General features: G+C 42.9%; 4 protein-coding genes and 1 long non-coding RNA gene across 7 annotated transcripts; all 5 read left to right on the plus strand.

The window, feature by feature from the left end:
* Window positions 1–28,600: 28,600 nt before the first annotated feature.
* Window positions 28,601–32,524, plus strand: LOC311106978 (alpha-1,6-mannosyl-glycoprotein 2-beta-N-acetylglucosaminyltransferase-like). Its single transcript, XM_084149395.1, has 2 exons — window positions 28,601–28,689; window positions 28,793–32,524. The coding sequence occupies exon 2, from the start codon at window positions 29,074–29,076 to the stop codon at window positions 30,316–30,318; it is 1,245 nt and encodes a 414-aa protein (XP_084005521.1). The 5' UTR covers window positions 28,601–28,689; window positions 28,793–29,073; the 3' UTR covers window positions 30,319–32,524.
* Window positions 32,525–32,883: 359 nt separating this feature from the next.
* Window positions 32,884–47,138, plus strand: LOC311106979 (BRO1 domain-containing protein BROX-like). 2 transcript variants are annotated; one of them, XM_084149396.1, is made up of 13 exons: window positions 32,884–32,933; window positions 33,670–33,803; window positions 35,594–35,700; window positions 35,868–35,964; window positions 43,395–43,490; window positions 43,648–43,720; window positions 44,023–44,128; window positions 44,336–44,425; window positions 44,567–44,652; window positions 44,765–44,846; window positions 44,956–45,106; window positions 45,213–45,372; window positions 45,556–47,138. In XM_084149396.1, the coding sequence occupies exons 2-13, from the start codon at window positions 33,703–33,705 to the stop codon at window positions 45,640–45,642; spliced, it is 1,236 nt and encodes a 411-aa protein (XP_084005522.1). In that variant the 5' UTR covers window positions 32,884–32,933; window positions 33,670–33,702; the 3' UTR covers window positions 45,643–47,138. The 2 variants fall into 2 exon arrangements, with proteins under 2 accessions (XP_084005522.1, XP_084005523.1); XM_084149397.1 differs by having other exon boundaries at window positions 32,890–32,933; window positions 33,673–33,803.
* A 141-nt stretch (window positions 47,139–47,279) lies between these two features.
* LOC311106982 (protein FAM177A1-like) lies at window positions 47,280–49,756 on the plus strand. 2 transcript variants are annotated; one of them, XM_084149401.1, is made up of 6 exons: window positions 47,280–47,377; window positions 47,539–47,602; window positions 47,917–48,078; window positions 48,188–48,242; window positions 48,323–48,417; window positions 48,786–49,756. In XM_084149401.1, the coding sequence occupies exons 2-6, from the start codon at window positions 47,582–47,584 to the stop codon at window positions 48,969–48,971; spliced, it is 519 nt and encodes a 172-aa protein (XP_084005527.1). In that variant the 5' UTR covers window positions 47,280–47,377; window positions 47,539–47,581; the 3' UTR covers window positions 48,972–49,756. The 2 variants fall into 2 exon arrangements, with proteins under 2 accessions (XP_084005527.1, XP_084005526.1); XM_084149400.1 differs by having other exon boundaries at window positions 47,322–47,602.
* A 259-nt stretch (window positions 49,757–50,015) lies between these two features.
* LOC311106984 lies at window positions 50,016–51,425 on the plus strand. The gene is made up of 3 exons (XR_014610370.1): window positions 50,016–50,373; window positions 50,499–50,589; window positions 50,761–51,425. It is a non-coding gene; the product is annotated as an uncharacterized lncRNA (long non-coding RNA).
* Window positions 51,426–51,849: 424 nt separating this feature from the next.
* LOC311106980 (uncharacterized protein) lies at window positions 51,850–59,760 on the plus strand. The gene is made up of 2 exons (XM_084149398.1): window positions 51,850–51,939; window positions 58,617–59,760. Exon 2 carries the CDS (start codon window positions 58,979–58,981, stop codon window positions 59,726–59,728), a length of 750 nt encoding a protein of 249 aa, XP_084005524.1. The 5' UTR covers window positions 51,850–51,939; window positions 58,617–58,978; the 3' UTR covers window positions 59,729–59,760.
* Window positions 59,761–71,810: the final 12,050 nt, after the last annotated feature.

Genomic DNA, 71,810 nt, shown 5'->3' on the forward strand with positions numbered 1-71,810 from the left:
GGCTTGAAGGGAAGCAAAAGTCATTTCGCTACCTAAGAATAGTCAAGCCCCCTTTACTGGCTCAAATAGCCGACCAATCAGCCTGTTACCAACCCTTAGTAAACTTTTTGAAAAAATCGTGTTTGACCAGATACAATGCTATTTTACAGTAAACAAATTGACAACAAACTTTCAGCATGCTTATAGGGAAGGACATTCAACAAGCACAGCACTTACACAAATGACGGATGATTGGCTGAGAGAAATTGATGATAAAAAGATTGTGGGGGCTGTTTTGTTAGACTTCCATGCAGCTTTTGACATTATCGATGATAGTTAGCTGCTGGAAAAACGTATGTGTTATGGCTTTACACCCCCTGCTATATTGTGGATAAAGAGTTACCTGTCTAACAGAACACAGAGGGTGTTCTTTAATGGAAGGCTCTCCAACATAATCCAGGTAGAATCAGGAATTCCCCAGGGCAGCTGTCTAGGCCCATTACTTTTTTCAATATTTACTAATGACATGTCACTGGTTTTCAGTAAAGCCAGAGTGTCTATGTATGTGGATGATTCAACACTATACATGTCAGCTACTACAGCGACTGAAATGACTGCAACACTTAACAAAGAGTTGCAGTTAGTTTCAGCGTAAGTGGCAAGGAATAAGTTAGTCCTAAATATTTATAAAACTAAAAGCATTGTATTTGGGACAAATCATTCACTAAACCCTAAACCTCAACTAAATCTTGTAATAAATAATGTGGAAATTGAGCAAGTTAAGGTGACTAAACTGTTTGGAGTAACCCTGGATTGTAAACTGTCATGGTCAAAACATATTGATACAACAGTAGCTAAGATGGGGAGAAGTATGTCCATAATAAAGCTCTGCTCTACCTTCTTAACAGCACTATCAACAAGGCAGGTCCTACAGGCCCTAGTTTTGTCGCACCTGGACTACTGTTCAGTCGTGTGGTCAGGTGCCACAAAAAAGGACTTAGGAAAATTGCAATTGGCTCAGAACAGGGCAGCACGGCTGGCCCTTGGATGTGCACAGAGAGCTAATATTAATAATTTGCATGTCAATCTCTCCTGGCTCAAAGTGGAGGAAAGATTGACTTCATCACTACTTGTATTTATGAGAGGTATTGGCATGTTAAATGAGAGGTATTGGCATGTTTGAACTACTGGCGCACAGCTCGGACATCCATGCATACCCTACAAACATGCCACAAGAGGTCTCTTCACAGTCCCCAAGTCCAGAACAGATTATGGGAGGCGTACAGTACTACATAGAGCCATGACTATATGGAACTCTATTCCACATCAAGTAACTGATGCAAGCAGTAAAATTACATTTAAAAAACAGATTAAAAAACAACGGGGACTGTGAAGCAACACAAACATAGGCACAGACACACACACGATAACATACACACTATACACACACGTACACATGGATTTTGTACTGCCCTGGCAGCAGCTAATGGGGATCCATAATAAATACAAATACAAATTTGAACACTCTTTTGTTGCTCAGAATCTTCCTGCACAACAGAAAATGTAAACTTGTAGTGTATTTGAGTTTTTAAAAAGCTTCTAAAGTTTGTAATTTTCACTTTGAAAATTCTGACTTGATTTGCCCTAACGAAAAATGTAGCAATCCCTACAAACATTTCCATTAGTTATAATCCACATAATATTTCACATTTCCTGTTGCTGCAGGATTATTTTCCTGCTGTAGCAAACTGGCTCAAATTAAGATCTTACATCTGTCAAACTGAGTTCCGAATAATTTTGTTTGTGGTCTCATAGTTAAAGCGCCAATCTGCGTTTCAAACAATGTTACCACTCTCCAATTCATAGACAGAGCTATGGATGCAGGGACTGGCCATCCATGGTATCAAAATGATAATTTTAACCATGTTTTGAGGCTATACAGTGTTTGTTTGTTTACATGCACACACACACACATAAAACACAGACAGATTGACACAACACAAACACACATACATACATATTACACGCCACACGCCACACGCACACCTTCACACACACACTTTTACACTCATCATTTGCTGCTCTGTTCTTTATTTTACTCTTATTATTATCTATCCTGATGCCTAGTCACTTTTCCCTGCCTTCATGTACATATCTACCTCAAATACCTTGTATCTCTGCACATTGATCTGGTACTGGTACTCCCTGTATATACAGTTGAAGTCGGAAGTTTACATACACCTTAGCCAAATACATTTAAACTCAGTTTTTCACAATTCCTGACATTTCATCCTAGTAAAAATGCCCTGTTTTAGGTCAGTTACGATCACCACTTTATTTTAAGAATGTGAAATGTCAGAATAATAGTAGAGAGAATGATTTATTTAAGCTTTTATTTCTTTCATCACATTCCCAGTGGGTCAGAAGTTTACATACACTCAATTAGTATTTGGTAGCATTGCCTTTAAATTGTTTAACTTGGGTCAAACGTTTCGGGTAGCCTTCCACAAGCTTCCCACAATAAGTTGGGTGAATTTTGGCCCATTCCTCCTGACAGAGCTGGTGTAACTGAGTCAGGTTTGTAGGCCTCCTTGCTCGCACACGGTTTTTCAGTTCTGCCCACACATTTTCTATAGGATTGAGATCAGGGCTGATGGCCACTCCAATTCCTTGACTTTGTTGTCCTTAAGCCATTTTGCCACAACTTTGGAAGTATGCTTGGGGTCATTGTCCATTTCGAAGACCCATTTGCGACCAAGCTTTAACTTCCTGACTGATGTCTTGAGATGTTGCTTCAATATATCCACATAATTTTCCTTCCTCATGATGCCATCTATTTTGTGAAGTGCACCAGTCCCTCCTGCAGCAAAGCACCCCCACAGCATGATGCTGCCACCCCCGTGCTTCACGGTTGGGACGGTCTACAATTTATTTTTGATTTCCCCATGATGTCAAGCAAAGAGGCACTGAGTTTGAAGGTAGGCCTTGAAATACATCCACAGGTACACTGACAGAAGCTTCTAAAGCTATGACATAATTTTCTGGAATTTTCCAAGCTGTTTAAAGGCACAGTCAATTTAGTGTATGTAAACTTCTGACCCAGTGGAATTGTGATACAGTGAATTATAAGTGAAATAATCTGTCTGTAAACAATTGTTGGAAAAATTACTTGTGTCATGCACAAAGTAGATGTCCTAACTGACTTGCCAAAACTATAGTTTATTAACAAGAAATTTGTGGAGTGGTTGAAAAATGAGTTTTAATGACTCCAATCTAAGTGTATGTAAACTTCCGACATCAACTGTAGCTCCATTCTTGTGTATTTTATTTTATTCCTCTTGTGTTACTATTTTATTTTTAAGCTCTGCATTGTTGGGAAAGGTTGGTAAGCAAGCATTTTATGGTAAAGTCTACACCAGTTGTATTCGGCGCATGTGAGAAATAAAATCAGATTAGATTTGGTTTACATTTACATTCTTTACAAACATTGGAGTAAAACAAACATATATTTTGGGTTCTGATGGGGTACGACAGTTGAACTAATATTATGAAGCCTTTAGAATACTTCAAGAATCAATGGGTATAAATCATTTATTTAAAAGTTTAAAAAATGATGTACCAATCCCAGATCCCCCCTTTAATTGCTGACTCATGCATTTAATTTTCAGACTTTCAAGAGACACACCCATTGTATTCTGGTATGTTTACTAGCCTCTTCAATGGACTTTAACTTGCAACCTTAAATCAATGCTGACTAGATCCAAAGCAGTGTCACACCATGTTCAGGTTTCTCTTGCATTAAACATGACTAAAACCCTAAGATGTTCCTGACCACATAAGCTGAACAGGAATAGCCTATAACTAGGGCCATAACAATGTTTTTCCTGGGCAGGCAATTCTTTCCCCCTAGACATTCTTTTCCCTGGACATAACTGAGTCATCACTAATGACAATATTTCTCCTCAGCCTTTCTTGCTGCACACCGTGCCCATCCGCCCTGAGCCATGCGCACAAGGGGCAGGAACCCCCCTACTGTAAACAATATGCCTTCCTCAGGGCTGGCCAGTCTGGCATGATGACAGGAATATTATGAACTTGAGGCGACCCCTGTTACAAGAACAAACACTTACACTATGTATACAAAAGTATGTGGACACCCCTTCAAATTGGTGGATTAGGCTATTTCAGCCACACCTGTTGCTGACAGGTGTATAAAATAGAGCACACAACCATGCAATCTCCATAGACAAACATTGGCAGTAGAATGGCCTAACTGAAGAGCTCACTGACTTTCATCATGGCACCGCCATAGGATGCCACCATTCCAACAAGTCAGTTCGTCAAATTTCTGCCCTGCTAGAGCTGCCTCAGTCAACTGTAAGTGCTGTTATTGTGAAGTGGAAACATCAAGGAGATACAACTGCTCAGCCGCAACATGGTAGGCCACACAAGCTCACAGAATGGGACCGCCAAGTGCTGAAGCGCATAGCGCATAAAATAATCTGCCCTCAGTTGCAACACTCACTACCGAGTTCCAAACTATCTCTGGAAGCAACGTCAGCATAAGAACTGTTAGTCGGGAGCTTCATGAAATGGGTTTCCATGGCCGAGCAGCTGCACACAAGCCTAAGATCACCATGCGCATGCCAAGCGTTGGCTGGAGTGGTGTAAAGCTCTCCGCCATTGAACTCTGGAGCAGTGGAAATGCGTTCTCTGGAGTGATAAATCACGCTTAACCATCTCACAGTCCGACGGACGTATCTGGGTTTGGCGGATGCAAGGAGAACGCTACCTGCCCCAATGCATAGTGCCAACTGTGAAGTTTGGTGGTGATGGAATAATGGTCTGGGGCTGGCCCCTTAGTTCCAGTGAACGGAAATCTTAATGCTACAGCATACAATAACATTCTAGATGATTCTGTGCTTCCAACTTGGTTGCAGCAGTTTGGGGAAGGCCCTTTCCTGTTTCAGAATGACAATGCCCCTGTGCACAAAGCGAGGTCCATACAGAAATGGTTTGTTGAGATCGGTGTGGAAGAACTTGACTGGCCTGCACAGAGCCCTGACCGCAACCCCGTCTAATACCTTTGGGAGGAATTGGAATGCCAACTGCAAGCCAGGTCTAATCGCCCAACATCAGTGCCCAACCTCATTAATTATCTTGTGGCTGAATGGAAGCAAGTCCCCGCAGCAATGTTCCAACATCTAGTGGAAAGCCTTCCCAGAAGAGTGGAGGCTGTTATACCAGCAAAGAGGGGACCAACTCCATGTTAATGCCCATGATTTTGGAATGAGATGTTCGACGAGCGGTGTCCACATACTTTTGGTCATGTAGTGTATGTCTGGACCTCAGCTGGACCTGAGCTGGACCCTGCACAACGCTTCAACTCTCTAGTAGGAGATGAGGGGCACTCGTAGTCCAAACAACACATAATTTCAGAGGCTAGAAAGTCACCATGCATAAACGCAAGCACTTGTTTGTTTTCAACAACTAGGAATAAGATTCAAAAGAGGATGAACAACATTGTGAGAGTATGCATCTTATGACATGGCAGGGAAGTGTCAAAAGGCTGCATACACAGCACCGATGATTTGTAGTTTTTTGTACTCTTGGAAGGGTACTTGACTCTAGATGAGAGTTACAGGCCTCTGATAATTACCCAGAATCCCCCTGGGCACTGGGGTGCATTCCGTAACGCTTGACCCCTCTCCGTGTACGCCTGGGAAGATTTCCCCCTGAACATGGAGGCCTATTTAACCCCTATGTAACTCACATTATTCATTAGAATAACTGGCATCAGAGAGCATAGAGTTGTCCCCTGATGATGATGATATTACTGTTTTGGAAATGACCTATACGCTCTGCTCTTCCCACATAGGGATTACGTTAACCACAAACATTATCAGTTATGTCCCGAAAGTATTTAGTTCTCGGGTTCTGGCTACAATATCACTAACTTTACAATAATATTATTAGTGCTTCGCTCCCAATTTCTAGTGTACACTTTCCCCCAGAGGAACATGAACAGAATTCTCCCTCGTTTGGAAACTATATTTATTAATCCAGCTGGATTGAACGAACGCTTTTCATGCACCCTGAGACGTCTGGAAAAAAGATGTGCGCCCAGCAAAAAGACTCCTGTAGAGTTATCACTGTTCAGTGGTATTTTAGGCATTTTGAGATTTGTTGAACCCGTGCTACATGTATTCAGATGTAAGGATGTATCAATGGCAATGATATCACATCACATTATTAATGTTAATATACTTGTTGCATATTGGGTTAAGATTCTTAATCTTCTAGGGATTTCTATGGCAACTGCCTCACACACTTTCACATATTTGTGTTATACTGTATGCACGGAGAGTAAAAAACATTAGGAACACCTGCTCTTTCCATAACATAAACTGACCAGGTGAATCCAGGTGAAAGCTATGATCCCTTATTGATGTCACCTGCAAAATCCACTTCAATCAGTGTAGTTGAACGGGAGGAGACAGGTTAAAGAAGGATTTTTAAGCCTTGAGACAATTTTAAGCCTTTTTTCACATTCAACAGTTTCCCGTGTGTATCAAGAATAGTCCACCACCCAATGGACATCCAGCCAACTTGACACAACTGTTGGTAGCATTGGAGTCAACATGGGCCAGCATCCCTGTGGAATACTTTCGACACCTTGTAGTCCATGCCCGACGAATTGAGGCTGTTCTGAGGGCAAAAGGGTGTGCAACTCAATATTAGCGAGGTGTTCCTAATGTTTTGTACACTCAGTGTATATGATGGTGTGCATGCAAGTATGTTCACGTGTTTGCTATGTGTGTTAATGAAGCAGGCACTTTGTTATAAAACAAAGCATAGGGTGACAGACAAATGAGTTGTTACATAAACTAAACCCCCAACGCTTGGCCCTGAGTTTGATGTGGTCTCGTGTTCTGGCCATCTCCCAGGTCTGCATAGTAAACACAACACACTGGTTCCTTTTCCCTGTGTTTATGTTCTCCTGCTTATCTCAAACCACTAGGAACCTGCAACCCTGTGGACACCCCAGCCCAGACACTGTCCTGTTCAGACAGATAGCCGGCTGGGGAAATACACTCTGCCGTTACAAGCCAACACAAAGTGGGACTTTCACTTAAGAGTCACCTCTGACTTTCCATGATTCTCCATGAATAGTTTTAGGTTTGATTACATCTGTTGTGGTGATTTAAGTCATATGGTGCTGTTCCACTCATGTTCCAGACTGCTTTTTATGATGCCAACTAGGATCTGTTTCAACAGACAACCTTTTCCTGTTGTATCTTGTTTTAGTGTATAGAGTAGACTATTGTGAAGGCGGCGTTAAAATTACCTTTAGACATTAAACTGAAGTCTTAAAAATGTCTATGTTTGATGGCAATATTCCATAAATGAAGACTTTTACTTACTTATTAAGTCCTGGAAATGTGACTTTAAAAACTCACATGGCCCATAGATTTGTTACTGGGAATTTTGTGGTTATGTGTAAGCGTTGTTGTCATTAGGGATTGCTTCTGTTTAGCGTCCATCATCTTGCTGTGTGCCAGTGGACACATCATGGCTGATCGGGTCTGATCAGGAGCAGTTAGTAAATAGTGAGTATGTATCTGATGATGTCACAGAGGAGGAAAACCCACAGATTGCATGTGTTACCAGCCTGGACAGATGGTATTGTGACATCACAATGTGGATAAATCACTTATTTAAAGCCATGCTTATTTTTCTACTTGCTCACTACAGCATAAGTCACAGTGCCCTATGCCACAATGTTCTTTCCCACTCCACTGGGGATCTTGTCAATTTATGTCACACAAGACTCATAGTAAGATTAAGATAGTAACAACAAGAAATGTGTAGTCCAACTGTGGCCAAACGATTCCGCTCACAGACCAATCCTTGGTTACAAGGGATTGACATTTAAACATGAATCCAATCACTTACACTTAGGGATCTACACCGTCTCACATTTGGTCCAAAACCATAACTGTGTAATTACATTATTTTCTTCTGCATTACCTGTCAGCTATTCTGTGTACGAGAAAGTACATTGGGTTGGTCAGTGATTCAGTATTGCTTTGGGCACTAGGAAGAAAATGTGATTAGGTACAGTATATCTGTTTGGTGTGCCTTAGACTTAGATGATTATTACACTCAAAGTTTATACATTTACATTTACATTTTAGTCATTTAGCAGACGCTCTTATCCAGAGCGACTTACAGGAGCAATTAGGGTTAAGTGCCTTGCTCAAGGGCACATTTACGTCATTTAGCAGACGCTCTTATCCAGAGCGACTTACAAATTGGTGCATTCACCCTATAGCCAGTGGGATAACCACTTCACAATTATTATTATTATTATTTTTTTTTATATATTTTTTTTTTGGGGGGGGGGGGGGGGGGGGGGGGGTAAAAGGATTACTTTATCCTATCCCAGGTATTCCTTAAAGAGGTGGGGTTTCAAATGTCTCCGGAAGGTGGTGAGTGACTCCGCTGTCCTGGCGTCGTGAGGGAGCTTGTTCCACCATTGGGGTGCCAGAGCAGCGAACAGTTTTGACTGGGCTGAGCGGGAACTATGCTTCCGCAGAGGAAGGGGAGCCAGCAGGCCAGAGGTGGATGCACGCAATGCCCTCGGTTGGGTGTAGGGGCTGATCAGAGGCTGAAGGTACGGAGGTGCCGTTATCCTCACTGCTCCATAGGCAAGCACCATGGTCTTGTAACGGATGCGAGCTTCAACTGGAAGCCAGTGGAGTGTGCGGAGGAGGGGGGTGACGTGAGAGAACTTGGGAAGGTTGAACACCAGACGGGCTGCGGCATTCTGGATGAGTTGTAGGGGTTTAATGGCACAGGCAGGGAGGCCAGCCAACAGCGAGTTGCAGTAATCCAGACGGGAGATGACAAGTGCCTGGATTAGGACCTGTGCCGCTTCCTGTGTAAGGCAGGGTCGTACTCTCCGAATGTTGTTGAGCATGAACCTGCAGGATCGGGTCACCGCCTTGATGTTAGCGGAGAACGACAGGGTGTTGTCCAGGGTCACGCCAAGGCTCTTCGCACTCTGGGAGGAGGACACAACGGAGTTGTCAACAGTGATGGCGAGATCATGGAACGGGCAGTCCTTCCCCGGGAGGAAGAGCAGCTCCGTCTTGCCAGGGTTCAGCTTGAGGTGGTGATCCGTCATCCATACTGATATGTCTGCCAGACATGCAGAGATGCGATTCGCCACCTGGTTATCAGAAGGGGGAAAGGAGAAGATTAGTTGTGTATCGTCGGCGTAGCAATGATAGGAGAGGCCATGTGAGGATATGACAGAGCCAAGTGACTTGGTGTATAGGGAGAATAGGAGAGGGCCTAGAACTGAGCCCTGGGGGACACCAGTGGTGAGAGCACGTGGTGCGGAGACAGCTTCTCGCCACGCCACTTGGTAGGAGCGACCGGTCAGGTAGGACGCAATCCAGGAGTGAGCCGCGCTGGAGATGCCCAGCTCGGAGAGGGTGGAGAGGAGGATCTGATGGTTCACAGTATCAAAGGCAGCAGACAGGTCTAGAAGGACAAGAGCAGAGGAGAGAGAGTTAGCTTTAGCAGTGCGGAGAGCCTCCGTGACACAGAGAAGAGCAGTCTCAGTTGAATGACCAGTCCTGAAACCTGACTGGTTTGGATCAAGAAGGTAATTCTGAGAGAGATAGCAAGAGAGTTGGCTAAAGACGGCACGCTCAAAAGTTTTGGAAAGAAAAGAAAGAAGGGATACTGGTCTGTAGTTGTTGACATCAGTGGGATCGAGTGTTGGTTTTTTGAGAAGGGGTGCAACTATCGCTCTCTTGAAGACGGAAGGGACATAGCCAGCGGTCAAGGATGAGTTGATCAGCGAGGTGAGGTAGGGGAGAAGGTCACCGGAGATGGTCTGGAGAAGAGAGGAGGGGATGGGGTCAAGCGGGCAGGTTGTTGGGCGGCCTGCAGTCACAAGTCGCAGGATTTTACCTGGAGAGAGAGGGGAGAAAGAAGTCAAAGCATAGGGTAGGGCAGTGTGAGTAGGACCAGCAGTGTCATTAGACTTAACAAACGAGGATCGGATGTCGTCAACCTTCTTTTCAAAGTGGTTGACGAAGTCATCCACAGAGAGAGAGGAGGGGGGGGGGGGAGGATTCAGCAGGGAGGAGAATGTGGCAAAGAGCTTCCTAGGGTTAGAGGCAGATGCTTGGAATTTAGAGTGGTAGAAAGTGGCCTTAGCAGCAGAAACAGATGAAGAAAATGTAGAGAGGAGGGAGTGAAAAGATGCCAGGTCGGCAGGGAGTTTAGTTTTCTTCCATTTCCGCTCCGCTGCCCGGAGCTCTGTTCTGTGAGCTCGCAATGAGTCATCAAGCCACGGAGCTGGAGGGGAGGACCGAGCCGGCCGGGAGGATAGGGGACACATAGAGTCAAAGGATGCAGAAAGGGAGGAGAGGAGGGTTGAGGAGGCAGAATCAGGAGATTGGAGGGAGAAGGATTGAGCAGAGGGAAGAGATGATAGGATGGAAGAGGAGAGAGTAGTGGGAGAGAGAGAGCGAAGGTTGCGGCGGCGCATTACCATCTGTGTAGGGGCAGAGTGAGTAGTGTTGGAGGAGAGCGAGAGAGAAAAGGAAACAAAGTAGTGGTCGGAGACATGGAGGGGAGTTGCAGTGAGATTAGTAGAAGAGCAGCATCTAGTAAAGATGAGGTCAAGCGTATTGCCTGCCTTGTGAGTAGGGGGGGACGGTGAGAGGGTGAGGTCAAAAGAGGAGAGGAGTGGAAAGAAGGAGGCAGAGAGAAATGAGTCAAATGTAGATGTAGGGAGGTTGAAATCCCCCAAAACTGTGAGGGGTGAGCCATCCTCAGGAAAGGAACTTATCAAGGCGTCAAGCTCATTGATGAACTCTCCAAGGGAACCTGGAGGGCGATAGATGACAAGGATATTAAGCTTAAATGGGCTAGTGACTGTGACAGCATGGAATTCAAATGAGGAGATAGACAGATGGGTTAGGGGAAAAATTGAGAATGTCCACTTGGGAGAGATGAGGATTCCTGTGCCACCACCCCTCTGACCAGATGCTCTCGGGGTATGCGAGAACACATGGTCAGACGAGGAGAGAGCAGTAGGAGTAGCAGTGTTTTCAGTGGTAATCCATGTTTCCGTCAGCGCCAGGAAGTCGAGGGACTGGAGGTTAGCATAGGCTGGGATGAAGTCAGCTTTGTTGGCAGCAGAACGGCAGTTCCAGAGGCTGCCTGAGACCTGGAACTCCAGGTGTGGGGTGCGTGCAGGGACCACCAGGTTAGAGAGGCAGCAGCCACGCGGTGTGAGACGTTTGTGTAGCCTGTGCGGAGAGGAGAGAACAGGGATAGGCAGAGACATAGTTGACAGGCTGTAGCAAATGGCTACAATAATGCAGAGGAGATCGGAATGAAATGAACTAAACATCTGGCAAAGGAGAGAGTAGGGCCTCCCTCACCAAAACTTCCACCTCAGAAACTATAATTGTTTCACTGAACCACCCGAACAAAAACTCTCCCAACTTCCACTTTTAGAAATTAGAATTGTTGTGAACTACAGCGGTTCAATGTTTCAAGGAATAGACTCAACTTACTTTATTCAGCTAGCTAACTATGACACCATAGCTAACTAGCATGCTAGCATCCAATAACACACAGTTTAGCACCAATACTTGGTTACAACAAGCTACCAATAGTGTGTTAACACACTAAACAGATGATTCGTGTCCGTGTCTAGTTCCTTTCATAACGCAGCAATAATTAAACGTTGGCTAGCTAGCACAAATATATTGTATTTAGCTGCTACAGTACAGTTAGCTGGTCATGTTGGCTAGCTAGCAGTGGCTACTGTGTTGACTTTGTTTGAAAAACGGCTAGCTAGCTAGCTTCGTGCTACACCCGGCACCGTCGAAAACAATGCTAACCTACAATAACTACCCACAACAGCCCACGATGCCTAACTATGACACCATAGCTAACTAGCATGCTAGCATCCAATAACACACAGTTTAGCACCAATACTTGGTTACAACAAACTACCAATAGTGTGTTAACACACTAAACAGATAATTCGTGTCCGTGTCTAGTTCCTTTCATAACGCAGCAATAATTAAACGTTGGCTAGCTAGCACAAGTATATTGTATTTAGCTGCTACAGTACAGTTAGCTGGTCGTGTTGGCTAGCTAGCAATGGCTACTGTGTTGACTTTGTTTGAAAAACGGCTAGCTAGCTAGCTTCGTGCTACACCCGGCACCGCCGAAAACAATGCTAACCTACAATAACTACCCACAACAGCCCACGATGCCTAACTATGACGCCATAGCTAACTAGCATGCTAGCATCCAATAACACACAGTTTAGCACCAATACTTGGTTACAACAAACTACCAATAGTGTGTTAACACACTAAACAGATAATTCGTGTCCGTGTCTAGTTCCTTTCATAACGCAGCAAAAATTAAACGTTGGCTAGCTAGCACAAATATATTGTATTTAGCTACTACAGTACAGTTAGCTGGTCGTGTTGGCTAGATAGCAATGGCTACTGTGTTGACTTTGTTTGAAAAACGGCTAGCTAGCTAGCTTCGTGCTGCGGGCCTACCTACAATACCTAACTACAATCTAAATACATAATTAAGCCTTACTCGACAAAGCCCAAGCTATGTATAAAGCCAAACTTACCCGACGCCAGCTGACATTTGTCTTCTGCAATCAGTAGGTGTAATTAAGTACAGTAGCTACTAACTACCTAGCGTTGATGGCTCAGATAATGAGGTTAGAAAAACGGCTGAATGGTAGGTAGCTAGCTGGCTTAATTACAGGTACTCTTAAGCGTGAAATAACATTGGAAACAACTCTCCACCGTTGCTAAACGTTACCAGTAGCTACCCGCTAGCTAGCTAGCCTCGTGCTTCGCCGGGCTCCGCCGTAAACAATACTTACCTACAATAATTACCTACAGAAACCTACAATAATTACCTAAATAACTACCTAAATAAACAACCTACAATACCTAACTACAACTACCTACCTACAATCTAAATACATGGTTTAAGCTTTACTCAACACCATATAAGAAGCCAAGCTTACCTCCTGCTAGAGAAAACACAACCTCTCCCGACCACAGCTACCACAGTATGACAGAAGAGCATCGTATATTCACTTAAGTGCACAATATGTTGTACTCCCAATTTTCTATGTCTTGACAACTTGACTGAAACCCCTTTAAAACCTTAAAACAATAATTTTCCCCAATGCTCTTGTTAATTTAGCTCTGATTTGAGATTTCCATTATATTGTGTGTGGAGGGAAATGGCCATCTTGAACTGACAAACACATTTTCATTTCCAATTAATGTCCTTTGGGTGTTGTGTTTGGCAATGACAAGCAAGCCCATTGAAACCTTCGAAAAGTGACCTTTTTAATATTTTTAGCCAATGTTCCACCCTGTCACTCGCTGCCCTCCCAGTGTCAAAGACCTTGAGCCAGCTTGATGTGCTTTATTGACTGATGATTGGAGAGGACTTTGTGTTTTGTACATATTCCACCACATCCTCAAACATCCCTATGCCAAGGTATTGTTTGCGTGGACATGGAAACCAACCTGTATTGGGGGTAATAAAGATGAAAATAAAATGCTCAACACAATAAATGTACTGTTAGCAATAACCTTTTGCACTTTCACAATATTTATGGATATTTTCCAGGAGCTGACAGGATGATTGAGTCCCCCGTTGCTCAAAAGGTTGACCGTTGTTACTGTGTCCCCCATCAGAATATGTTTTATGTAATATTGTACAGTGCCTAGCAAAAGTAAAGTTACATAAATAACTCTAAATTAAGCATATACTGTAGGAGTACCTGTTCCTTTGTTAACCTCTCAACACAGAATAGATGCATGTGTGCACTCCCTCAAATCGTTTGGAGGAAATATCCTTTCTATTTTATTCAGCTACGGTGCCTCGCAAAAGTATTCATCCCCCATGGCATTTTTCCTATTTTGTTGTATTACAACCTGTAATTTAAATGGATTTTTATTTGGATTTCATGTAATGGACATACACAAAATAGTCCAAATTGGTGAAGTGAAACGAAAAAAATAACTTGTTTAATTTATTTTTATTGTTTTTATAACGGAAAAGTGGTGCGTGCATATGTATTCACCCCCTTTGCTATGAAGCCCCTAAATAAGATCTGGTGCAACCAATTACCTTCAGAAGTCACATAAGTAGTTAAATAAAGTCCACTTGTGTGCAATCTAAGTGTCAAATGATCTCAGTATATATACAGCTGTTCTGAAAGGCCCCAGAGTCTGCAACACCACTAAGCAAGGGGCACCACCAAGCAAGCGGCACCATGAAGACCAAGGAGCTCTCCAAACAGGTCAGGGACAAAGTTGTGGAGAAGTACAGATCAGAGTTGGGTTATAGGACCACTTTAAGCCATACACTCCACAGAGCTGGGCTTTACGGATGAGTGGCCAGAAAAAAGTAATTGCTTAAAGAAAGAAATCAGCAAACACGTTTGGTGTTCGCCAAAGGACATGTGGGAGACTCCCCAAACATATGGAAGAAGGTACTCTGGTCAGACGAGACTAAAATTGAGCTTTTTGGCCATCAAGGAAAACGCTATGTCTGGCGCAAACCCAACACCTCTCATCACCCTGAGAACACCATCCATGGTGGTGGTAGCATCATGCTGTGGGGATGTTTTTCATCGGCAGGGACTGGGAAACTGGTCAGAATTGAAGGAATGATGGATGGTGCTAAATACAGGGAAATTCTTGAGGGAAACCTGTTTCAGTCTTCCAGAGATTTGAGACTGGGACGGAGGTTCACCTTCCAGCAGGACAATGACCCTAAGCATACTGCTAAAGCAACACTCGAGTGGTTTAAGGGGAAACTTTTAAATGTCTTGGAATGGCCTAGTCAAAGCCCATACCTCAATCCAATTGAGAATCTGTGGTATGACTTAAAGATTGCTGTACACCAGCGGAACCCATCCAACTTGAAGGAGCTGGAGCAGTGTTGCCTTGAAGAATGGGCAAAAATCCCTGTGGCTAGATGTGCCAAGCTTATAGAGACATACCCCAAGAGACTTGCAGCTGTAATTGCTGCAAAAGGTGGCTCTACAAAGTATTGACTTTGGAGGGGGGGGGGGGGGGGGGGGGTGAATAGTTATGCACGCTCAAGTTTTCTTTTTTTATGTCTTATTTCTTGTTTGTTTCACAATAAAAAATATTTTGCATCTTCAAAGTCTTAGGCATGTTGTGTAAATCAAATGATAGAAATTCCAGGTTGTAAGGCAACAAAATAGGAAAAATGCCAAGGGGGGTGAATACTTTCACAAGCCACTGTATATCTTGAAACTGTATTGACAGAATGTAGCGTGTTCAAATGTAAAAGGTTTATTTTTCAAAACTCTAAGCAATTTTCACGATTGTGAACAGGAGTAGCAAATCACCTAGCAGTCTCCTGCTAGTCTACCGTCTGTTTATTTATACGAAAAAACAACTCTCAGAAGAACAGAGATTAGTGACTTGGCTCACAATTGTCTCCATATAAAATGTTCAAAATACCCTAGTTTTGGAAATTATTCCATGCAGTCTGGATGCGTATCTGAGCTTCATTCATCCCTGTGTTTCATTTTGTGACTAAGAAACCAGTAAGGGGACGGTGGAGACCAATAACAGAATTTGCCCTAATACTAATGTTTGAAGCTAGAAATAATAATAATAATATGCCATTTAGCAAACGCTTTTATCCAAAGCGACTTACAGTCATGCGTGCATACATTTTTTTTGTGTATGGGTGGTCCCGGGGATCAAACCCACTACCTTGGCGTTACAAGCGCCGTGCTCTACCAGCTGAGCTACAGAGGACCATGGTAGTATCAGCCAATTTGAATCTGGAACCTGCTATTTGCTCTTTTTAAATGACATTCTTCAGATCAGCAGCCTAACGTTCCTTGTTAAGACTTTTTAACTACAAACTACACTTGGAATGATTATGGTTGATTTCCTGTTGCCATTGCTTCCATGCTGCCTCCTTGAGATTGTGAGAACAGCCCATAAATAGATAAGTGTATACTGTAGCATGCAGAATTTGCTCTGGCTTCCATGTAAATGCCACAAATGCACTTAATTTAGGCCCTTCCCTCCCTTCAATTATAAAAAATAAATCTTGGTCTGGGATGTTAAGAAGGTGATAACACAACTCCAACTCACCCTTACTTACTACACTCCTCAGTGAGTTTCTGACATATTGTGTGTGTTTCATTGGACATACGGTATACTACACAGTACATTCACATTTGAATTCTTACATGTAATGAGGTAATAATAGCATGGCATTAGAAACAGCTGCAGGCACTACTCAAGTCACACACGCACACCATTAGCATTGACACCATGTTCTTCTAGAGAGAGCGCGAGAGAGGGTGTGTGAGAGAGAGAAGGTAGAATGAGCTCTTGTAAACACTCATGAGAAGTTAATCCACAATTTATTTATTTTAATTTTGAAACAGGAAATTCCTTCCTTTGCTTCTCAGGGCTGTTGCCAACCTCACCATCAGCCACAGTCAATCAGAATCTGTTATATCACAGCAGCCCAGCCAGCTTCTCTGATTTGAATCTGTCTCCGTGTTGGCTTCACTGGTTTGGTTCAGGGAATGTGAGGCCTAACCATGGAAATAGCTATGACGAGTCATCTGTTCTAACAGTACAGCCAATGACATGGTGCACCTGCACTATAGGGCCAGGAGTTGTTTCCTGACCATGTGACCTGAGCAGGAAAAACTCTTGCCCTAGTCCCTATATCTACGGCACCAAGCAGTAATTTCATGCTGAGTTAATGTTATCCTGAGTGCAATTATAGTTTTCATATGGAATTACTATGCTCATTAAACACTTTAATTTAAGTGCCTCAATCCCCACAATGACACATTATGGCACTCTTGCTGGGAAATCCAAATGTAGGGCTTCCAATTGGCTCATTCATTATTTTCCAAGTTTAAAGGGCAATTGAGGCATTGCTAAAATATCTGTGGTGCTAAGCCAGATGGATCTGTGTAAGAAGGTCAGATATATTTGATATTATTTTAATAAGTAGTTTAGAAAACAAATTAAGATAATTTTGGTCATCAGATGCTCTTGCCTTGTTGAGCTTGACACATTGGTAGTCATGATTCATATTTATAATTCCTTCCAGATGACTGAAGTCTATAATCAACTTGACCATCAATTAATTTAAGTCCATTTTCATAACCAAAATGAGCTTAGGGGTTTTGATGCCCCTCCAGACCATGGTGAATTATGAGAGTGGAGCTGTTGATGTTCAGTGACCTTGGCTGGTCTGGAGAGAGATGGCCTTCCTAAAGAGTTCCTACAAACTCTCCACAGCAGCCGCTGGCCTACCACGCTAGTGTTGTGTTCTCACACAAGCCATGCATGTTCTGTAGAAGATGGCATTTCCTTAACAGGGCCAGCTGCTTCCTTCAGGAATCCTCCATCATCTGTCTTCTGATTTGCTGTTTAGACTTGGCGAAATATCAAGCCTAGGAAAGAGTAATGAGTTTACCTTTGTATCCCATTAACTCAAAGTAAATTCTGTTGAAGTGAGCCATGTGATGACACTTCACAAACTTACTGAGAATGTGTATGTTTGTGCATTTGTTTCCTCAGGCCAACTGCAAGGAGAAATCACAAACACATCATCCATAATGTGTCCATAAAGGACACTTCTCTATATAAGGAAAGAGAGGACTATCTCAGGGTTAAAAGGTGGATGGTCTCAAGATTTTACTGTCTGGCACAGAGTGGTACCAGCTGTAACTAAATATACATAGGCCATGCCTATTTAGTGAAGCTCTCCCACATACAGTTGAAGTCGGAAGTTTACATACACTTAGGTTGGAGTCATTAAAATAAGTTTTTTCAACCACTCCACAAATTTCTTGTTAACAAACTATAGTTTTGGCAAGTCGGTTAGGACATCTACTTTGTGCATGACACAAGTAATTTTTCTAACAATTGTTTACAGACAGATTATTTCACTTTTAATTCACTGTATCACAATTCCAGTGGGTCAGAGGTTTACATACACTAAGTTGACTGTGCCTTTAAACAGCTTGGAAAATTCCAGAAAATTATGTCATGGCTTTAGAAGCTTCTGATAGGCTAATTGACATCATTTGAGTCAATTGGAGGTGTACCTGTGGATGTATTTCAAGGCCTACTTTCAAACTCAGTGCCTCTTTTCTTGACATCATGGGCAAATCAAAAGAAATCAGCCAAGACCTCAGAAAAAATGTGTAGACCTCCACAAGTCTGGTTCATCCTTGGTTCAATTTCCAATCGCCTGAAGGTACCATGTTCATCTGTACAAACAATAGTATGCAAGTATAAACACCATGGGACCACACAGCCATTATACCACTCAGGAAGGAGACGCGTTCTGTCTCCTAGAGATGAACGTACTTTGATGTGAAAAGTACAAATCAATCCCAGAACAACAGCAAAGGACCTTGCGAAGATGCTGGAGGAAACAGGTACAAACGTATCTATATCCACAGTAAAACGAGTCCTACATCGACATAAAGGCCGCTCAGCAAGGAATGCACATTAGTCACACTGCTCCTATCCACTGGCTTTCAAACATTCCTTCCTCTCTGTGATTCATAAGACTGGGTAAGAGTTCAACGCTGCTGTTTCACAGCTGTAGTAGTTTTAGTGCACCAAAGAAGACCCATCTTGACAACAAGCCTACATGGCCTCATGTAGAGAGAGGGAGCAACCACATGTACCATCTCCATAACTCAGTGCTCTCTCTCTCTCTCTCTAGCCCCAATTATAACTGGTTCTAGCATGCGTCCTTTGTCCTGATCTTGTCCACATTGACCGAATTGTGGATAAATACTTTTTTTCATCTTTATATCTGTAAAATACAAAGACGTAAGCAAAATGCAATTTCTGTGCATTTTTCGAAAGGACATATTATCTAGAATACAAAATTGACAACATATCAACAATTCCTCTGGGCAAGTCTGGAGAATATATTTAAAGATAACCACACAAAAGTTTATGAATGCAGATGCTTCTGAAGCTGAGAAAAATCTGTTGGAGTGTGGGAAGAGTCTGACTTTCAGGAAAGGGCAGTTAAAGACAAGTACTATCACGTTTCAGGAGAAGACCCAGATGCAGACAGTGTCGAAGTAACAAAAGTTTATTACAAAAACAGGGGGCAGGCAGAGGTCAGTAATCTAGATCAGAGTCCAAAGGGTACAGAACGGCAGGCAGTCTCAGGGTCAGGGCAGGCAGAGGTCAATAATCCAGGTTAGTGTGACAAGGTACAAAACAGCAGGCAGGGTCAGGGCAGGCGGAATGGTGAAAACCAGGAAAACTGGGACTTTCGAAAGCCAGGCGCAAGGGGAAAACCACTGGTAGGCTTGACGAAACAAAACGAACTGGCAACAGACAAACAGAGAACACAGGTATAAATACACTGGGAATAATGGGGAAGATGGGCGACACCTGGAGGGGGGTGGAGACAATCACAAAGACAGGTGAAAGAGATCAGGGTGTGACAAGTACACAGAATTTTGACTTCCAAATGTCTATTTAGACCCAATTCTGATATTTTTTTTCACTAATTGCTCTTTTGACCAATCAGATCAGCTTTGAAAAAGATGTGATGTAAAAAGATCTGATGTGATTGGCCAAAAGACCAATTAGTGGAAAAAAGATCAGAATTGTGCTTTCTGTCTACACGCAGCCTTACAACTGTAGCTGGATCTGGACAGTGAAACCAATTAAATCATCAATTGACAGGTGACGCCATTGACTTATGGCATTGATATGTGTCTTAAAATAAATAAATAAATAAATAAATATTATTTTGAAAGAATATCTATCAAATAATTTGCATATATGGAGGGTCCAGGAAATCTGGTCACAATGTGGACACAGTGGACAAATAAGACACATATTTTACTACCATGTGCAGATGCAACGACTACAATGTGTGCAGAATTTTTGAGTAACCTGTATTGATTGGTTGACTTCCCCAGGGCCAGCTCTACGGGGTAAATGGTGTAATAATTACCCTGCCCGGTTTTCCCAATGCCTGCCAGTAACGCAGACCGGGACAAAGGCAATTTGCCGGGTGTGCATTCATGATCTGAGGAGGGGTGAGGGAGGGAGGATGTCATAATGTAATATTTAGTAGTTAAAATCCCCAATGTACCCTATAGTTCTAATTATTGAAATTTAAGCTATGAAGCCTGTAAGAATATTTGATAGCATGCAGTAGAAAGTATGTGCAATGTTTAAAAGACCCTTGAGATAAACTGGAAAACATCCATCAGTTCTGTTATACACTTTATGAGAATGACTTGCCCTCTACTCACGTTTCAGTTGCTCTCTGACGATATTAAAATGGGATCCCCACCTAAACACTGAACGCACACACGCACAAACACACACACACACACACACACATACATACATACACACACACATTCCCCTTTCCCAATATCCTGGCGTGAGTGACAGTTCAAGCGTCAGAGGGGCGCGTCTCCATAACTCTGTGCTTCAGTGCCAGCGTGTGCTCTGCTCTCATCTGCTTTCACTTACGCCTCACCAGCTCATGTCACCACCCCGCCATTTTCTGTGTGGCTCAGTGCTACTCTGTGGCCCAGTTCCATCCTCTGTTTCCTCTCTGGTTGGCTTGCTTAGAGACATAGCTGAGTAGAAACAGCTGCTTAAGTCCAAAGAGAATGTCACGTTGTAGGATACTGTTGTGGTATTGTGCATGATGAGGTAATCTCCATTACCATAAGGCCCTGTGGAAAATACATTATTTGGAAAGACGATCCACCACTGTGGCCTCTGGATCTCTTAAAATCTCCCATTGACTATTTTGGGGTTCACTCTTTTCAGGGTTACTGTAAATTCGTTCATGTGTCGTAGAATAGCTTGCCATGAGCTTGATGACATTACATTTAATGTGTTGATCTCTGAACTGTCCTTTTTTGCAATTGAATGATTATTTTACAAATACTATGTAATAACACTGTTGTTACTGTAGTAATTACAGGGTTACTACACAGGTATAAGAGCAACTTAATGTTAAGCGTTATCTACTTGATTGTTAAATATCAAGTGTCAATCAAAGCCAAATGTCACGACTTCCGCCGAGGCTGCCTCCCCTCCTTGTTTGGGCAGGTTTCGGCGTTCGTCGTCACTGGCTTACTAGCTGCTGCCAATCCATTTATCATCACTCCACTTGTCTTGTCTATTAATCACACACACCTGGTCCTTATCCCCAATTAGTCATTGTATAAGTGTTCCCTCTGCTTCCTTGTCTGTGTGGGTGATTGTTTGTAGTGAGCTGTGTGTAGCTCGGTTGAGCTACCCTTACCTTGTTGTTGCCAGGGTAAATATTTCCCCTGTGCCTGAGTTTTGTTGTCGCATGCTTGCGCAACTGTTTATCAATGGAATAAACTTTTTGGATGCGTATTACTCTCCTGCGCCTGACGCCTTCTATCACACGCATCACACCAAATTTGTATATGTCAAATGTATGCTGATCCTTACAACTTTGATCAGTTTGTGTTTTTATTACAAGCAGTTTACGGTCATGCAAGGTTTAGACTATAGGTAATAACTAGGCATAAAAAACAACAGCAATCCTTCAGAAGCATTGTATTTCTACACTAGTGTTTGCCAGTAATGTCCTTGGCTCTCCAAACAATCATTACATTACAATAAAACCATAAATGTTAACCAGTAAATGTTGAACATGTCACATCCTGATCTGTTTCAACGGTCTTTGTGCTTGTCTCCACCCCCCTCCAGGTGTCGCCCATCTTCCCCATTATTCCCAGGGTATTTATACCTGCGCTCCCTGTTTGTCTGTTGCCAGTTCGTCTTGTCAAGCGTACCAGTGGTTTTCCCATACTCCTGTTTTTCTCTAGTTCCTGTTTTCCAAGTTTTGACCATTCTGCCTGCCCTGACCCTGAGCCTGCCTGCCGTTCTGTACCTTTTGGACTCTGTTCTGGATTACTGACCTCTGCCTGCCCTTGACCTGTCATTTGCCTGCCCCCCTGTTTTTGTAATAAACTTTTGTTACTTCGAAACTGTCTGCATCTGGGTCTTCTCCTGAGCCGTGATAGTACAAACTGGCCATGACGGCCCCAGCAGACTCGGACCAGCTCCGCAACGCTGTCTCCTCCCAAGGAGACACCATAGGAAGACACGAGGAGTTGCTTCATGGTCTTATGGAAGGGTTCCAGACCTTGGCCGAATGCCATGACCGAGTGTTGAACACATTGCTGGAGCAATTCCGCAGGTTGTCTGTCAGGCAGCATACCACGACGGTATCCTCCCAGCCCCTCAGTAACCCGGCTATTAGCAGCGCGGCCTCCCCAGCCACCCCGGTTTCCTGAGAACCCCGCTTACCTCCCCCGGAACGCTTCGCTGGAGAGTCGGGAACCTGTCAGGTGTTTCTCGCTCATTGTTCTCTCATCATTGAGCTGCAGCCCTCCTCTTTCCCCACGGACTGCTCAAAGATAGCGTACCTCATCACGCTGATGTCCAGGAGGGCTCTCGCCAGGGCGACGGCAGTGTGGGTTGAATACGCCCGCAACAACCTCCTCTGCTCTGCAACTGGTCTCTCGCCCTTTGAGTGTTCCCTGGGTTATCAGCCCCCGCTCTTCCCGGAGCAAGAGGAAGAGGTCGGCATACCTTCGACCCAGATGTTTGTCCGCCACTTTCGCCGTACCTGGAAGAGAGCCCGGTCGGCTCTTCTCAAGACCACCTCCAGTTATCGCGACAAGCGGACCGCCACCGGACCCCGGCTCCCCGGTATAGTCTTGGGCAGAGGGTGTGGCTGTCCACTTGAGATCTGCCCCTCCGGGTGGAGTCCCGCAAACTTTCCCCCCATTTTATCGGCCCTTTCCCCATCTTCAAGACTATTAGCCCTTCTGCTGTTCGTCTTCTGTTGCCCCGTAACCTCCGTATACATCCCACTTTTCATGTGTCTAGGATTAAACCTATGTGTCACACCCTCATCTGTTTCACCTGTCTTTGTGCTTGTCTCCACCCCCATCCTGGTGTCGCCCATCTTCCCCATTATCCCCAGTGTATTTATACCTGTGTTCTGTTTGTCTGTTGCCAGTTCGTCTTGTCTCGTCAAGCCTACCAGCGTTTTTTCCATACTCCTGTTTTTCTCTAGTTCCGGTTTTCTAGTATTGACCATTCTGCCTGCCCTGACCCTGAGCCTGCCGTTCTGTACCTTGTGACACCGCCTTGGATTACTGACCTCTGCCTGCCCTGACCCTGAGCCTGCCTGCCGTTCTGTACCTTTTGGACTCTGTTCTGGATTACTGACCTCTGCCTGCCCTTGACCTGCCGTTTGACTGCCCCCTGTTTTGGTAATAAACTTGTTACTTTGAAACTGTCTGCATCTGGGTCTTCTCCTGAGCCGTGATAACTTTATTTTAGTTGGAAAAAAACAGCTCAGTAATATTTTCCAAAGCTTGGCAGTGTTAAGTGTTCTGTGCTTTAATGTTTCCAATCACTGCCTCTCAATTGTTTACTGAATAAGAAGGCAAAACTCGAATTGAACAGAAATTCACATACAGTATACTGCATTAGGTGTAGTTATAAAATGTTTGTGTAGCTTAAAGCGTCCTTGAAATGAGAAAGCATAAGAACTAGTAGAGAGAAGATCATATATATATGAATATCGCTGATCTGTAAAAAAAAACGTTTACTTGTTTATGTCCATGCACATCTGGAAACAAAAGAAAGACAGCAACATTTTGGGATAAAAGGCCCTCATTTGTTACCTTAAAATTGGGGTTTGGTTCAACTGAAAACGAAATGATCTAGAGAGCCTTTGGTGGGGCTGCCAACCAACACTGTAGATATGGAAACAAATACACAAGGACACAGGCCACAATACACAAAATGACTGGTCATTAAGTATGATTGTTTCATCTCTTGTCCGCACAATAGCAGCATGTGGCATTAATATAGGCATACAAGTGTTTTAGGATGTTTCAAAAGTTTGGTTTGGAAAGATTAGCGTAAAGAATTCTGGTGCCTCTAAGGAAAAAAAAACGCATCTGCAACTTGGCCCCAGAGTCAGTGAAACGATTGCTTCATACCCACGTAAATAGAGATACAGGACTACATAATTGAGAAAGATATTCCAACATAGATTATTTGTTTCTTGATTAATGCTATGTTTATTTGCTTTGGGAGTTAGGAGGTGAAATCACATTTCGGCAGAAGGAAGTTGTGCATGATTGTGCCATGTGGTGATTGTTCGATGTGGTTTCTCAAATAGTCAGCAATTGCCTTTTGAACAATGAAAACGGTTAAGGTGTTTCCAAAATAAAAAGTCACTTTTGTCTAAACCCCCCTTACTACATACAAGTGCTTGTAGAAATTACTTTGCAGAATTTGACTTGAAGGAATGACATAAACCATCCATCATCATTTGTTTGAATGTGTTTTAAAGCAAGCACATGATTAACAGAGTACACAAATTATTTTTTACAGTAGCAGTAGAAATTAAACTAAAACATTTATTGTATAACATATGATTATTATAATATGTGTAGCCTATAACATGCCTTTGTAGAAATATATGAATGACCTTAACCCCCAATCTGCCATATTCTTCATTGATTAGTTCCACCTTCCTCCTGTTAATAGTCAGGTGACATTGTGTACTAATACATTCAGATAAAAAAAAAAAAATATGTAATGTCTTCCTGCTGTGTAGATAGAGAGATATCCCATCTGATGTGAGTGGTTATTGTCCTTGCACCCGTTGTGCCATGAAAACATGACATGTACCATGCCTGATTGGTTATTTGTTGCAGTTCCTTATTTCACAGACAAGAAATCCCAATCGTTACACACAAAGCTTACTGTATATGAGATATATTTACTACCTTTTCACCACTCTCCAATAAAGACTACTAGTAGGTCCCTTGAAACATTATGCACCTATTTTCTAAAACAAACATGAAACTACAACATTGTGAGATGTTGTATCTGATCCCATGCTGTGTGTAGCTCAGAGTATGTATGTGATCATCCAACTTTTCAGTGACTGAGACCACAAATCAGCCTGAAACACTGGTCCAACCTTTAGATTAAAAACACCAGCATCATGTCTCATATGTTTAAAGTTTCAGGCAAATAGGGATTGTGAGTTTTTTCATGTGAAGTAACCTGTGATGCTTGACCTTCATGGTACCCAAAGGGAAATTATAGTGCATTCAGAAAGTATTCAGACCCCTTGAATTTTTCCACATTTTGTTACGTTACAGACTTATTTGAAAATTGATTGAACAGTTTTTCCCCCCATCATCAATCTACACACAATACCCCATAATGACAAAGCAAAAACAGGTTTTTAGAAATGTTTGCAAATGTATTATCCTCTCCACCCTCTCCGAGTTGGGCATCTCCGGCGCGGCTCACTCTTGGATTGCGTCCTACCTGACAGGTCGCTCCTACCAGGTGGCGTAGGGCGAGAATCTGTCTCCGCACCACGTGCTCTCACCACTGGTGTCCCCCATGGCTCAGTTCTAGGCCCTCTCCTATTCTCTCTATACACCAAGTAACTTGGCTCTGTCATATCCTCACATGGTCTCTCCTATCATTGCTACGCAGATGACACACAATTAATCTTCTCCTTTCCCCCTTCTGATAACCAGGTGGCGAATCGCATCTCTGCATGTCTGGCAGACATATCAGTGTGGATGTCGGATCACCACCTCAAGCTGAACCTCGGCAAGACGGAGCTGCTCTTCCTCCCGGGGAAGGACTGCCCGCTTCATGATCTCGCCATCACGGTTGACAACTCCGTTGTGTCCTCCTCCCAGATTGCAAAGAACCTTGGCGTGACCCTGGACAACACCCTGTCGTTCTCCGCTAACATCAAAGCGGTGACCCGATCCTGTAGGTTCATGCTCTACAACATCCGCAGAGTACGACCCTACCTTACACAGGAAGCGGCACAGGTCCTAATCCAGGTACTTGTCATCTCCCATCTGGATTACTGCAACTCACTGTTGGCTGGGCTCCCTGCCTGTGCCATTAAACCCCTACAACTCATCCAGAATGCTGCAGCCCGTCTGGTGTTCAACCTTCCCAAGTTCTCTCACATCACCCCGCTCCTCTGCACACTCCACTGGCTTCCAGTTGAAGCTCACATCTGCTACAAGACCATGGTGCTTGCCTACGGAGCTGTGAGGGGAACGGCACCTCCTTACCTTCAGGCTCTGATCAGTCCCTACACCCAAACGAGGGCATTGCGTTCTTCCATCTCTGGCCTGCTGGTCCCCCTACCTCTGCGGAAGCACAGTTCCCGCTCAGCCCAGTCAAAACTGTTTTGCTGCTCTGGCACCCCAATGGTGGAACAAGCTCCCTCACGATGCCAGGAAAAAACGTAATAATAAAAAAAAAAGACTAAACGATTTAAAATAAAAAATAAAGGGAAAAAAATACAAGTAGGAAAAAAATCATGAATATACTCTAAAAATTAAGAATTAAAAAAGTATAAAAATATATATTTTTTAATTGTAAAGTGGTTGTCCCACTGGCTATCATAAGGTGAATGCACCAATGTGTAAGTCGCTCTAGGATAAGAGCGTCTGCTAAATGACGTAAATGTAAATGTAAGCTTTGTGTGTAATGATTGGGATGTCTTGTCTGTGAAATAAGGAACTGCTTCCATCTGGCCACTCTACCATAAAGGCCTGATTGGTGGAGTGCTGTAGAGATGGTTGTCCTTCTGGAAAGTTCTCCCATCTCCACAGAGGAACTGTGGAGCTCTGTCAGAGTGACCATCGGGTTCTTGGTCACCTCCCTGACCAAGGCCCTTCTGTATACCACCCCTACCTTGTCACAACACAACTGATTGGCTCAAACGCAGAAATTCCACAAATTAACTTTTAAGAAGGCACACCTGTTAATTGAATTACATTCCAGGTGACTACCTCATGAAGCAGCTTGAGAGAATGCCAAGAGTGTGCAAAGCTGTTATCAAAGCAAAGGTTGGCTATTTGAAGTATCTCAAATATAAAATATATTTTGATTTGTTTAACACTTTTTTGGTTACTACATGTTTCCATATGTGTTATTTCATAGTTTTCATATCTTCACCATTATTCTACAATGTAGAAAATAGTAAAAATAAAGAAAAACCATTGAGCAGATGTTCTAAAACTCTTGACCGGTAGCATATGTAAATAAGGTATTTCTGTATTTTATTAGTCTAAAAACCTGTTTTCGCTTTGTCATTATGAGGTATTGTGTGTAGATTGATGAGGGAAAAAATTACTTTTATCCATTTCAGAATAAGGCTGTAACGTAACAAAATGTGGAAAAAGTAAAGGGGTCTGAATACTTTCCGAATGCGGAGTCGATTCCTTACTGCTGTTTAACCAGCTATGTTATAAATATTTGTTTTCAGTTGGCTATGATAACCAATGCAGTTGATTCATGCACATGAAATACTGCTTATAATGAGATAAATATGTCATAGTACGGAACACAAGGAGCTGGATCCCTGGTTAGAAACAAAAAGTAGTGTAATGGGGAAGTGGATAACAAAATGTGATACAGCAATGGGTAATGGGTCTAGCTACTGTATTTGCTGTCTACTGTTGCCATCTACAGGTGAAAGTTATGAACAAGTTTACTTGGCAACTTATGATTCATGTAAATGTTTTAGGCTTGACACGGAAAGTTGGCTATATGGGCAAGGGCTGGTACCACTGGTGTGTGACCATGCTGATTTGGTCTGGGTGGGGGAAAGAGACAGATGGCAGCGGTGCCAGGTGGGGATGGGTGTTAACAGATCCACCCCAGATCCCCTTTCTGTTATGGGATCCAAAACAAAACTCCATGTAAATGTTTGTGTGGTTATTATTATTATATGGGTGTTTCTCTGCCCTCTGGAATGTCATCAAACTGTGGAGAGAATTTCACAGCCGCCTGGTGGAATGAATACCCTATGTAATAGACTAGTGTGGAAGGCTACAAGTGCACAATAGCATATGTGTACCATGACATAGTTGAATGTTGGTTTGAATAGTTAAAAGTGCCTATAGTTTGATGAGAGGAGCATTTTTGTCTTTGGAACATTTCGTGACAGCTTAAACAGTTGTGTTTTCACTTTGTAACCCTAACAAGTATGTTTAGGCACCTAACTACCGTACACATACATTGCATGTGGGGGTGGCACGTCTCATTCATACCAGCCAGGCAGCTTTAACCAGTCCAACCTGATTGAAGAGTGTCCTTGCACAAGCCATAGCCTGGACATAAGAAAGAACATGCCCCAATTATAAAAATGTAATCTTATGATGACTGGAAACTCATTCTTAATTTAATTAATATAACACTGAATAGCATACATTATACCATAACGTGATAGTCCCCAAGCCTTCCTTTACTCTCAACAGATCTTCTCCAAAGTCATGGATGTAGCCTATGGTGTAGGTATCGTATTACATAAGCATAGGTAGGCCACTGATTCGTTGATCAAGAATTATGCCTGTTCCTGTTGGCTGAATAGGACACGTCAGCACTCAATTTTGTTACGCGTTCACAATATGGCTGTCCAAAGTACTAAAACACTCTTCCGGATACCAGTGGTGACACCTCGCTGTTGGTAAGTCGACTCAACGACTGTAAATTAACTTCCCGAATGGAAACAAATATAATATGTCTGACATAGAGAATAATACATTATTTCATCTTGTTACTTTTCACAGGCGATACTGCCGAATGCTAAACTTCTAAACTGAAATAGCAACAGATGATATCTATCGACCGAACTGACAGATTCGTGTCAGCAAAAGGAGTCATCATCAAGAAACTATTTCTTCGCGTGCCAGTTTGTAACGTTCTGTGGAAACCGCTGCATTTGGGTTCCATCGAAAGTTGCAATGTTGCAAATGCAAACAAGATTAAACACACGATGAGGACGCTTTCAATAGTCAGGTGATTCAAGACATCATTATTGTATCCAAAAGTTGCCTTTAACGTTACGAAAATGAGGTTACGATTTCTCAAAAAGAACCTGCTCATTCTCCTGGGTGTTTCTTTTATTATTGCCACTGTCCTGATCACAACACGTGTTTTAATTTCTGATGAAGCCACGGGTGTTGTCGCGCAGGAAAACATGTTGTCTGATGACATGGCAAAGTTTCAGTACAATTCTGTTCCGGAATTGATTAAGTCGATTTACAATGCCAATTACAAGCAATACGTTCTGAATGCGGACAAGTATCCCGGGGAGCCTAAATTGGTCCTGGTTATTCAGGTTCACAACAGACCAGACTACCTCAAAATACTCATCAAGTCATTGGAAAATGCAGCTGAGGTCCACAACATTCTGCTGATTTTCAGCCATGACTATTTTTCAGAGGAAATCAATGACATAGTGCAAGGGATAACTTTCTGCAAGGTCTTACAAATATACTTCCCCTACAGCACACAGCTCTATCCCAGTGAGTTTCCTGGGCAGGATTCACGAGACTGTCCACGAGACATATCCAAGGACGATGCTTTAAAAACAGGATGCCTCAACGCTGAGCATCCAGATTCATATGGCCACTATAGGGAAGCTTCCATCACACAGATCAAACACCACTGGTGGTGGAAACTTCACTTTGTGTGGGAGCGAGTGCAGGCTCTGCAGGGTTACAGTGGCTTTGTTGTTTTCCTCGAGGAGGATAACTTCATCTTGCCCGACTTCTACCACCTCTTCAAGGAGATGGTTGGATACAGGAAGAGCAGCTGCCCTGACTGTGACATGTTAGCACTAGGCAACCACAACGGCCTGGCAGAGTTTGATAAGCTCAGCAACAAGGTGCAGACTGCCGGGTGGATGTCTACCAAGCACAACATTGGCATGGGCATCTCCAGAGAGGTGTACTACAAGCTAATGGGGTGCAACAATGACTTCTGCTCCTACGATGACTACAACTGGGACTGGACCCTCCAGCACCTGTCAGGGACTTGCATCTCCAAGCCACTCAAAGTGCTGGTTGCCCAGGGGTCCAGGGTTCTTCATACTGGTAACTGTGGGCTGCACCAGAACAAGGAGGCCTGTCGCCCCGAGCTGGCCCTAAAGAAAGCACAGGAGTCCCTTAAGCTTGCCAAAGCCTCCCTCTTCCCTCAGTCCCTGTCCCTAACAAATGCAGATACAGTGGAGCACAAGGCTCACATTAAAAACGGAGGGTGGGGTGATATCCGTGACCATGTCCTTTGTAATAACTATGCCAAACGTCTATGAACTATGGACTTCTCGTTCTCATCTTTTTGATGTACTGAGAGGATTGAGGAAATAAGTGCCATTTAAAATGTTCAGGGTTCCAAAGGCTGCAGTGTGTTATATTTCTTGTGGTTTTTAATGAGGTCTTCCAAGGGGTTAGCTAAAATGATGGTGTGTATGCAGCAGTGTGATTTATAGCTTGGTTGTTATTACCAAATGTAATGTGATTGCCAAATATTTTTTTATTTTTGCTTCCTCTTTTTATGTAACTGGGTTTGCTTTGTATTTCTTAAAAATGAAGACCAACATTTTAGTTAAAGTAAAGTAAAGCATTACTATGTCAGACGTCATAAAAATAACAATGTTTCAGCGCCAGCAGCTAATTATTATGGTACACATAAACTACTTTACATAGAAAACAACTGAATCAGTTATACATCCTTGACTTCTATTACATGTTAGCTCATTGCCATTTGTATACATTCTTCAGAACAAATAAGAGAGGTGAGCCGTTTGCCCAAATGGGGTGACACTTGTCCAGCTTCAGGATCCCTTACCCAGCCACACACAATCTGGAATATAAAATGCCAATTACAATATTTGTGCTTTAATATATTTGTGCTGCATATGGTACAAATAGAAAAACAACAGCAACAGTCATTGTTCGTGATGTAATGCACACACCTATAGGATATATTGTATGTAGAAAGTGACAATCTTGAAATAGCTTTATTATTGTATAGTTGCCACTAAACCAATGATCACTTTGTATCTGACAATTGGTTTTACTGGTGAATTACTTACTGTACATAAGCTACAGTATAACATTTGTTTGACTGAAATGTGTGGGTAAAAAACCCTAATGTTTTACATGGGAACAACAGGAATTGACTGATATTGGTGTGTGTGTTTGTTTTTATTGTGATGGTTGGGATTTCTTATCATTATGACCTTACAAAGATTACATTTTTGCTTGAGCAAATATTTTCATAGCCTTGCACGATACTCCTCTTCCCTCCCACACACACAGTTTGCCTAAAAGGGACATCTGTTTATTTCCATCTTCTTTGCATTTGACAATGTACCTGTGTTTTTTTTTTAACCAGCTGACATCCTTGGATCTGTCTTAAAATACAGGTAGAAATGTAACCTAAGGTGCACTGATGAGTTTCCCTTCAGTAGTGGAAATGTGTAGGATCCAGTTTCTTATAAAAAAAAAAAAAAAAAAAAAAATGTAATCAGTGCCTTGTAGACATTCCCCTTTCTGCTGGATATACCATGTGTAGTTTAAGATCTCATATGCAATATACACTGAGTATACCAAACATTAGGAACACCCCCTCACCCCCCTTTTTTGCCCTCAGAACACTCTCAATTTGTTGGGGCGTGAACTCTACAAGGTGTCGAAAGCGTTCCACAGGGATGCTGGCCCATGTTGACTCCAATGCTTCCCACAGCTGTGTCAAGTTGGCTGAATGCCCTTTGGGTGGTGGGCCATTCTTGATACACACTGGAAACTGTTGTGTGAAACCCAGCAGCGTTGCAGTTCTTGACAAACCGGTGCACCTACTACCATACCCTGTTCAAAGGCACTTAAATGTTTTGTCTTGCACATTCACAATCCATGTCTCAAGGCTTAAAAATACTTATTTAACCTGTCTCCTCCCCTTCATCTACACTGATCGAAGTTGATTTAACAAGGGACATCAATAAGGGATCATTGCTTTCACCTGGATTGACCTGGTCAGTCCATGTCATGGAAAGAGCAGGTGTTCTTAATGTTTTGTATACTCAGTGTATATTTATATGACAAATTAATGCTGAATGGTTACTCCCGCACCTTTTATTCTAAAACACAATCTTTTGAATATTTTTTTATTTTAAAACGTTATTTTGGGGTGACTGATCCAAATGCCACATTCACATCCTAGTCGGAACTAGGAAACGCTGACATTTCTGACTTGCTAACTGGTTGAACGCGACACCTGTATAACTACAACCAGTTAGCAAGTTGGACATTTCTGAGTTTCCTAGTTCCAACTTGCATGTGAACGTGGTTGTGAATTTATGTTCAGACAAAAGCTTGAAACATAGTGTTTCTGCCCATTTTTCACTTCAAATTACAATAGCCATACATAAGCATTTGGATAGCATAGCTGTCTATTTGCTCTCTCATATCTTCATTTCATGTTCAACAATATGGGAAAATAAAAGATGACTTTGTCAATCTAGTGTTGGTTTTTATTTTCCAAAGAAACTGAACTACAGTATGAGATAGGACGACAAGGTAGGCTTCAGGGTAACCATCAGTGATACCCATTTTCACAATTCATGGTTTGTAAATGGGCTGGTTATGAATGTCATATGTCCATGTGAGCAAATTAAATGCCCAAAGCTCTCCCATCAGTGGGTGTATTTGGTACAGTCAATAGTTTTAACTGGTCTATGATCAGTTATACCATTTTAACTCAGGTTAATTAACATTACAGCTAGAGCAGAAAAGCGGATCCTAGACCTGCCCCAAGAAGCAACAAATGGTCACATGACTCAATACGCTTTTACCACTGGTCAAGAGCCATTCTGTGACTTTATTTCCGGAAGTGCATCTTCAGATTGTCAGATATCCCAGATCCAAGGTTCGTAAACATCACTTCCACATTGTATTGTAAAAACTAGATGAATGATCCATCATAAAAAATGTCTGAATTTTGTGGTTTTAGATTTTCGTTTTTGTCCATAAGTCAATTAGCAAGCTAGTTCGCTAGGTAGCTAACGTTAGCTACAGTACATTAGCTAGCTAGTTGGAGTTGCTGCGGTCACATTTGGGAGGGTATTAATTAGTCGTATTCCGTTGAAAAACGGTTTGTCTGTTACAAAACGTGTCTGCAATGGAAACCGTTTACTCCAAACGTGAAACGTTTGCAACGAAAACGAGAGTTTCTATTGGACACATTCAGGAAAGGCCCTGTCCTCGTCTCGTTCTGTTTGGTTCCTAGAGCAAACGGTTTCCGTTGCAAAACGTTTTGCAACGGAATCCGACTAATTAATTACAGACTAGCTCCTTAGTAGTATTCACGTCTATTTAGTTGAGTTGGTAGTTATCTAGTAACATTATGCTAACCCGTCTAGCCTACATAATGACAAACTAGCTAGCAAGCTTAGCGATTGCAGTTGTGCTAGCTGCTAGGCCATCGGTGTACACGTCAAAGCAAGACCGTCATTGATGGTTGTCATCAAGCCACAGCCAACAAGAAAGATACGTTTACTGTCATATCACCAGTCTTTTATTGTAGCTAATCAGGCCAATTTATGTCAAATTATTTATGTATTGAATATTGTTAATTGATGTCCCTGTCCCTATGCTTCATCCAGCAGACATCCAGCTTTTACCATCCAAGCCACAGAATGACTCATTGGTTCCACCGAAACCCATTGAAAGCAACTGCACCTGTATCCTTCAACTTCTATGGCGTTGCTGGTAGCCCATCAGCAAATAAGATATGCAAGTATGTATATGTGGACACTCTGCAATTGAGATCCATTCTATGACAATTTACCCTTTGTTAAGCCCCGCTCCCCCCTTGGTTACTCTTACAACATTTCCCCCAGGAAGCGTCCTAAAAACCGGAAATTAGTTACCTCTGGTTCGTTCAGCCTTTGCTAAGGGGAAATAATAGGGTTTTTGGATAAATGCAGAAAATAAGTGAGGTTAACAAAGGCTTAGGAGATCTTATACATTTTGTCATATGAGATATTATAAGTCAGTTAATATAACCTTTATGAATTATGAAGCCTTTATGTGCTTTTTCTGATTACATAAATGCTTAAAAATTCACAAAGTGACGTTAGCTGATGAAGATTATCTCATAGAACAACATGTATAAGATCTCCTAAGCCTGTGTTTACCACAGACCTTATTTTCAGCGTTTATCCAAAAACGCCATTCATTTCCACATAGGCACTGTCCAACGAACCATGGCGGAGTTAGTGCCTACAAAAAGACGCCATTACTATTTCTCTCTATTAGTGAGTCAACCACTGGTGAAATCCCCTGACAATCATCTCAAACTGTGTTTCTAATACACAATGAAATTGAACACAGACTACCCCTTGCTAATCAGGAAACTCTTGGGTGGACTGGTATTACAATTGCTTCACGGACCCTGGTAAAATTATGTTTGTATTATACAACGGGTGGGTCTAATCCTGAATGCTGATTGGTTAAAAACGCATTCCAGCCGGTGTCGATTCCACAAGTTACCACAGGCTAAATCTATGACGTTAAATTGCCTATTTACTCTGTTCCATCTGACAGCGCAATCCACTCTCATCAGCCCAGCCAGGCAATTTATAAACTTGATCTCCACTATAAAAAGCATCTAGACATTATCTCACATTTCTTTTAGACTAACATTTAGTTTTCAACAGCGGAGATTTGTATAAACCTTGCTGTCTGTCTCTCCGACATTTACATTGTTTCAATATTCAAATTCAATCTCCAGCTGTCCCATAGTAATGAATGTGTCGGGATGAGACAGACAGGTAGGCAGCTTTTGTCAGCCAGTCGAAACCACGAAACAGCATAATTTTTATGGATATATACAAAGAACTGTCAATAGAAAACAGGTCAAACGAAACAAAGTGCAGCTTTGTTTGGAGGATATATTGGCACGGTTTGCCGGCCCTCAACTTCGTCTGGTGCCTAACAACACCCGTGCCGTTACATTTTCCAAATAACGTCTTCTCTGGCATTAACACTTAAGTGGAGCTAGCCATTGCTCTGAATTCACTGTCAGCATACAGTCAAAGCTAGCCACTATTATGATGTCGACAGCAGATGGGAGTTGTATTCATAACATTGCTAACTTGGCTAGCTAACATACATTTTGAGAAAACAAGTTATATTAAGTGGCTAGCTAGCTAGCGTTAGCAACGTTTGGCGGTCAATGAGACAGAGCTAACTAACTGAGGTAGCAAACAGTTTCGGATTCGAAAAATACTCCAACCACAGGCTCTGCATTTCAGGAATCACAGTAGCAAGTACTCCTGGTGCACTGTTCAACTATTTAGCCATTTAAATATGTATTTTTATCGAAAACTCTCCGTTTTTGCCATAGCCCTCACTGGCTTTCATGCGATTTAAACATGGGCTTGTCCGAGGTGTCTGACTCAACAACAGTTGCTATCCATTGGAGCACTGCGATTGGTTGCCCAAAATTCTTCGGCGGGGCTTGGAGAATGGTCAATTGAGAACACATGTTTGCTTGACTGTTTACATTTCTGTCCTCCTCAATAGTGACTTGAGGACAACGAGGGCAAGACTCTTGGAGATGTTCACGGATACCACCTGCAATCCCGAGATCATGAAAAATGCCACAGATATTTATTTCTCACTCTTACAAGGTGAACTTGTGCTGTTTGTTTGTGCCTTTTCTCCTGTCTTTAGCAGTGCTCACTGTTTTGTAGTGTTTATGTGTGGTCTTTCTACACTCTGTTCATCATGCATCACTATTCCCTTTGTATCTATTAATAATCAGTTGCTGATCTTTTGATTGCTTGACATGACATAGGATTCATTGCATCTCTGGATGGCACCACACAAGAGAACAAGCTTCGGTTCATGCAGAACTTCAAGTGGACTGACACTTTGCAAGGAAACACCCCAAGGTAAAGCCTTCTAGCCAATAGGTGGTTTCACAGAGGTGGTTGGTTACCCCCATCAGCCCCACAGTCAGAGCTCTACACATGCAGTAAATGTCAGTGAAGGTGTTAGTTACAGTACAATAGGTTGTTATCAATAAAACGCCACAATACGGTGCAGAGCGTTCAATTTACCTGCTCGGGGGAAAGGAGACTCCCAGCTCTGCTAAAAACATTGACAGCTGTGTGCAATTTAAGGGATTGTTAAATAAATGTTCACTATTTGGTTGTAATATCACCTCTTGAAGAGCATAGTCAGAACTACACATTTCTGATTATTCCATGCAAAACAATTGCCCAAATGTAGCTCTATCATCAGAGTTATACAGCAAGTAACTGCATGCTTTTCATGATCAGTAAACATCAATTGATCAAGTAATTTCAGATACGTCAGGGTAGCCCCACGATATTGGCCACCTTTAATTGGATATTTGAGTGATATAAAAGTGCACTATACCTGACAAGCAATGTTCTCTCATTTTTTGGGGCACTGAGCAAATTTCAGGTCTGCTAAGCACAAACTTAAACGTTGTGAAAATTCTGTGCAACTTCCAGCGCACGTTTACTGTGAACACTGAGGCGGTACCCGCTTTAAGTTACAGTTTTAACAGTGGCCAAGTAGATCATAACGTAGGCCTAACAGCGTGGCCTACCATCAAAAACAATGGAGAAAATGCATTCCATAACATTTTAACATGGAAATAGCTGTTCTGTCGTTCAGCCTACAGTAGCAGCCAATGTGTGGTGTTCAATGTAGGCCTACATTCCATTAGACTTTTGAAAAAAACATGCAGGGCTTGACTTTAACCTGTTTATCCACTTGTCGTTCAGACAAGGAGGTGACTGAAAATGTTGCGTTTGATGCAAGATAAAATGCATTATTATTCCCATACCATTATTACGGAGAATTAGACAAATTAAGCTACACTCTGCCTATTGGCTAATTAGCTTATTCAAGCTTGTCTCAAATAACAACACTGCCCCTTTAAGGCAAAAAGAAAGCTCTTTACCTGACTCGCTTTTCAAAGATGTCTAGAAATGACCATGTTTTGTGCTCTTGTAGGAAGCAATCACTCCCCTATTGCTGGCTACAAATTATCTATAACAGGGCTAATAATTCACTAACTAGCAAAGGATATGAACAAAATGTGCACAGCTCTGGCTTTGATCTCAAAACATGCGAATCTACTCACGACCGCTCATGCTGTAAACACAGTCCAGTTCAAAGTAAATGGCATAGATCCATATACAGTGCATTCGGAAAGTATTCAGACCCCTTTACTTTTTCCTCATTTTGTTACGTTACAGCCTTATTCTAAAATGTATTAAATAGTTGTTTTTCCCCCTCATCAATCTACAGTCGTTGTCAAAAGTTTTGAGAATGACACAAGTATTGGTCGTCACAAAGCTTGCTGCTTCAGTGTTTTTAGATATGTTTGTCAGATGTTATGATGGTATACTGAAGTATAATTACAAGCATTCCATAAGTGTCAAAGGCTTTTATTGACAATTACATTAAGTTTATGCAAAGAGTATATATTTGCAGTGTTGACCCTTCTTTTTCAAGACCTCTGCAATCCACCCTGGCATGCTGTCAATTAACTTCTGGGCCACATCCTGACTGATGGCAGCCCATTCTTGCATAATCAATGCTTGGAGTTTGTCAGAATTTGTGGGGTTTTGTTTGTCCACCCGCCTCTTGAGGATTGACCACAAGTTCTCAATGGGATTAAGGTCTGTGGAGTTTCCTGGCCATGGACCCAAAATGTCGATGTTTTGTTCCCCGAGCCACTTAGTTATCACTTTTGCCTTATGGCAAGGTGCTCCAACATGCTGGAAAATACATTGTTCGTCACCAAACTGTTCTTGGATGGTTGGGAGAAGTTGCTCTCGGAGGATGTGTTGGTACCATTCTTTATTCATGGCTGTGTTCTTAGGCAAAATTGTGAGTGAGCCAACTCCCTTGGCTGAGAAGCAACCCCACACATGAATGGTCTCAGGATGCTTTACTGTTGGCATGACACAGGACTGATGGTAGCGCTCACCTTGTCTTCTCCGGACAAGCTTTTTTCCGGATGCCCCAAACAATCGGAAAGGGGATTCATCAGAGAAAATGACTTTACCCCAGTCCTCAGCAGTCCAATCCCTGTACCTTTTTCAGAATATCAGTCTGTCCTTGATGTTTTTCCTGGAGAGAAGTGGCTTCCTCACTGCCCTTCTTGACACCTGGCCATCCTCCAAAAGTATTCGCCTCACTGTGCGTGCAGATGCACTCACACCTGCCTGCTGCCATTCCTGAGCAAGCTCTGCACTGGTGGTGCCCCGATTCCGCAGCTGAATCAACTTTAGGAGACGGTCCTGGCGCTTGCTGCACGTTCTTGGGCACCCTGAAGCCTTCTTCACAACAATTGACCCCCTCTCCTTGAAGTTCTTGACGATCCGATAAATGGTTGATTTAGGTGCAATCTTACTAGCAGCAATATCCTTGCCTGTGAAGCCCTTTTTGTGCAAAGCAATGATGATGGCACGTGTTTCCTTGCAGGTAACCATGGTTAGCAGAGGAAGAACAATAATTTCAAGCACCACCCTCCTTTTAAAGCTTCCAGTCTGTTATTCTAACTCAATCAGCATGACCGAGTGATCTCCAGCCTTGTCCTCGAAAACACTCTCACCTGTGTTAACGAGAGAATCACTGACATGATGTCAGCTGGTCCTTTTGTGGCAGGGCTGAAATGCAGTGGAAATGTTTTTTGGGGATTAAGTTAATTTTCATGGCAAAGAGGGACTTTGCAATTAATTGCAATTCATCTGAACACTCTTCATAACATTCTGGAGTTTATGCAAATTGCCATCATAAAAATGAGGCAGCAGAAATATCACATTTACATAAGTATTCAGAGCCTTTACTCAGTACTTTGTTAAAGCAATACCTTATTTACATAAGTATTCAGACCCTTTGCTATGAGACTTGAAATTGAGCTCAGATGCATCCTGTTTCCATTGATCATCCTTGAGATGTTTCTACAACTTGATTGGAGTCCACCTGTGATACATTCAATTGATTGGACATGATTTGGAAAGGCACACACCAGTCTATATAAGGTCCCACAGTTGACAGTGCATGTCAGAGCGAAAACCAAGCCATGAGGTCGAAGGAATTGTCCATAGAGCTCCGAACAGGATTGTGTCGAGGAACAGATCTATTGAAGGTCCCCAAGAACACAGTGGCCTCCATCATTCTTAAAAGGAAGAAATTTTGAACCACCAAGACTCTTCCTAAAGCTGGCTGCCTGGCCAAACTGAGCAATCGGGGGAGAGGGGCCTTGGTCAGGGAGGTGACCAAGAACCCGACAGAGCTCCAGAGTTCCTCTGTGGAGTTGGGAAAACCTTCCAGAAGGACAACCATCTCTGCAGCCCTCCACCAAACAGGCCTTTATGGTAGAGTAGCCAGACGGAAGCCAGTCCTCAATAAAAGGCATATGACAGCCCGCTTGGAGTTTGCCAAAAGGCACATAAAGACTCTCAGACCATGAGAAACAAGATTCTCTGGTCTGATGAAACCAAGATTGAACTCTTTGGCCTCAATGCCAAGCGTCACGTCTGGAGGAAACCTGGCTCCATCCCTACGGTGAAGCATGGTGGTGGCAGCATCATGCTGTGGGGATGTTTTTCAGTGGCAGGAACTGGGAGACTAGTCAGGATCGATGGAAAGATGAATGGAGCAAAGTACAGAGAGATCCTTAATGAAATGCTGCTCCAGAGCACTCAGGACCTCAGACTGGGGCAAAGGTTCACCTCCAACAGGACAACAACCCTAAGCACACAGCCAAGACAATGCAGGGGTGGCTTTGGGACAAGTTTCTGAATGTCCTTGAGCGGCCCAGCCAGAGCCTGGATTTGAACCCGATCGAACATCTCTGGAGAGACCTGAAAATAGCTGTGCAGCGACGCTCCCCATCCAACCTGACAGAGCTTGAGAGGATCTGCAGAGAAGAATGGGAGAAACTCCCCAAATACAGGTGTGCCAAGCTTGTAACGTCATACCCAAGAAGACTCAAGGCTTTAATCGCTGCCAAAGGTGCTTCAACAAAGTACTGTGTAAAGGGTCAGAATCAATCAATCAATCAATTTTATTTTATATAGCCCTTCTTACATCAGCTAATATCTCGAAGTGCTGTACAGAAACCCAGCCTAAAACCCCAAACAGCTAGTAATGCAGGTGTAGAAGCACGGTGGCTAGGAAAAACTCCCTAGAAAGGCGAAAACCTAGGAAGAAACCTAGAGAGGAACCAGGCTATGAGGGGTGGCCAGTCCTCTTCTGGCTGTGCCGGGTGGAGATTATAACAGAACCATGCCAAGATGTTCAAAAATGTTCATAAGTGACAAGCATGGTCAAATAATAATCAGGAATAAATCTCAGTTGGCTTTTCATAGCCGATCATTAAGAGTTGAAAACAGCAGGTCTGGGACAGGTAGGGGTTCCATAACCGCAGGCAGAACAGTTGAAACTGGAATAGCAGCAAGGCCAGGCGGACTGGGGACAGCAAGGAGTCACCACGGCCGGTAGTCCCGACGTATGGTCCTAGGGCTCAGGTCTCTCAGTTGGCTTTTCATAGCCGATCATTAAGAGTTGAAAACAGCAGGTCTGGGACAGGTAGGGGTTTCGTAGCCGCAGGCAGAACAGTTGAAACTGGAATAGCAGCAAGGCCAGGCGGACTGGGGACAGCAAGGTGTCATCATGCCCGGTAGTCCTGACGTATGGTCCTAGGGCTCAGGTTCTCAGAGAGAAAGAGAGAACGAGAGAATTAGAGAGAGCATACTTAAATTCACACAGGACACTGGATAAGACAGGAGAAGTACTCCAGGTATAACCAACTAACCCCAGCCCCCCGACACATAAACTACTGCAGCATAAATACTGGAGGCTGAGACAGGAGCGGTCCGGAGACACTGTGGCCCCATCCGAAGAAACCCCCGGACAGGGAAAACAGGAAGGATATAACCCCACCCACTCCGCCAAAGCACAGCCCCCGCACCACTAGAGGGATATCCCCAACCACCAACTTACAATCCTGAGACAAGGCCGAGTATAGCCCACAGAGGTCTCCACCACAGCACAAACCAAGGGGGGGGCGCCAACCCAGACAGGAAGATCACGTCAGTAACTCAACCCACTCAAGTGACGCACCCCTCCCAGGGACGGCATGAAAGAGCACCAGCAAGCCAGTGACTCAGCCCCTGCAACAGGGTTAGAGGCAGAGAACCCCAGTGGAGAGGGGAACCGGCCTGGCAGAGACAGCAAGGGCTGTTCGTTGCTCCAGCCTTTCCGTTCACCTTCACACTCCTGGGCCAGACTACACTCAATCATATGACCTACTGAAGAGATAAGTCTTCAGTAAAGACTTAAAGGTTGAGACCGAGTCTGCGTCTCTCACATGGGTAGGCAGACTGTTCCATAAAAATGGAGATCTATAGGAGAAAGCCCTGCCTCCCGCTGTTTGCTTAGAAATTCTAGGGACAATTAGGAGGCCTGCGTCTTGTGACCGTAGCGTACGTATTGGTATGTACGGCAGGACCAACTCGGAAAGATAGGTAGGAGCAAGCCCATGTAACGCTTTATAGGTTAACAGTAAAACCTTGAAATCAGCCCTTGCCTTAACAGGAAGCCAGTGTAGGGAAGCTAGCACTGGAGTAATATGATCAAATTTCTTGGTTCTAGTCAGGATTCTAGCAGCCGTATTTAGCACTAACTGAAGTTTATTTAGTGCTTTATCCGGGTAGCCGGAAAATAGAGCATTGCAGTAGTCTAACCTAGAAGTAACAAATGCATGGATTAATTTTTCTGCATCATTTTTGGACAGAAAATTTCTGATTTTTGCAATGTTACGTAGATGGAAAAAAGCTGTCCTTGAAACAGTCTTGATATGTTCGTCAAAAGAGAGATCAGGGTCAAGAGTAACGCCTAGGTCCTTCACAGTTTTATTTGAGACGACTTTACAACCATCAAGATGAATTGTCAGATTTAACAGAAGATCTCTTTGTTTCTTGGGACCTAGAACAAGCATCTCTGTTTTGTCCGAGTTTAAAAGTAAAAAGTTTTCAGCCATCCACTTCCTTATGTCTGAAACACAGGCTTCTAGCGAGGGCAATTTTGGGGCTTCACCATGCTTCATTGAAATGTACAGCTGTGTGTCATCCGCATAGCAGTGAAAGTTAACATTATGTTTTCGAATAACATCCCCAAGAGGTAAAATATATAGTGAAAACAATAGTGGTCCTAAAACGGAACCTTGAGGAACACCGAAATGTACAGTTGATTTGTCGGAGGACAGACCATTCACAGAGACAAACTGATATCTTTCCGACAGGTAGGATCTAAACCAGGCCAGAACTTGTCCGTGTAGACCAATTTGGGTTTCCAGTCTCTCCAAAAGAATGTGGTGATCGATGGTGTCAAAGGCAGCACTAAGGTCTAGTAGCACGAGGACAGATGCAGAGCCTCGGTCTGACGCCATTAAAAGGTCATTTACCACCTTCACAAGTGCAGTCTCAGTGCTATGATGGGGTCTAAAACCAGACTGAAGCATTTCGTATACATTGTTTGTCTTCAGAAAGGCAGTGAGTTGCTGCGCAACAGCTTTTTCTAAAATTTTTGAGAGGAATGGAAGATTCGATATAGGCCGATAGTTTTTTATATTATGTAAATGTTATATTTAGGTTTTTTATTTTGAATACATTTGCAAAAATGTCTAAAAACCTGTTTTTGCTTTGTCATTATGGGGTATTGTGTGTAGATTGATGAGGGAGAAAAACTATTGGATCCAGTTTAGAATAAGGCTGTAACGTAACAAAATGTGGAAAAGGTAAAGGGGTCTGAATTCTTTCCGAATGCACTCTACATACCAAATGGATAGGCTATCCTCGCGAATCATAGTTTACAAGATCAATTTATGTTTACTGAACATGAAAAGCGTGCAGTTACATGCTGTATTACTCTGATGATAGAGTTAAATGTGGATTAATCGGAAATGTGTACTTCTGACTATGCTCTTCAAGAGGTGATGATATTAAAACCAAATAGTTATAGCATTTATTTAACAATCCCTTAAACGGTACGTAGTTGTCAATGGTTTTAGTGGAGCTGAGAGTCTCCTTGCCACCCAGCAACCAAATTGAACGCTCTGCTCCGTATTGTGACGTTTTATTGACTACCTATAGCCTTGTCTTGGTTCTTTTGTATTTCCTGCTGACCTTATTTTATGAATGTGTTATTACATCATTACTCAGGTTCAACATTTTATTTATTTATCTCACTGCAAACAGATGTTTCCTTCTATTATAGAAATACACAGTCTCTCTTTAATACTATTATTGTTATTAACATCCTGTCCCTTTAGTGCCCAACAAGATGCTATTTTTGAATTGGTCTCCATGTCCTTCAATGTTGCAATTTGGCACACCAAGTTTGCCTCAAGACTTGCAGGAAAGGAAAAGTAAGTGTTTCTTTTTTGCCTTACTAATTTATTCTCATACAATGCATCTGATTATGCAAATTAGGTCATTTATGACCTTGATGTCATTTCACTCTCATTTCATTGACATATCAATATAAGGGAACACATTGACATTCTAATTTTCACCCCTTTTCAGTGTAACCGAGGTAGAAGCAAAAGATGTCCACAGGAGCCTGAAATTTGCCGCTGGGATTTTCAAACACCTCAAGGTGATTAGCTCATATTGTCTCTGTATAATAATAATAATGATATTACGTTTTATTTTAAGTGCTTTTCAAGACACCTAAAGTCACTTTACATAGAGAGATAATCAGCAAGTAAATTTTTTTAAAGCACACCGATAAACCTATCAGTAATGGTTCCCATTTTGCCCACTTTACATTAACCTCAACACATGGTGAACAATGTGAATACATTACAGTATAATCAACCTGAACACAAGTTGCTGGTTGTTGGTGCATAGTTGTGTCTGGCGGCAGACCCACCCTCCTCTCTGGTCTCTCCCATGTAGGAGGTCCACATCCCCCGCCTCATCACCCCAGCGGAGAAGGGCCGGGACCTGGAACCCAGAGTCATCGACACCTACATGTTCCAATGCCAAGCAGAGGCACAGGAAGGTAGCTACACTGGACTCAGTCAACTTCTCAGCATAATTATTAGGGTCAAGAGCTGACAATGTGTCTTGGCTGGGGAAAACTCTGGAGTCTAATGGCAAACTCATGGCTGTGTGTATGTGGGATTACACTGAGTAAGAACAGGATTTACGATATCATAATGCTGTAAAATTATATAATCAGTGGTTAACTTCATTTTCCTGTTTGCAGTGACGATTGCCAGAGCGATTGAACTCAAGCATAACGCCACTCTCATTGCAGCCTTGGCATTCGAGACCGCAAACTTCTACCAGAAAGCTGGTAAGTATTTAGGGGTTTTCTGTCACATCCTGACTTTGTTGAATTTTTGTAATGATCTTATATTATGTAGGAATGTCTGGATCTAACCACTGTTGGTCCTCCTGATCACTCAAATGAATGTTATCCTCTCGGTCTTCAAAGACCACACACTGAACACACTGGAGCCAGAGTGCAGCAGTAAGTGGAGGAAGTACCTCCAGCTGAAACAGCACTTCTACATGTCCTATGTAAGTCCTTGAGCAGTCTAGACAGTTGAGAGAGTCTGTTTGTTTGGACTGTTCTGTAAATACTAAGATACTAATTATAATGATGCTTATGCCTATCATTTGTCACTTTCAGGCATATTGCTACCATGGACAAACACTCCTCGCGAGTGACAAGTGTGGCGAGTCAATAAGATCTCTCCAAGAAGCAGAAAAGTGTTGGTATTTCTGTGATGGATTGTGTTTTGCATTTTTTAAACACTACACAGATGTCTCTTTTTATCTTAACAAGTGTAAACGCTTATAGCTCTTGCTTGCTGTATTTAGGCTACTCCAGAGCCGAGGCTCTGTGCAAAGAGTACCGTCAGACCAAAGGGCCGGGTAGCACGGCCAAGCCCTCTGAGCAACTCTTCTTCACCACGCTGGGTGGCCTGATCAAAAATACCCTGCAGAAGTGCGAGAGAGAAAATGGATTCATGTGAGTCACACACACACCCCCACACAGCCAGAAGAACATTGATTTGTGTATAGTAAATAACAGTAAGTAGTTGTAGTATTTATATACAAATTTTTCATTTCTCCAGATACTTTCACAAGGTCCCAGCTGAGGTGCCCCAGCTAGAGCTGAAGGCTAGCTATGGCCTGGCTGAGCCAATCTCCTTTGAGTTCCCAGCCCTCAGCGAGCAGTGCACCCCTGAAGTCTACAACACCTTTGATCTCACCAAGGGGGCCAAAGACGAGAAGGTAATGCTGCTCAGACATTTGGCACTGCAACAGATAACTTGGTTACTAAAGCTTTGTCTTCACATATTTTGTCGTGTTACTGATAATAATCATGTAAAGACACTGATTGGATTTCGTTAATTTGCTTGTCTGGGTCTGGAACAAAAGGTTTCACATTTTTCCCTCTCTCCATTTTGATTGCAGGCCAAACCCAAGCAGGAAGAAGATGTTAAGCTAGTGAAGGAACCAGATTTGAAGCCTCAGAAAGATACAGGCTGCGTCATCTCCTAAACAGAGATGGGGGGGGGGGGGGCAGAAGAAAACAAGGACCAGAAGAAAAACATGACTGCATGGATTTATTGATGCATTGGTTTGTTTTATCTGTTGTGTTTTATGATCAGTGATTTACGGTAGTATGACCATCTGTTGTAGTTCATTTTATACATAGTAGTTTTCTATTTTTTTATGTTCATGATATTATTGGGTCAGACTTTATATTTGAAATGTTCTCTCACTAGTGCTGTTGGGGATTTTGGATCTTTATTTATTGCTGTCATTTAAGAAACGGACAATTAATATAGTAAGAACTTTTAACACTCCACGATGAATAGCCAATCTTTTGTAGAAAAAATTGTATGTTTTCAATTATTTTATATTTCTATTGCTGAGATTCTCTAATTGAATCACAGTTTTCTTGCAATTCAAAAGACACCGTACTCTTCATTGCTGGGTATGGCCTGTATTTATGATAAAAACTATTGTGGAATATTCCCCTCCTTTATTGGAGACTTGAGGACAAGGCGGTGCTTGTCTTGGGTCATAATAACCTGAACAAGGCCAGCTGTTCAGTAGGAACATGGAATAACGTCTGGGAAGTTCTCAGGAAAGCGCGATGTTCTGAACGTTGTAGATAGAAATGTCACGCATGACTACTCTGCATGAGAGAGTAGCAGGCCTGTTCTACGCAAAACCTTTGAACGTTCCATAACATTGTGCCCTATGGAAGGTTATGTAGGTATTCCTGATGCTCAGAAAACTGTTGTAAAAAACCCTCAGACTAGTGGCCATGGTTGGTGTTAAGACTGGATTTGTCAGTGATTGACAAGTGCAGGAACAATAGAATAATGGTTAATGAAGAAAGAAAAGGACTTGACATTCTGATGTCATTGAAATATGTCAATCATAACCTGCTTAAACCATTTCAGTGAAGGGAGTAATGTTGTACTTTGGCACATTATTGTCTTACACATGAAAACTTATGTCGGATGAAGTAGCCTACTATGTATGTAAATTAATCAAATGAATTACTAATTGTAGTTTTATCTGTAAATGACAACGATATACACATTACTATAGTTTTTAGAGTACTGATTCGCTATAATTTCCTAAGTTGTTTTTGAAACTGTTAATGAGAGCTAGCATCTACTGAGGAGGTACAATAGGGGGAAAAGTAACCTCCAGTATGGTATACTAACTTGCCAATCAATTAAGAAAATTGTGCATTCTGTTCAACCTCATAGAGCACATTATGCCTTTGCACTTTAAATCTTATTAGTCACACAGGTGTAAGAACATATAGAACATATGTTATCTCTACACAACCTCTTTATTCTTGGAACAATTAATTTTCACATTCAAGGACCAATTAGATGTATTTTTAATTAACACGTTTATGAAAAAAGTTTGCTGTTTCATAACAATGTATACACAAGTCAACCTGAAAGTAATTACTCTTCATCTATTGGTGCCCTTCATGGAAAATGTGTTTCAAATCGAATAAAAACTTCAAGAAACCTTGTATTACTATTTTATGTTGCATTCAAACACTTATTTTCCTGGTGTAAGAACAGGGTGTGTGTGCTGCACTCAAGTATCATTAGCCAGAGGAACAACACCACTGCAAATAGCAGTTAACAATAAACCTTGACATTCTACACAGCGGAACAAGCCCAACCCTCAGCCGTAGAAGAAAACTGAAATGAGTAGCCTGTCATCCAATGACAGCAGTCTCTGACTGGTGTACAGAGTAAGCATAACTAAAATGTGTTTCTGGTGTGTTGAGTATCAGGTTTCAAACTAATGTAGGACCCAGTATATTTTTTCTGTTGCCTTGATTGACCATTCTTGTGCCATCAGAGTGGAGAAAATGTATTTACTCTGAGCTGAGAAAACATTTATGTGCTACAGGCAGCAGCACAAGGAAAGGAAAACATTTTCTTCAGTGTGAAGAATGAGCGACAGTTTCAAGGAAGTAAGTGCTGTTCATATGTAGGCTAAAGGGTTTACCTGTCATAGGGTTACAGACATTTCTTTATAAATATGTATTCAGTATCTCTCAACTCAGAGCTACTTTTATGATTGCTTCCTGTATGGAACATGCTAATAGCTCTTTAAGACTATCCCTTGGCAAATAGATGGCGTCAGTAGAAATTGCTTGTTATAAGCTAATATAGTATGCACACACACCATTATCAAGCACAACCACAGACCTTATGTTTTATGAATTGTTTATACAGGACATGGGTATGAGAGGATATGGGGTCATTAACAGTGTGTGTCTCTCAGGGTCCTGACATTCAGGAGACACAGTTCGGGGGTTCTTCACTGTCCCAGCAGAGGAGGGTCATCCATTTCTCCAGCGGTGAGACTCTGGAGGAAGATGACAGTGAGGAGGAGGAAGAGGAGGGTACTTCACATGTGCAGGTGTTTAGGGAGCCTGAAGACATGGTAAGGAAGTGTTCAAACAGTTAAGATTTTGATTCTTAGTGTAAATAATGTTTAGTCCATTAGTGCAGTTGGAATGCAGCACTAATCTGTGTGTGTGTCTGTGTTTTAGCCCAAACTCCCATGGAGAGCATTTACTTGGTCTCTGGGCAGGAAGTCATTGCGCAGTAAGTTGCATTCCATTCAAGTGTGCTCTTGAAACAATAAAAAAAAAGCATGACCTTACATAACATATTTTTGCCTTCAGCTTGTGATTTTCTTGGGGAAAAACTGGCTGGTCTACTTGGCCTCAACACTGCTAAATACCAGTATGCTGTAGATGAATATCAGCGTGACAACAAGGTAAGGTACATACAACATAACACAACACACATAGGGCCAGGAGTCATTCTTGACCACATAGAGTCAGGCATGAGTTTTTCCTGACCGTGTGAGCTGACTAGGTACAACCTGGTGATAGGCACTAGGCCCCAGAGTTTTTCCCTGGTCAGGTGAAGTGGCCAGGAAACATTTATGGACCTACACTTAAAGCCTGCACAACATAGTCAGAAATGTAGACCACATATGCATTTGTTTCCAATCTTCAGTCAAATTCTTAGCTCTTGATTAAACATACACCAACTTTAATAATTTAGCAATCACACTCAGACAGAACTATTTTCTAAACCAAATTGAAAAATTGATAAGCAATCGGTTTTGTTCCCTTCTAGAACACAGGCAGTAAAGACACCGAATGCTTCTATGAGAAAAGAAGGGAGAGAATTCACCATTCTTCAAGGATAATCAGTGAATATGGTGCCACAAGCTCCCACGGAGTCCCTGCTGGTTCTCAAGCCACTGAGCACGGAACTACAGGATCCCACAATAAGGGCTATCAAGATGATAATGAGCACTGAAAAAGAACTAGGCTAATAAATCAAATCAAATCAAATGTTATTTGTCACATGCGTTATTTATACAACAGGTATAAACCTTACCGTGAAATGCTTACTTAAGAGCCCTTAACCAACAATGCAGATTTTTTATTAAGTAAGAAAAATTTGCTAAATAAACTAAAGGAAAAATAGTAACACAATATTATACATTGAACCCATTAGACTTGTTGTGCTACCTAAGAGAGCAAATATTGATATTGCTGTGTGTCTTTTTTGGTGTTCCTCTCTCTGTGGTTTCTACTGTATTGCACTTTATCTGTCTATATTAATACAATTCTGGATTTAAATTAAAAACATGCAGAATATATTTTCCATGCATGCCTTCAATTTGATTGAATTTCTGACTAAATGTGTTTGTACATTATGCGTGCAAATGTCGCATAAATATGGATAGCACAGAACATAGCTAGTTAATGTGTATAACTGATGACTGTACATTTTGGCTAGGGTTAAAAGTAATCGACGAGGATGGGATTCGAACCCACGCGTGCAGAGCACAATGGATTAGCAGTCCATCGCCTTAACCACTCGGCCACCTCGTCGTGCTTCCAAATGGAAAACAGTTAGCTTTATCAAACAACGTATGTTACATCATTTTTACCCGACTGTAAATGATTCTGCATGTTTTTTTGTTTTTGTTTTTTTTCGCAACATTTAACGTTGCATTTTAGAATTGTCCTGTCTTGATTTTTATAAATAAAATGTATTCGTTTTAGCTAGCTACTTAGCTAGCTAGCTACATCGGTCTCAAGGATTGTGGTAGCTAATTTAAAGCGAATTTATGCTTGATCTGAAATGTGGTGGAAGGCGCCGTATGGATGGTATGACGCAAATGCGGAGCCTCTGGAAGCATGCAGAGGCCAAATTGAGCTCTGTACCGCATCACCGTGCGCCTCTCAAATGTTGTAACAATGCGGTGGGATCCGTATAGCTCCGCATTGACATGATTGGTTGACGGTAGGTGAGGGCGTGAGGTCCTGTATAAACACAAACTCACTTCCTTGTAAACATCCGCGGAGCGCAAGAAGTATGAAGTCCCTGACTTCCACAGAGGCCATTCAGATGTTGGACTGACCATGTACCGCCTTTTAGCCAGCAAGCAAGCAAGCGTTTCAAGCTTGACCTATCAGCGTTAGGAAAACATTTGATACGCAGGCGCACTGTCTCTGAATTCAATACGAATAGTAACAGCAGCAGCGAGTGCTTTGAAAGCTAACGCTAGCTAACATGCAAATGGCTGACAGAATAATTTCGGCTGTTTCGGATTATCCTGAGTTGTATAATATAACTTTAAACTCATACAGGGACTCACAGAGAAAGGCAAGGGCATGGAGGGCTGTAAGTCTGCAAGTGGAAATGCCTGGTAAGGTCAGCTTGCTGCTAGCAATAGCTAGCTACCTACCCAGTTAATTTTAGCTAGTAAGCTAGCCAACTAGCTAGCTATAGCTACCTAGCTAACTGTTGTTGACCAAACTTTCTCTCACCTAGGTAGCTACATATCTAGCTACATCCGTAGTTAGCTAACTACCTGCCAATTGTTATTCCCCTAATAAAACAACATTGTGATCCCTGCAATAAGGTAAATTAGGAATAAATACATGTTTACATAACATTCAAGAAATGTCATGGTGTTTATTTTAATCATGGTCAGACCATAGGTCGAATTGAGATTGCTCTATTTGTGTTCGATGCAGATATCCTGAACACACTCCCCTCTTCTTTTTGTCTTACGTGTCATTTGGGGTGTTAGTGGATGACTGTCGGAATAAATGGAAGAACCTGAGGGACACTTTCGTCAAATTCAAGCGGGCTGAGCAGCAGAAGAGAGCATCAGGGGAGCTGGACATTAACAAGAAGACCTGGATGCACAGCAGAAGCATGTCCTTCCTTAACCCCTTCATCCAGGCCAAGGGCTTGCAAGGAGACACCACAGATGACTTGGAGGAGGAGGAAAGGGAGAGGAACGGGGAAGTGCCACAGAAGGCGTGGACGATAAATCAGCCTTCATTATCCATGAGATTGAGGGGGACCAGGCAGACGATGAGGATGCTCCCTCTCCTGACACTGTGTCGGGATCCAATGGGCCCAGCCGGAAGAGGAGGTGGCAGATGGATGGGATGGACGGACTGGAGGACATAGAGGATGAGATGTTCTTCTTTAGTTTGCTCCCGTATCTTAGGAAGCTCCCCCATAGAAAGAAGAGTGCTGTAAAACTGAAAATACACCAACTTCTACATGAAGCAGCATTCCAATAACCCACTGCCCCGACCCCTCCCTCAATTCTGTTTCCATGGTTTTGTAAAGCACAAGCCTTCATTTTGTCCTGTTATCAACTATTGTTCTATACTGAGTTTGATGCTATTCCTGTTTATGGTTATTGCAAAGTAAATTGTTAAATAAATACTTTCAACATTTGAGGGCCTGAATTGATTACTTTGTCTGCGAGCAATTCTCCCACATGTTCAAAATAATGAAACATTACACTCTTCCCCCTGGGCTGATGTGATTGGAAACCATTGGCAATGGTGATGCTACCAGTTGAGCAAGGTTCAACTTTATGCGAATCATTGACAAATCCAGGGGGGAGGGAAGAATCGCCAACACAAGTAGTATTTGTTTTGAACACAGAAGCAGAGAGGGGTACTTTTCAATACTTACCATGTGGGGGCAGTCACAGCCTCACTCATAGAAAAAAAGTTATTTCTCCAGCCAAGGAGTGTTGTCTACCATTAGTTTCCTTTATGGACTGAGCTTAGCCTGTTATTGTTTACTAACACTGACTTGCATGGGAAGGCACCCTGAACTGGTTATATAACATCCCACATGTCAGCAGCACTGTAGAGTCTACCATAGCAGAAAAACTTTATCAAGTGCTAAAGGTCCTCTCTGGTTCACTTGGACACTTAAACCAATCTACGGCACTGCTTCGGTATGTACCAGCTCAATCCCAATGCCTCTCTATAGCCCCGTTTATACCTGGTGCTAACATGGGTCCTTTGTCCTGATCTTGTCTACATTCTGACTACCCATATTTCTAGAAATGTGTCTACACAGTATTAACATTTGTCTGTTATCCATCCACTGTGTCTGCATTGTGACCACATTTCCTGGTCCCTTCTTTATGCAAATTATTTCACAGCTAGTCTTTCAAAATATTATTTATTTAATGTAAGACACATATTGATGTAATCAATCAATGGTGCCACCTCTCAATGATTTTAGAGGGTGGAAAAATTATGATTTAAATGGTTTCTCTGTCCAGATTGGTCTACATTTGTAAGATATTCAGATCAAATCAAATCAAATTTTATTGGTCACATGCGCCGAATACAACAGGTGCAGACATTACAGTGAAATGCTTACTTACAGCCCTTAACCAACAGTGCATTTATTTTTAACAAAAAAAGTTAAAATAAAACAACAAAAAAAGTGTTGAGAAAAAAAGAGCAGAAGTAAAATAAAATAACAGTAGGGAGGCTATATATACAGGGGGGTACCGGTGCAGAGTCAATGTGCGGGGGCACCGGCTAGTTGAGATAGTTGAAGTAATATGTACATGTGGGTAGAGTTAAAGTGACTATGCATAAATAATTAACAGAGTAGCAGCAGCGTAAAAAGGATGGGGTGGGGGGGGCAGTGCAAATAGTCCGGGTAGCCATGATTAGCTGTTCAGGAGTCTTATGGCTTGGGGGTAGAAGCTGTTGAGAAGTCTTTTGGACCTAGACTTGGCACTCCGGTACTGCTTGCCGTGCGGTAGCAGAGAGAACAGTCTATGACTAGGGTGGCTGGAGTCTGACAATTTTGAGGGCCTTCCTCTGACACCGCCTGGTATAGAGGTCCTCTGACACCGCCTGGATGCGTATAGATGCAATGCGTGTCTGACTACCTCTGGAGGTGGGCAGGATGATCTGATCACAATTAGATCACAATGTGTCTTTTGATGGTCTACACCTGTCTAGAAATTGGGCACAATCAGAATGTGGACAAAATCAGGACAAAGTTAGAACCAGGTATAAACGGGGCTTGAGAAACAATAATAGTATTGTGCCACACCTATTGTATACTTTATATATTTTATGTTTGAATCAATAAGAACTCTGTGACCATGGCCGGTATTCAATCAATCAATTGCAAAAAGATCATTTCACTCTCCAAAGTTGTATCAACCAGGGCCGGCTCTACGGGTTGGCAAAGCTGGGCATGGACCCCCCCAGATATAATTTGTACCTCCCCAGTTTTGTTTCCCCATAAACAACAAATGGTATATGAATTTCCCTGTCCGGTTTTGCCAGTGTAGCGCTGCCCGGGCCTGCCAGTAGCACAGACCGGGACAGAGGCTATATGCTGGGTGTGCTCTCATGATATGAGGAGGGGTGAGGGAGGGAGGATGTATTAATTTCATAGTAGTTAAAATCCAAAAATGCATTCTGATTGGGCACTTAACCATGCAATGTACCGCCCTTATTCACTTGTTTAATGAAGTCTCTCCCTTCTCACGTGTATTTGGGTCATATGAGATTTCCTATGAGAGCCTTCGTACCCATGCAGTGTGATAAATGTACATTATTTGGTCATGTGTCAAGTGTATGTAGACGGGAGGAGTATTATATGCCAGCTGAGCCTAAATGCTGCAATTGTGGTGGTGAACATGCACCTGAATTTCTGAAGTGTCCTGTTAGGCTGAAGGAGACAGAGGTGGCAAGAATAAAGGCTGTCCAGAATGTCTCCTATCCGGAGGCGTTGAGAAGAGTGGAAGAAAGGCTTGAAGTTGAGGAAGTAATGGTAGTAGGAGTAGAGACACAAGATGATGTTCCTTGTCAACGGAGGGATCCTGACATGTTGCATGTTAAGAAGGTGGACTTTGTAGCGTTTATCACTTTGGTTATCAACTGCACAGCGTAAACGGAGAGGAAATCTGAGAAAATAGGCATCATTGTGAGTGCGGCTGAGCGTTTTTCTGCAGAGGAATTTTTCTGCAGAGGCATTTCAAGGAATCCTGTCGATGAATGCTCCATCCTCACAGGCACCTGAGCCTGTGTAGGGATGTGATTTCAATGTGACTGAAGGAGTGGGATGGTTATTAGATTTATTTTTGTATTATGTCAGGTCCTCCCCTCTCCCTTCCCGCAATGGAATATTTTTTGTTTCAATACCCCGTACAGTAGGTGGCGGCAATACACTAATAGGTGTAGTCTGCCATAAAACTTTAAAGAATAAGATGAATAGGCTAGCTAGTAGCTTCATTAAGTTTTGGTAGCGGCACGCTGCATAATTATAGTTAGTTGGCTAAGCTTTGATCAGCATGGATATCTGAAAATGGCTGGGCAGTGCCAAGAACAAAACATCTGAGGACCACCATGTCGAGAACGATGCCAAGCTCACCAACCAGCCTGCAGTAGGCCCAACCACCGAGGTTGAGGAGCCTAGCATCAAATGTAATATCTGCTCATCCCCCGCTGACCAACAAGATTGAGAAGAGCCAGGGCCTAGCACCAGCAGCACGAGGGTAACATCACAACAAGCACCTGCACCTCCGTTACCCCAGCAATTAGTACCTGACGACCTGTTGAATCTAACAAAAACTGAACCAGTGGAAGCAGAGTTTATTGTGGCTCGCACATTCTTGCAAAGTGAAATCGCAACCACAGCCAGCAACAACAAATGGACCCCACTCAGTGGCGGGCCTTGTTAGCAATGTCGATTGTGCTGTTGGCACTGAAACATGATTACAAATTTTGGGGCTACACATGGTATTGGTCCTACTACTGCAACATACAAAATGTAGAACAATTTAGGCCTATCTGAAATGCAGAAATATGCACAACAACTAGCCATATACACAAAAGAATGCGCATGATGTTGAAGAGAAGCCCCACTTAGACTGGTTGCATTCATTAAAATAGCACACACCACACACTGTAAACGTCGATTCAGGACCATGGACAGAAGTTTACCGCCAGTTAGCGTGATGAAAGGATAACGTTACATGCTGACCAAACCACCCGTGTTGCGTGCACGAGCATTGAAAAATAAATGTACACATACATGTTATTCAATCATTTCATCTAACTGCTTGCGCCAAAGGGCATCTGCATAGGCAGGCGCTAAAATAGAACTTGGACTACCAGTATAAGAACTTGGTTCTATTTTAGACGCTTGAGCGCTGCAAGTCCCGCCTCTCCCATCTCCTCATTGGTTCTTAGGAGCATATACCCACTTGGGTGATTGAAAGATGAACAAGGTCCACACTCCAGTCCAGTTGAAGGCAGTAATGCACCTTAAAGTTGGTTGCCAACCGCCATATAAAATCCACAGAAGAACAAGAAGAAGAATGAAGATGGGTCAAGGGGGAGGAGTTGTGAGAGTAGTAGATATGTACCAGTACAGAGGGATAGGCCAACAAGTGATATATTTTTCAGTAAGATTGGATTTTTAGCATTTATAGCAATGGTTATTAATTGTACTGCAGGGATGGAACGTAAGTTGAAGAAAATTGAGGTTGTGTTGGCAGCTGCAGAGAGGTCCACCTGGCCTGGCGAGGATTCAGCCTCCTCGCTGCCCGGATGTACTCCAGGTTACGGTGGTCCGTCCAGACGAGGAAAGGGTGTTTTGCTCTTCGAGCCAATGCCTCCACACGGTCAAAGCTCGGACAACAGCCAACAGCTCCCGATCACCAACGTCGTAGTTCTGCTCCGCCGGGCTGAGCTTCTTAGAGAAGGCGGCACAGGGGTGGAGCTTGGGTGGCGTGCCCGAGCGTTGGGACAGGACAGCGCCTATCCCTACCTCGGACGCATCCACCTCCACTACAAACGGTAGTGATGGATCGGGGTGGGCCAGTACCGGAGCTGAGGTGAACAGACCCCGCAGTCTCCTGAAGGCCAGGTCAGCCTCAGCAGACCAGCGGAGCCGGGATGGCCCACCCTTCAACAGGGATGTAATGGGAGCTGCAACCTTGCCAAAGCCCCGGATAAACCTCCGATAGTAGTTGGCAAAGCCAAGGAAGCGTTGCACCTCCTTAACCATGGTTGGAGTCGGCCAATTACTCACGGCTGAAATGCGATCTCCCTCCATCTCCACACCTGAGGTGGTAATGCGGTATCCGAGGAAGGAGACGGACTGCTGGAAAAACATACACTTCTCTGCCTTGGCATAAAGGTCATTTTCCAACAGTCGGGCCAGCACTTTGCGAACCAGGGACACATGCTCGGCGCGAGTAGCGGAATACACCAGGATGTCATCGATGTAGACCACCACACCACAACCAAGCATGTCACGAAACACCTCGTTCACAAAGGACTGGAAGATGGATGGAGCATTCATCAAACCGTAGGGCATCACCAGGTATTCATAATGCCCCGTGGTTGTGCTGAATGCTGTCTTCCACTCATCCCCCTCCCGAACACGCACCAGGTTGTATGCACTCCTGAGATCTAATTTGGTGAAGAAGCGTGCCCCATGCATTGACTCAATCACTGAAGGAATGAAGGGGAGAGGATAACTAAATCTAATCGTCTCCTTGTTCAGTGATCGATAATTAATGCACGGGCGCAGACCGCCATCTTTCTTCTTCACAAAGAAGAAACTCGAGGAGGCGGGTGAAAGTGGAGGGACGTATATACCCCTGGCACAGGGACTCAGAGACGTATGTTTCCATAGCCTTCATTTCAGCCTGTGACAGGGGGTACACATGACTCCTGGGAGGTACAGCGTCTACCCAAAGGTTTATTGCGCAATCCCCCGCCCGATGAGGTGGTCATTTAGTCGCACGCGTCTTAGAAAACGCGTGTGCCAAATTGAGGGCTCTGAACAAGTGTGGGTGGTCAATACCTGGGGTGATGCGTGAGTGCCCTGCCTGCCGCCTCCAGGCCCAAAAGAACGTTGACTACGACGTGTGGTGTACTGTCCCTTCGTGCCACCAGAGTGGCACTGTCACTGTCCTCCTCCACTCTCTCGGCCGGCTGCTCCACCCAGCTCCATCGACTCGGGATCCGAGTCGTCCGGGGTGGAAACGGGCAGAGCCCTACCAGGACGTCCTCTGGCTGCCAGTAGGTTATCCAAACGAATGGCCATGTCCACCAGTTTATTGAAGGACAACATGGTGTCCCGGCAGGCTAGCTCCCGTCAGACGTCCTCCTGCAGAGGACAGCTGCACCATCGAGAGCATCCTGACTGGTTGCATCACCGCCTGTTATGGTAACTGCTCGGCCTCCGACTGCAAGGCACTACAGAGGGTAGTGCGTACGGCCCAGTACATCACTGGGGCCAAGCTTCCTGCCATCCAGGACCTCTATACCAGGCGGTGTCAGAGGAAGGCCCATATAAATTGCAAAAGACTACAGCCACCCTAGTCATAGACTGTTCTCTCTGCTACCGCACGACAAGCGGTACCAGAGCGCCAAGTCTAGGTCCAAAAGGCTTCTTAACAGCTTCTACCCCCAAGCCATAAGACTGCTGAACAGCTAATCAAATGGCTACCCGGACTATTTGCATTGTCCCCACCCACCCCCTCTTTTACGCTGATGCTACTTGCTGTTTATTATCTATGCATAGTGCACCTAAATCAACCATTTATCAGATCTTCAAGAACTTCAAGGAGAGAGGTTCAATTGTTGTGAAGAAGGCTTCAGGGCGCCCAAGAAAGTCCAGCAAGCACCAGGACAGTCTCCTAAAGTTGATTCAGCTGCGGGATCGGGGCACCACCAGTGCAGAGCTTGCTCAGGAATGGCAGCAGGCAGGTGTGAGTGCATCTGCACGCACAGTGAGGCGAAGACTTTTGGAGGATGGCCTGGTGTCAAGAAGGGCAGCGAGGAAGCCACTTCTCTCCAAGAAAAACATCAGGGACAGACTGATATTCTGAAAAAGGTACAGGGATTGGACTGCTGAGGACTGGGGTAAAGTCATTTTCTCTGATGAATCTCCTTTCCGATTGTTTGGGGTATCCGGAAAAAAGCTTGTCCGGAGAAGACAAGGTGAGCGCTACCATCAGTCCTGTGTCATGCCAACAGTAAAGCATCCTGAGACCATTCATGTGTGGGGTTGCTTCTCAGCCAAGGGAGTGGGCTCACTCACAATTTTGCCTAAGAACACAGCCATGAATAAAGAATGGTACCAACACATCCTCCGAGAGCAACTTCTCCCAACCATCCAAGAACAGTTTGGTGACGAACAATGCCTTTTCCAGCATGATGGAGCACCTTGCCATGAGGCAAAAGTGATAACTAAGTGGCTCGGGGAACAAAACATCGACATTTTGGGTCCATGGCCAAGAAACTCCCCAGACCTTAATCCCATTGAGAACTTGTGGTCAATCCTCAAGAGGTGGGTGGACAAACAAAAACCCACAAATTCTGACTAACTTTGACAAGCATTGATTATGCAAGAATGGGCTGCCATCAGTCAGGATGTGGCCCAGAAGTTAATTGACATTATGCCAGGGCGGATTGCGGAGGTCTTTAAAAAGAAGGGTCAACACTGCAAATATTGACTCTTTGCATAAACTTAATGTAATTGTCAATAAAAGCCTTTGACACTTATGGAATTCTTGTAATTATACTTCAGTATTACATGGTAACTCAAACTCTCTCTCCTCTGCTCTTGTCCTTCTAGACCTGTCTGCTGCCTTTGATACAGTGAACCATCAGATCCTCCTCTCCACCCTCTCCGAGCTGGGCATCTCCGGCGCGGCTCACTCCTGGATTGCGTCCTACCTGACCGGTCGCTCCTACCAAGTGGCGTGGCGAGAAGCTGTCTCCGCACCACGTGCTCTCACCACTGGTGTCCCCCAGGGCTCAGTTCTAGGCCCTCTCCTTTTCTCCCTATACACCAAGTCACTTGGCTCTGTCATATCCTCACATGGCCTCTCCTATCATTGCTACGCTGACGATACACAACTAATCTTCTCCTTTCCCCCTTCTGATAACCAGGTGGCGAATCGCATCTCTGCATGTCTGGCCGACATATCAGTATGGATGACGGATCACCACCTCAAGCTGAACCCTGGCAAGACGGAGCTGCTCTTCCTCCCGGGGAAGGACTGCCCGTTCCATGATCTCGCCATCACGGTTGACAACTCCGTTGTGTCCTCCTCCCAGAGTGCGAAGAGCCTTGGCGTGACCCTGGACAACACCCTGTCGTTCTCCGCCAACATCAAGGCGGTGACCCGATCCTGCAGGTTCATGCTCTACAACATTCGGAGAGTACGACCCTGCCTTACGCAGGAAGCGGCACAGGTCCTAATCCAGGCACTTGTCATCTCCCGTCTGGATTACTGCAACTCGCTGTTGGCTGGGCTCCCTGCCTGTGCCATTAAACCCCTACAACTCATCCAGAATGCCGCAGCCCGTCTGGTGTTCAACCTTCCCAAGTTCTCTCACGTCACCCCCCTCCTCCGCACATTCCACTGGCTTCCAGTTGAAGCTCGCATCCGTTACAAGACCATGGTGCTTGCCTATGGAGCAGTGAGGGGAACGGCACCTCCGTACCTTCAGGCTCTGATCAGTCCCTACACCCAGGCGAGGGCATTGCGTTCATCCACCTCTGGCCTGCTGGCTCCCCTTCCTCTGCGGAAGCATAGTTCCCGCTCAGCCCAGTCAAAGCTGTTCGCTGCTCTGGCACCCCAATGGTGGAACAAGCTCCCTCACGACGCCAGGACAGCGGAGTCACTCACCACCTTCCGGAGACATTTGAAACCCCACCTCTTTAAGGAACACCTGGGATAGGATAAAGTAATCCTTCTACCCCCCCCCCCCCCCACAAAAAAAAAATAAAAAAAAATAATAATAATAAATATAGGGTGAATGCACCAATTTGTAGTCGCTCTGGATAAGAGCGTCTGCTAAATGACGTAAATGTGCCCTTGAGCAAGGCACTTAACCCTAATTGCTCCTGTAAGTCGCTCTGGATAAGAGCGTCTGCTAAATGACTAAAATGTAAATGTAAATGTAACATCTGACAAAAATATCTAAAAACACTGAAGCAGCAAACTTTGTGAAGACCAATACTTGTGTCATTCTCAAAACCTTTTACCACGACTGTACATACAGTGGGGAAAAAAAATATTTAGTCAGCCACCAATTGTGCAAGTTCTCCCACTTAAAAAGATGAGAGAGGCCTGTAATTTTCATCATAGGTACACGTCAACTATGACAGACAAATTGACAAGAAAATTTCCAGGAAATCACATTGTAGGATTTTTTATGAATTTATTTGCAAATTATGGTGGAAAATAAGTATTTGGTCACCTACAAACAAGCAAGATTTCTGGCTCTCACAGACCTGTAACTTCTTCTTTAAGAGGCTCCTCTGTCCTCCACTCGTTATCTGTATTAATGGCACCTGTTTGAACTTGTTATCAGTATAAAAGACACCTGTCCACAACCTCAAACAGTCACACTCCAAACTCCACTATGGCCAAGACCAAAGAGCTGTCAAAGGACACCAGAAACAAAATTATAAACCTGCACCAGGCTGGGAAGACTGAATCTGCAATAGGTAAGCAGCTTGGTTTGAAGAAATCAACTGTGGGAGCAATTATTAGGAAATGGAAGACATACAAGACCACTGATAATCTCCCTCGATCTGGGGCTCCACGCAAGATCTCACCCCGTGGGGTCAAAATGATCACAAGAACGGTGAGCAAAAATCCCAGAACCACACGGGGGGACCTAGTGAATGACCTGCAGAGAGCTGGGACCAAAGTAACAAAGCCTACCATCAGTAACACACTACGCCGCCAGGGACTCAAATCCTGCAGTGCCAGACGTGTCCCCCTGCTTAAGCCAGTACATGTCCAGGCCCGTCTGAAGTTTGCTAGAGTGCATTTGGATGATCCAGAAGAGGATTGGGAGAATGTCATATGGTCAGATGAAACCAAAATAGAACTTTTTGGTAAAAACTCAACTCGTCGTGTTTGGAGGACAAAGAATGCTGAGTTGCATCCAAAGAACACCATACCTACTGTGAAGCATGGGGGTGGAAACATCATGCTTTGGGGCTGTTTTCTGCAAAGGGACCAGGACGACTGATCCGTGTAAAGGAAAGAATGAATGGGGCCATGTATCGTGAGATTTTGAGTGAAAACCTCCTTCCATCAGCAAGGGCATTGAAGATGAAATGTGGCTGGGTCTTTCAGCATGACAATGATCCCAAACACACCGCCCGGGCAACGAAGGAGTGGCTTCGTAAGAAGCATTTCAAGATCCTGGAGTGGCCTAGCCAGTCTCCAGATCTCAACCCCATAGAAAATCTTTGGAGGGAGTTGAAAGTCTGTGTTGCCCAGCGACAGCCCCAAAACATCATTGCTCTAGAGGAGATCTGCATGGAGGAATGGTCCAAAATACCAGCAACAGTGTGTGAAAACCTTGTGAAGACTTACAGAAAACATTTGACCTGTGTCATTGCCAACAAAGGGTACATAACAAAGTATTGAGAAACTTTTGTTATTGACCAAATACTTATTTTCCACCATAATTTGCATATAAATTCATTAAAAATCCTACAATGTGATTTTATGGATTTATTTTTCAAATTTTGTCTGTCATAGTTGACGTGTACCTATGATGAAAATTACAGGCCTCTCTCATCTTTTTAAGTGGGAGAACTTGCACAATTGGTGGCTGACTAAATATTTTTTCCCCCCACTGTATTACCTCAATTACCTCGACTAACCCGTACCCCCGCACATTGACTCGGTACCGGTACCCCCTGTATATAGCCCCGTTAAAAAAAAAAATAAAAAAAAAAATAAAAAAAAAGTTTTTGTTATTTTATTGTTGCTCTTTCATATTTTTTACTTTAGTTTATTTAGTATCTATGGTTCTTAACTCTTATTTTTCTTAAAACTGCATTGTTGGTTAAGGGCGTGTAAGCAAGCATTTCACAGTAAGGTCTACAACTGTTGTATTCGGCACATGTGACAAATACAATTTGATTTGATTTCTGCCACATGCAATATTGTACACAAGCACCTTTTTTTATGTGAATTGTCATCTTATACAGTGGTGCCTGTCACTCTGCTTACAGTGTATCAATGAAATTCAGATAATGAGTGGAATATATTGTTACATATACAGTAATTCAGAAGTGCTTTGTACACTACACTATAATTCCAAATGGTACCACATAGTGACTATTTCCACTTTGTCCTATGATGTAGTATTTACAGCCACATCCATATATGATTTGGTTTTACCTTTTCAACGTAAGTTGATGCAAAATCGATACACATGAGGTAAAAATAAAAAAATGTTCAGCAGTTATGAAACTATATACTATAGTCCCCTGTGGCTCAGTTGGTAGAGCATGGTGCTTGCAACGCCAGTGTTGTTGGTTCATTTCCCATGGGGGGCCAGTATGAAAATGTATACACTCACTAACTGTAAATCACTCTGGATAAGAGCGTCTGCTAAATGACTAAAATGTAAATGTAATGTTAACTAGGCACTAATTATTTTAGTTCAGTAGTTATCAGTTTTGAGCAGTTTGATTAAGTGATAGTTAATTGTATTCTTAACAAATGACGAGAATCGTATGTGTATCAATGAAATGTAGATAATGAGTGGAATATATTGTTATACACTGAACAAAGATATAAACGCAACATGTAAAGTGTTGGTCCCATGCATCATGAGTTGAAATAAAAGATCCCAAACATTTCCTTACGCACCAAAAGCTTATTTCTCACAAATTTGATGCACAAATTTGTTTACAACCCTGTTAGTGAGCATTTCTCCTTTGCCAAGATAATCCATCCACCTGACAGGTGTGGCATATGAAGAAGCTGATTAAACAGCATGATCATTACACAGGGACACATTGTGCTCGGGACAATAAAAGGCCACTCTAATACGTGCAGTTTTGTCACACAACACAATGCCACAGATGTCTCAAGTTTTGAGGGAGCGTGCAATTGGCATGCTGACTGCAGGAATGTCCACTAGAGCTGTTTCCAGATAATTGAATGTTAATTTCTCTACCATAAGCCGCCTCCAATGTTATTTTACAGAATTTGGCAGTACGTCCAACCGGCCTCACAACCGCAGACCACGTGTATGGCGTCGTGTGGGCGAGTGGTTTGCTGATGTCAACGTAGTGAACAGAGTGCCCCTTGGTGGCGGTGGGGTTATGCTATGGGCAGCAGTGGAGGTTGCTGAGTGGAGAAAGGCTCATAATAATGTCTGGAACTGAGTGAATGAAATGGCGTCAAACATATGATATCATTCCACTTATTCCACTCCAGCCACTACCATGAGCCCATCCTTCCCAATTAAGGTGCCACCAACCTCCTGTGACGGGCAGGCATAAGCTACGGACAACGAACACAATCACATTTTATCGATGGCAATTTGAATGCACAAAAATACCGTGACGAGATTCTGAGGCCCATTATGAGGCCCATTTTTTTAAGGTATTGTATCTGTGACCAACAGATGCATATCTGTATTCCCAGTCATGTGAAACCCATAGGTTAGGGCCTAATGAATACATTTCAATTGACTGATTTCCTTATATGAACTGTAACTCAGTAAAGTCAATGAAATTGTTGCATGTTGTGTTTATATTTTTGTTTAGTATACATTTGTTAAGAATACAATTAACTATCACTTAATCAAACTGCTCAAAACTGATAACTACTGAACTAAAATAATTAGTGCCTAGTTAACATTATATTTACATTTTAGCAGACGCTCTTATCCAGAGCGACTTACAGTTAGTGAGTGTATACATTTTCATACTGGCCCCCCATGGGAAACGAACCAACAACACTGGCGTTGCAAGCACCATGCTCTACCAACTGAGCTACAGGGGACTATAGTATATAGTTTCATAACTGCTGAACACTGTAATTATTATTTTTTTTACCTCATTTGTATCGATTTGGCATCAACTTACGTTGAAAAGGTCAAACCAAATCATATATGGATGTGGCTGTAAATACTACATCATAGGACAAAGTGGAAAGAGTCACTATGTGGATTTGGAAAGTATTCAGACCCCTTGACTTTTTCCGTATTTAGTTACGTTACAGCCTTATTCAAAAATTGATTAAATAAAAATGTTCATGCTTAAGTTCTTACTCAGCACTGTCAACACTTTTTATTCAACACTTTTATAAGCCATAAAATGCACATTCTTCCTATTTCCACTCAGTGCTACAACAAACACTGCAGCAGTAATGAATGAGTAGGAAAGTGTATCGATAGGCTTGCACTGTTATTATTTGCAGCTTGGTCTTTTTTAATATCGAGTAATATTTCACTTTCTCTGTTCATAGGAGAAACAACATGAATCTGTGCATGAGTCAGAAATAATGCGGTGCGACTCGAGTTTCGCCATCAGCTGGAAGATGGTGTCCCTTTTTGGTCAGTGTCAGTGGAGGAAAGGGAGAGCGGAGGGATGTTGAGAGGCAGTGGAGGAAAGGGAGAGCGGAGGGATGTTGAGAGGTGAACCCTCAGTCTGCTGCTCTCTCCCTCCGATGAGACTGACAATAGATGCAGGCACCATCGACCCAGTAAAATAAAAAATAAAAAGTAATAAAATAATAAAAAGTTCCTCACACGTAATACAACAACGTATCTATTACCGGTGTGATCATACAGCCTACCTGAATTTTTGAAATATAATTTTAAAAGAATGTCCCGAACAACAATGCGTTGGCAGGGCAATTCAAGCAAAGACAATATGCGGTGATAATGTATGGGCCTAAAGCTTACTGCACAAACCTTGTTGCTACAGTACTGTTTTTCATTGGTTAATGTTGCATAGGCTTACGTTTTTTAAGCCATGAGCGTTAGATCTCGGCTTGCATTTTGACTCAGGAAGTGATCTTGACTCAGAAAAGGTTGGTGACCACTGTTCTAGAGTTTTCCCTGTTAACACTATCTAAGTTTTGCCTTTAATGTGGCAATTGTGATTGAATCAAAGCAATATTAGCCATTTTCAATGCAACATATCGAAACAAAACGAACTATGCAAGAGATTTTGTTGTAGGCAGAATGCATGGGAGTAGGATTCTATGACATTGACATGCACATCTCAGCCCGTGCTCTACACAGACCGGTGTGGCATAACCAATCAGAGCTGCAGTAGGCCTATATGCAAATAGACCATTGCTATACATGTATATAATCCACGTACAGTATTTCAGATTTTACTGAGTTACAATTCATATAAGGAAATCAGTCAGTTGAAATAAATTCATTAGGCCCTAATTTATGGATTTGACATGACTGGGCAGGGGTGCATCCATGGGTGAGCCTGCAAGGGCATAGGCCAACCCACTTGGCAAGCCAGGCCCAGCCAAACAGAAGGAGTTTTCCCCACAAAAGGGCTTTATTACAGACAGAATGTGATGGTCCTGGGCTGGCGTGGTTACACATGGTCTGCGGTTGTGAGGCCGGTTGGATGTACTGCCAAATTCTTTCAAATGATGTTGGAGGCATCTTTATGGTAGAGAAATGAACATTCAAGTCTCTGGCAACAGCTCTGGTAGACATTCCTGCAGTCAGCGTGCCAATTGCACACTCCCTCAAAACTTTAGACATCTGTGGCATTGTGTTGTGTGACAAAACTGCACATTTTAGAGTGGCCTTTTATTGTCCCCAGCACAAGGTGCACCTGTGTAATGATCATGCTGTTTAATCAGCTTCTTCATATGCCACACCTGTTAAATGGATGGATTATCTTGGCAAGGGAGAAATGCTCACTAACAGGGATATAAACAAATTTGTGCACAAAATTTGAGATAAATACACTTTTTGTGTGTATGAAAAATGTCTGAGATGTTTTATTTCAGCTCATGAAACATGGGACCAACACTTTACATGTTGCGTTTATATTTTTGTTCAGTGTATATACGTTAACTAGGCACTACATCATTTTGGTTTAGTAGTCATTCGTTTTGATCAGTTTGATTAAGTGATAGCTAATTGTATTGTTAACATGACAAGAAAATCATATAAAAAATGAAGCGAATATTGAAAAACCGATACTTAGAATGAATATGTATCCAAATTGAAAGAGTGATTTGGTGCAGTGAATTGACTCTCTGAATTTGTTTGTTGTACTCAGTCAATTGAAAATATGCTTAGAGATTTGAAAGATGAGCCATTTTGATGATCTCTTTTGATTTTGTGCTTTGAATTATGAAAATGTACCACATACTTGTGAAAATTGCACCATAGTGATTGAAAAAGACATATGGAACTTCCAAGACTCCATTAAGTCCAGACAACTGCTTATTGATTCCCCACTGGGGCAGGTGTAAATGCTCTGGTGGCCTAAGCCTACCCCTAACCTGTTTGAGTACACTGAGGAGCCCATCAACCATCACCAGACAATTAAGTATGCTAATATACAGTGCATTTGGAAAGTATTCAGACCCCTTGACTTTTTCCACATTTTGTTACGTTACAGCCTTATTCTAAAATTGATTAAATTGTTAGTTTTTTCCCTTCATCAATCTACACACAATACCCCATAATGACAAAGCAAAACAGGTTTTCTGAAATCTTTGCAAAAAATAACAGAAAACGGAGATATCATATTTACATAAGTATTCAGACCCTTTACTCAGTACTTTGTTGAAGCACCTTTGGCAGTGATTACAGCCTCGAGTCTTATTGGGTATGACACTACAAGCTTGGCACACATGTATTTGGGGAGTTTCTCCCATTCTTCTCTGCAGATCCTGTCAAGCTCTGTCAGGTTGGATGGGGAGCGTCGCTGCACAGCTATATTCAGGTCTCTCCAGAGATGTTAGATCCGGTTCAAGTCCGGGCTCTGGCTGGGCCACTCAAGGACATTCAGAGACTTGTCCTGAAGCCACTCCCGCGTTGTCTTGGCCATGTGCTTAGGGTCGTTGTCCTGTTGGAAGGTGAACCTTCTCCCCAGTCTGAGGTCCTGAGCGCTCTTGAGCAGGTTTTCATCAAGGATCTCTCTGTACTTTACTCTGTTCATCTTTCCCTCGATCCTGACTAGTCTCCCAGTCCCTGCCACTGAAAAACATCCCCCAGCATGATGCTGCCACCACCATGCTTCACCGTAGGGATGGTGCCAGGTTTCCTCCAGACGTGGCGCTTGGCATTCAGGCCAAAGAGTTTAATCTTGGTTTCATTAGATCAGAGGTGCCTTTTGGCACACTCCAAGTGGGCTGTCATGTGCCGTCTGGCTACTCTACCATAAAGGTCTGATTGGTGGAGTGCTGCAGAGATGGTTGTCCTTCTCCACAGAGGAACTCTGGAGCTCTGTCAGAATGACCATCGGGTTCTTGGTCATCTCCCTGACCAAGGCCCTTCTCCCCCGATTGCTCAGTTTGGCTGGGCGGCCAGATCTAGGAAGAGTCTTGGTGGTTCCAAAATTCTTCCATTTAAGAATGATGGAGGCCATTGTGTTCTTTGGGACCTTCAATAATGTAGAAATGTTTTGGTACCGTTCCCCAGATCTGTGCCTCGACACAATCCTGTCTCTGAGCTCTACGGACAATTCCTTCGGTCTCATGGCTTCATTTTTTGCTTTGGCATGCACTGTGAATTGTGGGATCTTATATAGACATGCGTGTGCCTTTCCAAATCATGTCCAATCAATTGAATTTACCACAGGTGGACTCCAATCAAGTTGTAGAAACATCTCAAGGATGATCAATGGAAACAGGATGCACCTGAGCTCAATTTCGAGTCTCATAGCAAAGGGTCTGAATACTTACAGTACCAGTCAAAGGTTTGGACACACCTACTCATTCCAGGATTTTTCTGTATTTTTACAATTTCTACACTGTAGAATAAACGTGAAGACCTCAAACTATGAAATAACACATAAGGAATCATGTAGTAACTAAAAAAGTGTTAAACAAATCAAAATATATTTGCCTTGATGACAGCTTTGCACACTCTTGGCATTCTCTCAACCAGCTTCACCTGGAATGCTTTTCCAACAGTCTTGAACGAGTTCCCACATATGCTGAGGACTTGTTGGCTACTTTTCCTTCACTCTGCGGGCCGACTCATCCCAAACCATCTCAATTGGGTTGAGGTTGGGGGATTGTGGAGGCCAGGTCATCTGAGGCAGCACTCCATCACCCCCCTTCTTGGTAAAATAGCCCTTACACAGCCTGGAGGTGTGTTGGGTCATTGTCCTGTTGAAAACAAATGATGGTCCCAGTAAGCCCAAGCCAGATGGGATGGCATATTGCTGCAGAATGCTGTGGTAGCCATGCTGGTTAAGTGTGCCTTGAATTCTAAATAAATCACAGACAGTGTTACCAGCAAAGCACGCCCACACCATAACACCTCCTCCTCCATGCTTTACGGTGGGAAATACACATGCGGAGATCATTCGTTCACCCACACCACGTCTCACAAAGACACGGTGGTTGGAACCAAAAATCTCCAATTTGGACTCCAGACCAAAGGACAGATTTCCACCAGTCTAATTTCCATTGCTTGTGTTTCTTGGCCCAAGCAGGTCTCTTCTTATTATTGGTGTCCTTTAGTAGTGGTTTCTTTGCAGCAATTCGACCATGAAGGCCTGATTCACACAGTCTCCTCTGAACAGTTGATGTTGAGATGTGTCTGTTACTTGAACTCTGTGAAGCATTTATTTGGGCTGCAATTTCTGAGGCTGGTAACTCTAATGAACTTATCCTCAGCAGCTGAGGTAACTCTGGGTCTTCCATTCCTGTGGCGGTCCTCATGAGAGCCAGTTTCATCATAGCGCTTGATGGTTTTTGCGACTGCACTTGAATAAACTTTCAAAGTTCTTGTAATGTTCCGTATTGACTGACCTTCATGTCTTAAATAATGATGGATTGTTGTTTCTCTTTGCTTATTTGAGCTGTTCTTGCCATAATATGGACTTGGTCTTTTACCAAATAGGGCTATCTTCTGTATACCTCCCCTACCTTGTCACAACAAAACTTTTTGGCTCAAACGCATTAAGAAGGAAAGAAATTCCACAATTTAACTTTTAAGAAGGCACACCTGTTAATTGAAATGCATTCCAGGTGACTACCTCATGAAGCTGGTTGAGAGAATGCCAAGAGTGTGCAAAGCTGTCATCAAGGCAAAGGGTTGCTATTTGAAGAATCTCAAATATAAATTAAATTTTGATTTGTTTAACACTTTTTTGGTTACTACATGATTCCATATGTGTTATTTCGTAGTTTTGATGTCTTCACTATTATTCTACAATGTAAAAAATAGTAAAAATAAGAAAAACCTTTGAATGAGTATGTGTGTCCAAACTTTTGACTGGTAATGTATGTAAGTAAGGTTTTTCTGTTTTTAATTTTTAATACATTTGCAAACATTTCTAAAAACCAGTTTTCGCTTTGTCATTATGGGTTATTGTGTGTAGAGTGATGAGGGAAAAAATTATTTAATCCATTTGTGGAAGAATGTAAGGAGTCTGAATACTTTCTGGATGGACTGTATAGTGTAGGTTAACAGCAAGGATAAACTGATATCACAATACGCCTTGCTCATATCGATAAAAAGATATCAACATTATATTGAAATAGCTATATTGGTGCCCAAACCTAAAATGTGCATATTGAGAAGTAATTGTATTTATCATCACATGCTTGTATGTTTAGCTTTGTGTTTTGCTTGAGTGCTTGTTTTTCAAACAACAGTATTGAATGGGGAATTGTAGCAGATAAATATCATTGTATGTTTGAATGACCAATTCTGTATAGAGATCAGATAAATTCAAAATCACGATATGCCTTGCTCATATTGATATCAAAAGATTGAAATACCGATATTGGTGCCCACCACTAATATCTAGGATGTAAAATGTAATCCTTAATTCTAGAAAACTGATGTCTGCAGCATCAGGGAATATAATTGTGTGTGTGAGAGAGAGAGATCCTTCTTGATCTTAAAAATCCTAATCTACTAATTACATCTGATATGTTCATAGTACTCAAAACCAGGCTACATCTACAAGTCCAGACACACCACCCCCCAATTACAAAGGGTATAGCGAGGGGCAGCCTTGTCTTACGGTGAAAGCGAATCAATAATGTTTATGCAGATTTTTCCCTTGCAAAGGCTTCTGGGGGTGATCTACTGTGCCCCATGAGTCCAAATGTGCACTTCACATTTCCATATCATAAATCTCATGTCATATACAGTGTCAACGTTTTTTATCACTAGGTTTGATGTACTCAGTCAATTTAAAATGTGCTTAGAGTTTTGAAGCATGAGCCAGTTCGATGACCTGATTTGATTAATGTGCTTAGAGTTGTGAAAATCTTCCACATACTTTTAAAGATTGCATCAAAGTGATACATAAAACCCTGTAACTTCCAAGCCTCTGTGAAGTCCAGACAACTGCTTGTTGATTCCCCGCTGGGCCAGGTGTGAATTTTGCTAAGTTACAGCCTTATTCTAAAATGGATTAAATCGTTTTTTTCCTCATCAATCTACACACAACACCCTATAATGACAAAGCAAAAACAGATTTGCAGAGTTTTTTGCAAAGGTATATATAAATAAAAAAACAAAAAAACATTTACATAAGTATTCAGACCCTTTACTCAGTACTTTGTTGAAGCACCTTTGGCAGCGATTACAGCATTGAGTCATCTTGGGTGTGACGCTACAAGCTTGGCACACCTGAATTTGGGGAGTTTCTCACATTCTTCTCTGCAGATCCTCTCAAGCTCTGGCACGTTGGATGGGGAGTGTCACTGCACAGCTATTTTCAGGTCTCTCCAGAGATGTTAGATCGGGTTCAAGTCCGGGCTCTTGCTGGGCCACTCAAGGACATTCAGAGACTTTTCCCAAAGCCACTCCTGTGTTGTCTTGGCTGTGTGCGTAGGGTCATTGTCCTGTTGGAAGGTGAATCTTCACCCCAGTCTGAGGTTCTGAGCATTCTGGAGCAGGTTAACATCAAGGATCTCTCTGTGCTTTGCTCCGTTCATCTTTCCCTCGATCCTGACTAGTGTCCCAGTCCCTGCCGCTGAAAAACATCCCCACAGCATGATCCTGCCACCACCATGCTTCACCATAGGGATGGTGCAAGGTTTCCTCCAGACGTGACGCTTCGCATTCAGGCCAAAGAGTTCAATCTTGGTTTCATCAGACCAGAGAATCTTGTTTCTCATGGTCAGAGTCCTTTAGGTGCCTTTTGGCAAACTCCAAGCAGGCTGTCATGTGCTTTTTACTGAGGAGTGGCTTGCATCTGGCTGTTCTACCAAAAAGGCCTGATTTGGTGGAGTGCTGCAGAGATGGTTGTCCTTCTGGAAGGTTCTCCCATCTCCACAGAGGAACTCTGGAGCTCTGTCAGAGTGACCATCGGGTTCTTGGTCACCTCCCTGACCAAGGCCCTTCTCCCCCGATTGCTCAGTTTGGCTGGGCGGCCAGCTCTAGGAAGAGTCTTGATGGTTCCAAACTTCTTCCGTTTAAGAATGATGGGGCCACTGTGTTCTTGGGGACCTTCAATGCTGCACACATTTTTTGGTACCCTTCTCCAGATCTGTTCCTCGACACAATCCTGTCTCAGAGCGCTACGAACAATTCCTTCGACTTCATGGCTTGGTTTTTGCTCTGACATGCACTGTCAACTGTGGGACCTTATATAGACAGGTGTGTGCCTTTCCAAATCATGCCCAATCAATTGAATTTACCTCAGGTGGACTCAAAACAAGTTGTAGAAACATCTCAAGGATGATCAATGGAAACATGATGCACCTGAGCTCAATTTCGAGTCTCATAGCAAGGGGTCTGAATACTTATGTAAATAATGCATTTCTGTTGTTTGTAATTTTCCTAAAAATGTCTAAAAACCTGTTTTTGCTTT

The sequence above is a fragment of the Coregonus lavaretus genome (assembly GCF_964263955.1).
Source record: "Coregonus lavaretus genome assembly, chromosome: 31".
NCBI classification, from domain to species: Eukaryota; Metazoa; Chordata; class Actinopteri; order Salmoniformes; family Salmonidae; genus Coregonus; species Coregonus lavaretus.

Excerpts from the sequence above, each read along its gene's own strand:
- LOC311106979 (XM_084149396.1), top strand. The coding sequence starts at position 33,703 with ATGACTCATTGGTTCCACCGAAACCCATTGAAAGCAACTGCACCTGTA. Across the intron at positions 44,426-44,566 it reads AAACTTCTACCAGAAAGCTG|ACCACACACTGAACACACTG; the intron begins GTAAGTATTTAG and ends CGGTCTTCAAAG. Across the intron at positions 44,653-44,764 it reads AGCACTTCTACATGTCCTAT|GCATATTGCTACCATGGACA; the intron begins GTAAGTCCTTGA and ends TGTCACTTTCAG.
- LOC311106978 (XM_084149395.1), top strand. The coding sequence starts at position 29,074 with ATGAGGTTACGATTTCTCAAAAAGAACCTGCTCATTCTCCTGGGTGTT.
- LOC311106982 (XM_084149401.1), top strand. The coding sequence starts at position 47,582 with ATGAGCGACAGTTTCAAGGAA. Across the intron at positions 48,079-48,187 it reads TTAGGGAGCCTGAAGACATG|CCCAAACTCCCATGGAGAGC; the intron begins GTAAGGAAGTGT and ends TCTGTGTTTTAG. Across the intron at positions 48,243-48,322 it reads GGGCAGGAAGTCATTGCGCA|CTTGTGATTTTCTTGGGGAA; the intron begins GTAAGTTGCATT and ends TTTTGCCTTCAG.
- LOC311106980 (XM_084149398.1), top strand. The coding sequence starts at position 58,979 with ATGACGGATCACCACCTCAAGCTGAACCCTGGCAAGACGGAGCTGCTC.